This window comes from Dipodomys merriami, unplaced genomic scaffold (assembly GCF_024711535.1).
Source record: "Dipodomys merriami isolate MVZ:Mamm:240054 unplaced genomic scaffold, mDipMer1.0.p SCAF_1637, whole genome shotgun sequence".
NCBI classification, from domain to species: domain Eukaryota; kingdom Metazoa; phylum Chordata; class Mammalia; order Rodentia; family Heteromyidae; genus Dipodomys; species Dipodomys merriami.
The window spans coordinates 49,646-121,734 of record NW_027202979.1 but is presented as its reverse complement, the minus strand read 5'-3'; the positions used below and the strand labels follow the sequence as shown (position 1 = coordinate 121,734).

The 72,089-nt window shown below is 35.8% G+C and overlaps 1 pseudogene; it reads right to left on the bottom strand.

Annotated features, from left to right (window-relative positions):
- Positions 1-27,799: 27,799 nt before the first annotated feature.
- On the bottom strand, positions 27,800-27,899 carry LOC138828779 (U6 spliceosomal RNA; annotated as a pseudogene).
- Positions 27,900-72,089: the final 44,190 nt, after the last annotated feature.

Sequence of the window (72,089 nt, the reverse complement as noted above, 5' to 3'; positions counted from 1 at the left end):
ATTTCACTATGTTGCCATAAAGAGTTAAAACCTTTCAAGTGGGCATAGTTATAGAGATTAGGTCAGTGAGAACTTGTGATCAAAGAAGATTTAAGATCAAAATCCTTTCTTCTTCTTCCTTCGTTTACTTCTCTGTCTCCTTCTACTTTTCCTTCTTCCTCTCCTTCTCCCCCTCCTCCCCTTTCTCCCTATCCTACTCCTATTTTTCCTTTTCTTTACTTCCTCACTTCCATGAATACACATACTCCATCACATGTTCCTGATATGGGGTAGTGTACCACCACCAACGAAAAGCAATGAGGATAAGAAATGTAAATTGAAATGTATAAAATCAGAAACCAAGATTAATCTTTCCTCCTTTGAAGTTAATTTTATAAAGTATTTTGTCATATTAATAGGAGACTGACACAGCATGTTCTCATTTATTATAATGGATAAGATTTACTGGAAATAAATCTGGCCAACATTGTCCTAATGAAATAATTGATTAAATTAATATTATATTTGGACAAATCTACTTTAAAATATCAGATATCCTTCAATAAGAGGCAAAAAATGTGTTCAGAGTGACAGAGTAGAGGCAAAGCTAGAGGCTAAACAAGCTCTCGCATAGAAAGCAGTTTTACTGTTCCAATGAACAATCCTAGGCTACAGAATCACACCAAGTGTCCCATCACAGTACAGAGAGTTTGGCCAGAGAAGGAAAATCCAGGCAAGGAGACGGATCAGAGCACTTGCTGGTAGCCACAGTTGTGGCAGCTGTGGCAGCAGTGGCAGCTGCCATAGCCGGCATACCTATAACACAGAGTCCAGGACAAATATGCCAGACACAGCGGGACAGCAGATTCTACTCAACACCAGTAAGAACTGACAAGGAGCAGATATCTTCATACTGCAGATCGCAAACCAGAGATGGCCCAGGAACCAAGACTCTGACATGACTAGAACTCTGACATCCTCACTTCTTCTCAGGGAGCTGAGGAGGGAAAACCACCACTGGAGATCACCAACTTTGATACTGACAAAGGCCTATTTGAACAGCTATCTCCAACTCCGGACTTGGAAGAAAGCAAGACCCATTTAGGAGGTAACAGGAACCTGACTTGACAGGATCAATTCCACCCAAGAGAAGTCACCCAGCCCAGGCAAAGAAGCCCTGCCTTTGGAGGTGTGACTCTATTCACTGGGTAAACAGAGCCAGAGGCTGCCCCTCCCTATAGCAGCTGAGACAATCAATTGAAATTCAGTAAACATAAACCCTGAGAATGGCTCCAGGCTGGGCTGTGTGTGTCTCCAGAGCTAGCACCTCAGGGAAAAGCTACTGTTTGCAGAAAGGCCTCAACCCTACCCAGAACCTAACCTTCTTACAGCATCTCAAAATTAGAAGAAACAGCCATCTCCCTCTTTCATGATACTCAAAGCAGATCTCCCTCCCACTGAACTATCATGGGAGGAGGATCACAAAATTCTGGGTAATGGCGAGCAATTTTCTGCCTGCTGAAACAAACTGACTTAAGCAACTAATAAAGCCACAGGAAAAACAAACACCACAAGCAGACCAGAGACTCCACCAAGTGACTGGTTATGGACACAGGGGAAATAGAGTATCTTCACATTCTACCCCCCCAAAAAAAGAAATCAAAGAACTCTTTTTTGTACTTTTCTTTAATTTTAATTTTTTAAAAATAATATTTTTTATTAATTTTTTTCTTCTCATCATTATTATTTTAGGTGTAAATGTGTGTGTGTGTGCTTTTAAAAAAAAATCTCTTCTGACCTTTTGGTCCTTATTTTTTTATTCTTTTCATTTTTTTCCCTTTCTTTTTTTGTGAGACTTAATTGCTATTCTGATCATCCCCAGATATTTACCCATCGTCGAATATTAGACCTTATGCCCCGTTGTGTACATACTTAATCCAGAAATTTATTACTCAGTTCACAACCTCTTAGGTTAAAATTCTTTAAGAGCAGTATTATGTCTCTTTATACCTATATAATTTTCAAGTAACTACTTTTAAGAATTTTTATTTTTTAGTTTTTTATGTCTCCTTTCTATCCCTCCTTTCCTCTCATCCTATCCTTTAATTCTGTCAATATCGTCGTTAAACACATAATTTTTAAGTGTTTCAGTTTTTAAATTTAAATTTTTGTATTTCCATTTTTTCTTTTTTTTTCTTAATCACGCTTCTATCATTCTGTCTAATCCATGTCCCTCTTTAAGATTAGAACTTGGTTAAATTCACTATCCTTTTACCGCTCAAAATCCCTCTAATCCTATTTTTGCCCACATTTCTTACTAAAATAAATAATTTGTGATTTGCCAAATTCTTCTTTGCTGTTCTTAGCTCATTAAGCCATAGTTTTTTGATGTTGAATAGATTGTATCTGTTGAACTAGATTGTATCTGCTGACTTTTGTCTGTGCAACTACAGCACTTTGATGATGCTTGCCTTAAAATTTTGTTCTAGCAAAAAATTGTTGTTATTTTCATACCAAATAGGCAGAACAAGCAGGAAAAGCACAAGGAAAATGGCAAGTCCAGGTATCTGAATTCCCACTCATGAAAATCAGTTGACAGCATACTTAATGAATAAACCAGAAGAGAGTTCCCAAAAATCTCCACAAACACTACTGGTAAACATGATGAATGAAAAGATTGAAAACCTGCAAAGGATTCAATGTGAGCATGATAGGAAGAGAGAGGGAAACCAAAGATTAATACTGGAATCTCATGAGAGTGAGGAAGCTACTCATAAGAATGATACAGGAATTGCGTGAGCAGGTTGAGAACAGTCAAAAAGAAATAAAGGAATTGCGTGAGCAGACTGAGAACAGTCAAAGAGAATTACAGGAATTGCATGAACATGAGGAAGCTAATCAAAGAGTAATACAGGACTTGGGAGAGCGGGATGACAATAGAAAAAGATCAACAGAGGCATTCATGGAATCCATAAACAGAATGCTGAAAGAATTCAGGGAGACCACAAAGGGAATACTGAATGGAGCCCAACAGAAAGAATGTGTGTCCAGGAAACCATAACCAGTCAACTAAGTGATTTGAGAATAAACACTGAACCCCAAATTAAGGAGGTAAAGAAGTTCATACAAGATCTAAGACAAAGCTCCAACAAAGGATTTGAAGCCATCAAAGCTAACCAGTTAGAAGGAAAAGAAATAAAAAACAAAGTAGAAAGTCTCGACAATAGGTTAGACCATGCAGAGGAGCAAATCTGAGGGATTGAGGACAGCCAGGTTATTACAGAGAAAGAATATAAACTATCCAAGGGAAATCCAAGAAATATGATAGATCTACTCAACACTTGGAAGACACTCTCAGAAGGCCTAATCTGAGGATAATGTGTGTAGAGGAGCACCTAGAGACAGAATTTCTTTTTTGGGTCCGGTTGTGTGCCTGAACTGTGGGCCTGGGCGATGTCCCTCAGCTCTTCAGCTCAAGGCTAGTGCTCTACCACTTGAGCCACAGCACCACTTCCAGATTTTTTTTCTTTTTTCTTATATGGTGCTGAGGAATCAAACCCAGGGCCTCATGCATGCAAGGCCAGAGCTCTACCACTGAGCCACCTTCCCAGCCCGCAGAGACAGAATTTAATGGTCTAGGAAATTTGGTTAACATGACCTTAGCAAAGAACTTTCCAAACATGCAAAAAGATAGGTCTATTCAGATACAAGAAACTTTTAGAACCCCAAATAGACCCATCTAGGGCAGGATATCTCACCAGTACATTATAATCCACACAGGATCAATTCCAAGGAAAAAAAATCCTTAAAGCTGTCAAGTAGAATAGATCAACTACTTACAAAGGGAAACCAATTAGCATCACCTCAGATTTGTCATCAGAGACAATTAAAGTAAGAAGAGCCTGGAATGATGTAGGCCATGTCCTAAAGACGAACAACTATCATTCAATCATACAGTACCCAGCTAAGCTCTCCTTCATAACCGAAGGTCAAATAAAAACCTTCCATAGCAAAGAAAAACTGAAACAATATATCTCCAACAAACCAGCCCAATGAAAGATACTAAACGATGTCCTACACATAGAAAACCAACAAGACCACAATAAAGACCAAGAAACTGCACCCAAACTGAGAATCCAAGAATTATAGGAAGAATCTAGTTGCTCCAGCACCCAAGGTGGATAACATTGCAGGAACTCCCAAACACCTCTCAGTCCTAACACTCAACATTAAGGGACTTAACTCTCCAATTAAGTGATAGACTGTATAGTTGGATTAAAAAGCAAGATCCTTCTATCTGCTGCCTTCAGGAGTCAGAACCTGCTCATACAAGCAAACACATTTTGTAAGTGAAAGGCTGGAATAAATTCTACCAAGCAAATGGCCGCATAAAGAGGCTTGAGTGGCAATCCTAATATCATATAAACTAGACTTCAAATTATAATTAGTGAGAAGACATAAAGAAGGTTGCTACATACTAATTGAGGGATCTCCCCTTCAGGAGGATATTACAATTCTAAATCTCTATTTGGCAAACAATGGATCACCCAGATTCATCCAAGAAACACTACTTTCCCTCAGAGCTCACATATATCCAAAGACATAAATTGTTGAAGAATTTAAGTCACCACTAAACCCACAAGACAGATGAAGTCAGCAAAACTTAACAGAGAAACTACAGATCTAAACAACTGCATGGATCAACTAGATTAAACAGATATCTACAGAATATTTCCCCCAGCACCATCAGAATACACGTTTTTCTCAGCCTCACATGGAACAGTTTCCAAAATAGACCCCATTTTAGGTCTTGAAGCAAACTTGTCCAAATTCAGAAACATTGAAGTTTTACCATGCATTCTCTCAGACCACAAGGGAATAAACTTAGAACTCAACACCAAAGGCCACCAAAAAAAGTCCTGTAACATATAGAGGCTGAACAACATACTGTTGAATCAACAGTGTGTCATGGAAGAGATTAGAAAGTAAATTCAAATATTCATGATAATCAACAAAAATGAAAACACAAATTACCAGCACTTCTGGGAAAGAGCAAAGACAGTACTCAGAGGCAATTTTATAGCTCTGAGTTCCTACATCAGCAAATTGGAGAGATCTGAAACCAACATTTTTATAAGATATTTGAACCTCCTTGAAAAAGAGCAACAAGATGAACCCCAATCAAATAGATTGAAACAAATACTTAAAATTAAATAGGAATTAAACGAATTAGCCTTTTTAAAAAGTCCATAGAAAGAATACACAAAACAAAGAGTTGGTTCTTGGAAAAAATTAAGTAAACTGAAAGACCATTAGCAAATCTTATCAGAACAAGAAGAGAACATACCCAAATAAATAAATTCAAAGATGAGAATGGAAACATCACCACAGAAACAACAAGATTCAGAAAATTATAAGGGAATGCTTCTCAAACCGTTATATTAATAAGTTTGAGAACTTGGCATAAATGGACCTTTTTCCTAGCAAATATGGACATGCCAAAAATAAACTAAAATGAGATAAATCATCTTAACAGGCCCATATCAAGGACTGAAATAGAAACAGCATTAAGAGACCTCCTATCGAAGAAAAGCCCAGGACCAGATGGATTTACAGCGGAATTCTACAAGTCCTTCAAATCAGAGCACAAACCAATAATCCTCCAACTCTTCAATGAAATTGAAAGGGAAAATTCACTACAGAACTCATTCTATGAATCCATAATAACCCTTATTCCAAATACAGGCAGGGACTCATTAAATAAAGAGAACTATAGACCCATTTCTCTGATGAATATTGATTCAATATTTCTCCACAAAATTTTGGTCAATGAACTTCAAAAAGTCATCCAAAAAATCATACATCACATTCTAACAGCTTTCATTTCAGGGTTGCAAAGCTGGTTCAATATACACAATCAATTAATATAACTCATCACATCAACAAAGAGCAAGGATAAGAACCACATGGTTATCTCAACAGATGCAGAAAAAGCATTTGACAAGATGCATCAAACCCTTTATGATGATGGGTCTGAAAAAATTAGGAATCCAGGAAATATTACTCAATACAATAAAAGCTGTATATGACAAACCTACAGCCAGCATTATACTTAATGGTGGAAAAATAAAGCCATTTCCTCTTAACTCAGGAATGAGACAAGGATGTCCATTCTCTCCACTTCTCTTCAACTTAGTATAAGAATGCCTAGCTACCGCAATAAGAGAAGATGGAAACACAAAGGGGTTCCAAATGGGGAAAGATGAAGTAAAACTCTTTGCAGATGACATGATTTTCTATTTAAAGAATCCCATGGCCTCCACTTCCAAATTACTGAAGCTGATTCAAAACTTTGGCAAAGAAGCAGGGTATAAAATTAACCCTCAATAATCAATGGCTTATCTGTATGACAACACTGAGTAAAGCATGGGTGAAATCAGGAAGGCAACTCCATTCAAAATAGCCACACAAAATAACAAAATATAAAATACGTAGAAATTTACTTAATCAAAGAAGTGAAGAATCTTTATGACGAAAACTTTAAAAACCTGAAAAAGGAAATCAAAACACAACTTAGGAAGTGGAAAAACCTCCCATGCTCCTGGATTGGAAGGATCAACATCTTGAAAATGGCAATACCTCCCAAGGCTATATACAAATTCAATGCGATACCTATCAAAATCCCATCCTTATTTTTCCACGAAATAGAAAAAGAAATCCAAAAATTCATATGGAACAATAAAAGACCCCAAATAACTAAAACGATCCTCAACAGAAAGAACACTGCAGGAGGAATATCAGTACCAAATTTCATACACTACTACAAAGCCGTAGTTATCAAAACAGCTTGGTACTGACACAAGAACAGACCTCAGGACCAATGGAATAGATTTGAAAAATCAGAAAGGAACTCACAGACTTATAGCCACTTAATCCTCGGTAATGGAGCTAAAAAACTAGAATGGAAGAAAGACAGCCTCTTCAGTAAATGGTGCTGGCAAAATTGGTTAACTACTTGTAAAAAGCTAAAGCTAGATCCTTATATATCACCCTGCAGCAGAATCAACTACAAATACTTCAAAGACCTCGGGGTCAACGCAGAAACTCTCAAAACATTACAGGACAGAATAGGAGCTACCATAGGTCTCCTTGGCACAGGCCGAAATTTTCTTAATAGATACCCAGAAACACAACAATTTAAATAAATGTTGGACAAATGGGATTGCATGAAATTGCATAGCTTCTGCATGGAAAATAACCTACTTGGCACGATCAAGAGAAAGCCCAGATTGGGAGAAGATCTTCACTGGCCATACAACGGACAAGGATCTCATATCTAAAGTATACTTGGAACTCAAAAAATTGAATTCCCCAACAACAAATCTTCAAAGAAACAACTGCCCAATAAATAAGTGAGCTAAAGTCTTTTTTTTTCTTTTTTTATAATTGGTTTTTATTGTGAAAATACTGTAAAGAGGGTTACAGTTACATGGACAAGGTAATGAGTACATTTCTTTTTTTTTTTTTTTTTTTTGGTTATTATATTCTTTCTTACTTTTTGTTGTGAGAATACCGTACAGAGGATTTACAACTACATGGGCAAGATAACAGTACCTTTCTTATCAAGCATTGTTGTCTCCTGTTTGTTTCCCCTTCCCATTCATTCCCATAGTCCTCCTACCTCCCCCAATCCGATCTTTACCACGCCCCAACTCCCTCCCGCCAAAGTTGTAAAGTTCCTTTTCTGACATAACAACTAATGTCTCTCCCCCACAGTATAACCCTTGCTTTCACTGTATTTGATGTTGGTATAATTTGTGGAGGGGAAGGACAAAATCTATCTAGCTAAAGTCTTAAAGAGAAACTTCTCTGAAGAGGAAAGAAGGATGGCAAATAGACACATGAAGAAATACTCAACTTCCCTAGCCATAAAAGAAATGCAAACAAAAACAACATTGAGATACCACCTCACCCAGTTAAAATGGCTATATCAAGAACTCTAATAAGAACAGATGCTTCAGGGGATGTGGAAAGAAGGGAACTTTGCTGCATTCTTGGTGGGAGTGTAAACTTGTTCAACCATTTTGAAAAGTAGTATGGAGGTTCCTCAAAAGACTCCTGAGTCAAGTTTCTTTTTAATCCATATAATAGTTTGGACCAAAAGTCAGTGAAAATGGGAAAAAATAAAATAGAAAATGAAGCATTGTATATACCTGTTTCAATTTTAAGAATTTGTAATAGGAATATGATAATTAATTCCCAAAGAATAAGAGAAAGAAGAGTTAAACTCTAAAGGGAAAAGGAATGAAGAGAGAAAAGAAGCTGTACTTTATTTTCCTGTATTAGTTTACAAATTAACAAAATCAGCTAAGGACCTATTTACATAAAATTCATCATGTTTCTCTAAAATCTACTCTCTTTTTGGAAGCCTGCTTTTATTTGACCCAAAAGTAAATTAATCAGGAATTCAATTCATCACTCTGAATCTATAGTATTAGATGATTGTTTAGGTTCCTCCTAGCAATATGATTTTCTGAAATCCTGCATCAAGCAATATATTTTTTTCACTAAAAGGGAAGCCTCTGTCAAACAATTAATAATAGGTTTTTCTCCTCCTGGCATGCATCTGTAGTTACATTATTTTCATATATTTCATGATCTGTCTGTGATGCCAAAGACTGCCGTGAAAGTGAAAACACCCTTCTCAGTGCTTAGCATTTGTATACCATTCATAGATATGAAGGTTTTTAATTGTTACTGAAATTGCTTTGGAATAAATAATGTTCACCCTGACTATCTTGAGAAAGAAGAGTTAAACTCTAAAGGGAAAAGGAATGAAGAGAGAAAAGAAGCAAATAAAACCTTTATCAATATCAAACACAAGAGTTTGGAAGAGAAAAGGCAGTGGGAATATTCTAAGTAACAATAAAAATTGCTAGCGTGGATAGAATATGGATCACATTTTATCATTTATAGTTTTGAAAAAAACATACTAAGAATGAAAGTTTCAAAGTCATGATGTAAAACACTATTTGGATTATAATAAGGAAGCATAGCTCAGTGTTAAAACATTAGCCTAGCATGTGTGAAGCAATGGTGTGATCTCCCAAACATTACAAAGTACACACAAAGCACACACATACAAAAACCACATAAACACACACATATACACCACATACACACATTTGGAATATTGATATAATTATATTAAATGGAGGAAACTATCACAAATAGTAAAAGTGTGTTAATATATGAAATCATGATATTGCACGTACTATTTACAAGTTTAGTAGAAAAAAAATAATCACAATATACTTGGATTTTAATAGATTAAGTAAACTGAAAATTAATAGATGACATGAGAACATATGCAAATAAGTTGAAATAATAAACATTTTGAAACATGTATCCTTTTATTTTGACAAAAAATTGATGTTACTGGTATTTTAACTCAATTTAGAATATGATAGCTAGGTGCTCTATATAACACTAACGATAGCTATATCTCTAATCATTTCACTCTAAATAGTTTTATAATAAGGTCACAGCATTTCTAAGTATCTCCCGAGTTACAAATCCCATTTACACTTCCCACCATAGCTAGAAAATGGATGCCACAAATCACCATGCCGAGCTCAAACTTTTTTTTAATTCAAGTAAAAATATTTCCAAAAAGTGACCAAGTAATGAAGCCTTTCTTAATAAGGTATGTGCTTCTTGAAAATACAGTAAGTATTTGTTACTTGGACAAATATATTTGTAAGTGTAAGAAAATAAATTTATTTAAAATCTTTAATCATATAAAAATTAAGAAAATTTTTAATAGTCACATATTAAACATTATAAAAGCAAAATATGTGTCTGAATATTTACATGTGTAAATATCATGCAAAAATAAATTAACTAATCCTCTGAAAAAAGAATTATCCTAAAGAAACAAAAGAAAATATTTAATCCCAAAATTTGAAATTTAGAAAATAAAATGAAATGTACACTTAATTAAGTGTAAACCCTCTGTATATGTTTTAAAATAAAAATGCATTAACAAAGAAAGCAAAAGTACCCAGGGATCAATAGCAACAGCAAAAACATCAGTAGTTCTTGTTCTGAGTGTACAAAAAAAATCAATGGAAGAGATAACAATGTTCCTTCCCTAAGAAATGTACTCATTACCTTACCTTATTTATGTAACTGTAACCCCTGGGTACATTACCATTAAATTGAAATTAAAAATAAACCAAATAATATACCAATTAAGAATTCTTAGAAGCCATTGGTTAAAAACTTTGTAAAAAACTGCCCTAAGTACCCATGGAATATATTTTGATGATACTATTACATACTTCAACCTGAGCAGAGAAGCAAAAAGTTTAAAAACTGTTACAAAGTAAAGTAATAAATCAGAATATATTACTATTAATAATAATCATAAGATTTATTTATAGTGGTAGTCAAATATGTAAGAAATGAGGCAATATGCCATACATTTGAACTTAATAAGTGAGAAAGAATTTTCTAGGTCTTTTAAAATTATCATAAGTTTAATTGAAACACTATTCTGTCACATCATATGATAATCAGATGAAGCTGATATTAGAGCAAAGAACAGATTGTACTAATTTCTTGAATGTTCATGTATACTTATTTTGGTTGTGGGAAATTGTGGGTATTTCAACTTGGGGTATATTTTTCTTGCTAGGCTGGTGTCATATCAGTGGTTAATTTTAGGATAGGTTTTCCTTTCCACAAGAACATGCACCTGATCTGTCCTTTTAGCCTTCCCATCATCAATGGCATCAGAGATGAACACCAGCTTGTCTAGCCTGCTACCTTGACTGGCCTGGGTCCTCAGTCCTTCCAATCTTAGTAACTAGATAGTGAAGGATGGTGGAAATGATCCAATGCACCCAGCTATAGAGTAAGAAGGAATTCCACTAACCTTTTGGCCTGGGTTCTGTTCTCAAGCCTCCTAAGTAGTTAAGAGTATCAATGGGAGCCCCTGGTGCCAAGCAGTAACTATTTTTAAAGCAATTAGACATATATATGGCTTAGGCTTGTGATTACCTCAGGAAATGAATAAAAGAGCAGTGAAGCATAGAGGACATTCAGAATTTTAACTAGGTACTGAGGCTGAATAAGCTTAGCTAGCTACTCGGGAGTATGAGATCTGATTATCACTGTTCAAAGCCAGTCCAATCATGAAAATACAAGCAATAATCTTAAAATAAACAGAAGTGGCTGAAGTGGAAGACCACTATCCTTGGGTACAGAAGCTTAGTAATGGTTCGTAGCCACTATCAAGCTTCAAGAATGATGAATGCATGCATGAGCACATGCACATATGCGTTTGCATACTCGCATGGACATGAACACACACACACACACACACACATGTGTATTTCAATGTGAAGTTATTCATTCTTTTACTTTGCTGTACTTTATTTTCCTGTATTAGTTTACAAATTAACAAAATCAGCTAAGGACCTATTTACATAAAATTCATCATGTTTCTCTAAAATCTACTCTCTTTTTGGAAGCCTGCTTTTATTTGACCCAAAAGTAAATTAATCAGGAATTCAATTCATCACTCTGAATCTATAGTATTAGATGATTGTTTAGGTTCTTCCTAGCAATATGATTTTCTAAAATCCTGCATCAAGCAATATATTTTTTTCACTAAAAGGGAAGCCTCTGTCAAACAATTAATAATAGGTTTTTCTCCTCCTGGCATGCATCTGTAGTTATATTATCTTCATATATTTCATGATCTGTCTGTGATGCCAAAGACTGCCATGAAAGTAAAATCACCCTTTTCAGTGCTTAGCATTTGTACACCATTCATAGATATGAAGGTGTTTATAAATGTTACTGAAATTGCTTTGGAATAAATAATGTTCACCCTGACTATCTTGAGAAAGAAGAATCGGTTTCTCAGCACTTTAGGTAATTACTTGAAGGAAAGAAACAAAAGGAAAAGTGAAGAACAACTCAACACATACATTCAAATGAAACAAAACAACCCAAGAAAACACAAATTAATTCAGTACTCAAGAACCTGCAGGAAATGAAAGATTTAAAAAAAAATCAGCTATGACAAGCTTATGAAAATCCTGACTACATGGGAGTGCACTGTTGTGAGAACAGTGGCTAAAGCCCATACTAGACAGAAAGATCTGTACATAATACCATGCACTTGTTATTCTTAATTCCAGGAAGAATAACATAAAGTGGAATGAGGCCAAGATAATACACAAGTAGGAAACCAGTTTCTATCTGAAAAAATAATCGGGATAATTTAGGGCTGGGCACAGGATAAAGTGGTAAGAACACCCAGTTATTGGGCACAAGACACTGAATTCAAACTGTAATATTAGGTGTATTGAAGATAAAAGTTATGATTATAAATAATTTGAATAATTGTAAGACTTGAGTATTTGAGTGGGGAAAAATCCATGAGAGAGAATTAACCCACGTTCCAATGCTTTCTACTTTAGTGATAATGTTTATTGGTACTTCAGACAACAGTTACCTTGCAAATGAGCATGGATGTGCATTTGGGTGATGGAAATACTCTCCTTTCACAGGTGTAAATTAAATAGATTGTTTTGGGTAGATTGTAGTTCTTGAACTAAGAGCGTGGCTGATGTCCGTGAGCTTTTTTCTCAAGGCTACCACTCTATTACTTTGAGCTACAGTTCCAATTCTGATTTTCTGTTGGTTGTATGGAGAGAAGAAGCTCATGGACATTCCTGCTCAGGATGGCTTTAAACCATGTTCATCAGATCTGAGCCTGCTGAGTAACCAGGATTCCGGGCATGAGCTGTCGATGTTTTTAACAATTTAGTAAATTGTATAGTTACAGAAGTTATAAATTATCATTGTACCCTTCGGTATATATGTGTGTGTATATATCAATATATACGGATAGAAATATTTTAACATATTATTGTGTCTACAGTAGATATATGGAATCATCCTTCATTATAAAATAAAATGGCAACAAAAGTTAATAGGAGCAAACAAAGGAAATTGTTACACGTTTCTTTTTATTGAATGAAATTTGAATCAGTTTGGGCAAACCATCTCTACTTTAACAAACTGGATAATTGCTATTAATTCCAATCCATCTATTTGCCCATATTGTGCATCCTCACACATGATTGTCAAAATCAAACCACACTTTTTGCCTTTGTATTTAACTCACCTGTTATAATTTAAGCGATAGATGAAGTAATTAAATAAAGATTAAAATAAAAATAAGCGAGGTTGTGAGTTAGATTTGAAAAAGATTTTAAATATGATTATAGCTAATTAAAATGCAGATTTCTTATTTTACTCTGTTGTTATTTCTCTCATTCCCACATTAGGAAATTACATAAAAGGTTCTCACTAAATTATATGTACAATTATTTAAAATGTATTGACAGAATATGGGCACAGTGTGGTTTTAGCTTATTGAGGCCTGTATGAGGTAGTGTGTTTTTGAGGACTTGCAATACGTTGTAATGAAGATGAAGGGAGGGATGTGCTTATTCTTTAAAACTGGCTAGACGATTGCTTCTAAAATGTTACAGCAAAATCACTTTCACAACCATGTTCATTACTGCACTATTCACCATAACCAAGTTATGAAAACAGCCAAGATGCCCTTTGGCAGAGTGATGGTTGGAAAATGTGTGTGATATATACAGAATTGGATTGCCCCTATCCATTATGAGGACTGTTACATTATTTGTAAAGAAATGGATAGATCTAAAAATATGTTAAGTAAACGAAGTCAGAGCCAGACACACAAAGGACCCATGTTCTATCTCATATTTGGAAGCTAGAACTTTATACAAGTTTACACAACAATAGTAACCAAATCATGCTTTTTGCTCAGGAGCACTTAAATGGTGTATTTTCTTATAAAGTTGAACTTTTAATCCAACAAAATGAATACTGGGCAACTATCACTTGGAAGATGTGAGGGGAAGTCAAAGGGAAGGAATAAAGACAGTTATGGAGTAAGAGTGAAGACATTATATTTAATGCAAATAATATGAAACTAGAAAAAATTAAAGTGTGGTGAGGTTTGGAAGGGCAGGGAAAAGTTATATAAAGATCCATTATACTTAAAAAAGTCATTTATTGAATGGAAATTCCCATGTACAACTAGTTAAGATAAGAAAAATATGATTAATAACAATGGAGACATTTGATCTGAAACCATGAGTCAATATAATAGTTTCCTCCTCAGAAATTTTCTTTGCACTTATGTTCATCATAGTGACAGAAAAGTGATCAATGCAATGAATATTAATACATCACATTGCACATATAGAATCAACGTAAAAATGTTAGAATTCATCACATCGTAAAATAACAGGTAGAATGTACCAAATGCTAATTGTTTTTCCAAGTACTTTACCAATTGTATCTAATTTAATCCTCACAATAATTGCATAAAGTGGAACTACTTACATTTTTAATTATCAGATGATGACATTGAAGTCTTCAGAGTTCTAATTACTACTACAACATTGCACACATTGTAAGTGTTACCCTGAGGTTCATCTCCTACTGTATCAAATAAGCCACATTCTATTTTATGACTAAAATACCAGCACTTAGTCTACAAATAATAGGAAAATTTTCCAGAATTATTGTGTACACTCATAATATTTCTCTTTAACATTGTTAGAAAATAGGGAACTGTAATATGAAAACTCAAAGTTCATAATCAATGCATACCTCCCTGGTGAAAGGAACTGCTAAAGTATAAGATTCTTGATTTCTAGCTCAAAGTAATAGAAATCATATTTTACCCCTTCACTCAACACTGCACTGCCTGGATCCTATTTCTCTTTAACACAGTCTTACTGAAAGAATGACCTCCCCAATTCCTGATGGAAACAGACTGCATGTCTTATGGACCAATCATTTCCACATTGTAGCTAAACTAATTTTAATTGCTTTTTATACCCAATATTTTAAGAGAAAGTTACTACTTTAAAATGCCATTAAAGCAAGACTGATATAAAAATCACCTTTGACCCTAGATATATATTTTACCTTTCCTATACCCAACAATGCACTCTGAATTATCATTAATGTTAGGAACGAGAGGATAAAAAATCATAGACACCAAGACCTAAGAATGAATTAAAGACTTTCCAACTTCTGAATACAATTGGTTTAAAAAGACGTGAAGGGCTGGGAAGGTGGCTTAGTGGTAGAGCGCTTGCTTTGCATGCATGAGGCCCTTGGTTCGATTCCTCAGCACCACACAAGCAAAAAGAAACAAGCCGAAAGTGACGCTGTGGCTTAATTGGTCGAGCGATAGCCTTGAGCTGAAGAGTTGAGGGAAAAGTTCAAACCCCACTACCAGACCCCCTCTCCCCAAACAAAAGATATCAATACTACCACATTTTTTCAAAATTTCTTATGATACTCAAGATTCAATTATAAACTATTAACACTTGAAAATAACTCATTTTCTTGGGAGTAGAACACAAAACACAAGATTAATCCTGATCATTTTAAAAGACCTTTATTTATAATAAAAATTCACTCTCATAACTTCAAAGAGTCAAAAAATAACAAGCACAGTGACACAAAAATTAATTTAACTGCATCATATACCTTCAAAGGACTGTGCTAATAAAAAACAAAATTATACTAATAAGTATGTTACCCAATTCACTTACATTTTTTATTCTATTTCTTTTAGTTTCGAAAAAAACTGACTTTTCATAAAATGATGCAAAAAAAGCCTATATGCCCACTTACATTTTCAAATCTTAACAATATTTGTTTCAGAAATGTCTTTAGCTGTATAGTCAATGAACTAAAATACTAGTATTTAATAATAATAATAATAAATACTAGTAATAATACTAGTATTTAAAGGGTTTTCAGAAATTGCAAGACTCGCTCTGGGATGTTAAATTGGAAAAGATATTCAAAAAGCTTTATTTGTTAAAGTTGTCATAGTTACTCCCACAAAAAAACTATTAATGAAGAAACCTTTGTATGTACAAAACAACTACAAATTAATCCACAATCTGGAGGTGACTCATGCTTTTTGTTTGTTTGTTTGTTTTGAAATATATATCTAACAAGCATAGCCACAATACTGATTTAAAGTCAATCTGATGGGATATCTTAGTGTGAATAGATACGATCTTACAAAGAAAGTTATTTTCAACAGAAATCCGGAAAGAGTATATCCACCTTGAGTTTCACAGGAATTACCAGAGAGTAATAACTGTTTGGTCAAGTCGGTCAAAATCACTCCATGAGTATATCTTAAAAGTATAACCATATACATACAGTACAAAATACATATTTTGTACTGACACTCATGTTATGGCAATAACTTACTACCTAATTATATGTGTATCTTTTTACCTAACAAATACTAAGAGCTGAAAATGATCTCTTATATCTAACTTAATTTTGTAAATGTTTTAATAATGATGATGTTATTTAACAAATAAATGTACAGAAGGGTGGTTCCACTGAAATGACAGGACAGAACACTGATAAATAAAAAAAAATTGCAACACAGCTCTTTTCGGCCTCTCCCTGTTCATATTGGCAACCAACATTGCAACAACACACACACACACACATATAAACACACATGTGTGCACATGTACACACACATATTCACACATGCGAAATTCAGGGTTTATTGTACAAAAAAGTTCAATTAAAATATTAGTGATTACGACAAATGATAATTTACCTTATTACAAAATAATACATAATCCAGTCACCATGGTTGTCACATTTTACCTGCCACTCCACATGTGATCACTTAATTTATTTTAGGTAATTAATTAACTAATTCATTCTTTCATTAGATTAGTACAAATACTAGAGCTTGAATTCAGGGCCTGACTCTGTACCAGAATTATTTTTTTTGTTTTAGTTATCTCAAGGCTAGCATCTTACTCCTTGTACCACAGCTCCATTTCTAGCTTTTGCTGGTTACTTTCAAACCAGAATCTTATGGACTTTTTTTTCATGGTCTGCTTTCAAACCATAGTCATCAGATTTCATCTTTCTGATTAGCTAGGTTTAAAGACCTGAGCCACCGTTGTGGCTCCTACTTTTTCCTATTCTTATCTAATGCACATACTTAGATAGTAATTTAAAACTGAGAGTATAGAAGCAAGATGTACAGTGATTATATTGTCCTGCCAGAAATTCGTTAGTAATGTAAATTTCTTCTTAAGACCATACACAAAAAATACTTAAGAAGAAATCTGATGAACTGTGTGTGTATGTATGTGTGTGTGTGTGTGTGTGTGTGTGTGTGTGTGTGTGCTGTTGCAATATGTTCCACATATAAGCACTGTGCTGGGGTGTCCAGCCATTCACAATAATTGCGTGCATATCTTCCTTGAGCTACCAACTCATGGACAATGTCTAAGTGTCCACTATAGGCTTCCCGATGAAGAGGGGTATACTCATCCTCATCCCTAGTATTCATATGAGTGGCCTTTTCAGAAAGTGGTCTCTGCACTGTAGTAAGCTGCAAGAAAAGCTCTCTACCCCTGAGCCACCTTCCCAGGCCAAGGATTAAGATTCTTGTAGGCTACTAAAAATATATTTACCAATTTCAAGTAAATACATAAACTCTATTCCCATCTCTTTTATCAAATAAAAAAATAAAATTGTTTTGTTTGTAAATTGATCAGAAACATGGATTTTGTGGCTAGCTAAGTCATTGCACATCTGTATCTCTTGTCCTCTCTCTCTTTCATGATTCTCATAGACAATATGTTTGCTCCATAATTATCCTAATCTATTTCGCTTTCATTTGTTTGGTTGCATCATTTCACTTTCTTCTCTGCCATTTCCCAAACCAGAACCACATAAACAGAACCATCCAGAAGTGCTGCTGTGCCTCAAGTGGTAGAGCACTTGCCTTGATTTGAAGAGCTCACGGACGGTGCCCGAGCCCAGAGTTCAGGCCCCACAACTAATTTTAAAAATAGAATCTAAATCCTTGATAAATCTAGGAACAGATCTGACTGAAATCAGTTGAATCACAACTTTCCTGCACAATGAAGGAATAAATAGGTCCAGGCTAGGAAAGCAGCTAGAGAAGGCAGGCTGATTGTATCTGTGACAAAAATTTGTGGAAAATGGTATCGAGGATTAATTACTGGTGATCCACTAGCACTGGAAGCATGATGCTGAACTGTTGATTGGTGATTCTGAACTATTGCTGTGATCATTATATTCTCCAAGAGGAAAAAATGAAACAATTAATATCAAAGGACTACTAACACATTTTGACTTGTCATTAAGCATCTTCAATCATCAAAATCAACAGAAGACAATAGACAGGCTTACTTTTTTAGATGAAAACAAGTATCTTTAAAAAAACAAGGAATTGGAAGATGGCGGAGAAGAAGATAGACATTAAACAACTTTTCGAATAGAAAGCAGTTTTATAGTTCCAGTGAACAGTCCTAAGCCAGAGAATTCACCAAGAATGCCTTCACAGGACAGAGAGTTAGGCCAGAGAGGGAAAATGTAGGCAAGGAGAAAGCTCTGACCACTTGCCAGCAGCCACTTCCGTGGAAGCAGCAGTGGCGGCGGCGGCCTCAGTTGCCATACCTGAATCACAGAGAGTCTGGGATGAAGGAGCCAGACGCAGCGGGCGAGCGGATTCTACTCAACACCAGCAAGAATCGACAAGGAGCAAACATCTTCATCCTGCAATTTGCAGACCAGAGATGACCCAGGAACCAAGACTCAGCGTGAGTAGAAGCCTAACATCCTCACTCTCCAACTCAGGCCTTGGAAGAAATCTAGAGTCATTTAGCAGGTCACAAGAAACTAACTGACCTGTCAGACAGCTCCACCCAGGGAAAAGCACCCAGCTCGGCACCAGCCCCAGGAGTGGCTTTCTTCACTGGATAATCAGAGCCACAGGTTGCCCCTCCTTTTAGCAGCATTGATAATCAATTGAAATTCAGTAACCAGAAACTCTAAGAATGGCTCCAGGCTGAGCACTGTGAGTTTCTCACAAACCAGCCCCGGGAAAAGCTACGGTTTGCTGAAAGGCCTCAACTCTACCCAGAACCTAGCCTCATCACAGCATCTCCAAACTTGAGGAAAAAGCCATATCCCTCTTTTGTGATACTCAAAGCAGATCTGCCTCTCATTGAACTATCCTGGAAAAGGATCGCAAAACCCTGGGTAAAGCAGAGCATTTTTCTGCCTGTTCAAACAAACTGACTTAAGAAACCAACCAAGCCACAGGAACACAAGCAGACCAGAGACTCCAACAAGAGGCTGGTTAAGGTCACAAGGGAGATACAGGATTTTTCCCACCCATCCCCAAAAAATCAAAGAACTTTTTTTTGTACCTTTTATAAACAAAATTTTTTTCTAAAATTTTTTTTAATCTTTAATTTTTACCTTTTTTGAAAAAACAATTGTTTTCTAGTACCTTTTTTTTCCTCTGAGAATTTTATTTTAGGAGTAAATATGTGTGTGCATTTTTCTTGATTTTTTTTCTGTTTTTTGTTTACCTCTACTGAACTTCTGATTTTTTTCTTTCTTTCTTATCCTTTTCAACATTTCTTCTCTTTCATTCTTTATGTGACTTAATTGTTGTTCTGTTCATCTTCAGATAAACCCGTAGTCGATTATTAGACCTTATCCCCCATTGTGTACACACTTAATCCACAAATTTATTACTCAATTCCAAACCTCTTAGACTTACATTCCTTAATAGCATTACTACCACTTTATACCTATATAATATTTTAAGTATTATTATTTTTAAGTTTTTCACATCTCCTTTATATCCCTCCCCTTCTGTCACTATATTCACATTCTTCCCTGAATAGTTTGTCTTCGAACTGCATAATATTTTTAATTCTTACTTTTCTATTTTTTCTGGTCTCTTTTTGTTCCCTTTCTCTGTCTTCTTTTTTTCTCTCTCTCTGCTTTCATCCTATCCAAACTATTTCCTGCTTTGAGATTAGGACTTAATTAACTCTCCCTGTGCTTTCCAACATCACTCTATTCCTATTTTTTTATGCACATCTCTTCCTAAACCTAATAATTTCTGCTTTACCAAATTCTTTGCGGTTCTTAGTGTATTAATATATAGTAGTTTGATGTTGAATAGATGTATTTGTTGAACTAGATTGTATCTGCAGACTATTGACTGTGCAAATACAGACGTTGATTGATGCTTGCCTTAAGATAGTGTTCTAGCAGGAAACTGGTGTTATTTTCATCCCAAATAGGCAGAGTAAGCCGGAAAAACACAAGAAAAATGGCAAGTTCGGTATCTCAACTCCCACTCATGATAATCAGGGACAGAAGAGGTAATGAATAATCCAGAAGAGAGTTCCCAAATAGCTCTACAAACACTGCTGGCAAACATGATAAATGAAAAGATTGAAAACATACAATGGACTCTGTATGAGTTTGATAGGGAGGGACAGGAGGAAAACAAATGTCAATGGAAGCAAACAAAAGGTCAATGCAAGAAAAGATTGACAACCCACAAAGGACTCTGTTTGAGCGTGATAGGGAGAGGGAAGAGGCAATCCAAAGGTTTATACAGGAAAATCATGAGGGTGAGGAAGTTACTCAAAAACTGATACAGGATTTGCATGAGCAGCTTGAGAATACTCAAAGAGAAAGGCAGGAATGGCCTTATCAGGCTGAGAACACTCACAGAAAACTACGGGAATGGCATGAATGGGAGGAAGCTAAGCAAACAGTAATACAGGAATTGAGAGAGCAGGATGAGTATACACAAAGATCACTAAAGGCATTCATGGGATCCATTAACAAAGAACTGAAGGAAGTCAGGGAGACCACAAAGGGAATGCTGAACCGAACCCAACTGAGGAATGGAAGTCCACGGAAACGATAATGAACCAACTAAGGGATTTGAGTATAAACACTGAACACCAAATTAAGGAAGTAAAGAAGTTCATACAAGATCTAAAACAAAGTTTCAAAAAAGATTTGAAGCCAAAAAGCTGACCAATTAGAAGGAAAAGAAATAAAAAAAAACAAAGAAGGAAGTCTTGATAGCAGGTTAAACCATGCAGAAGGTTGAATCTCGGGGAGTGAAGACAGCCTAGATATTATAGAGAAAGAAAATACAACCATCCAAGACAAGTCCAAGAAATATGATAGATCTATCCAACACATGGAAGACACCATCAGAAGGCCTAATGTAAGGATAATGGGTGTAGAGGAGCACCTAGAAACGGAAGTTAATGGTTGGGAAATTTGTGTAACAGGATCCTAGCAGAAAACTTCCCAAACATGCAAAAAGATAGGGTTATTCAGATACAAGAAGCTTTTAGAACTCTAAATAGACCAGATCAGAATAGGACATCCCACCGTCTCATTATAATCCACACAGGATCAATTCAAACAAAGGAAATGGTCCTTAACGATGTCAAGGAGAAAAGATTAATCACCTATAAAGGGAAACCAAGTAGAATCGACTCAGATTTCTCAGCAGAGACAATCAAAGCAAGAAGAGCCTGGAATGATGTATACCATGCCCTAAAAACAAACAACTATCAACCAAGAATACTGTACCCAGCTAAGGCCAAATAAAAATCTCCCATAGCAAAGAATAATTGAAACAATACATCTCCACCAAGCCAGTCCTACAAAAGATTCTTAAAGATGTCCTACACATAGAAAACCAAAAAGACCACAATAAAGGCCAATAAACAGCACCCAAACTGAGAATCCAAGAACCATAGGAAGAACCCACTTTTCGCATCCTGCAAGAAGGTGGAAAACATGGCAGGAACTCCCAAATACCTTTCAGTCCTATCTCTCAACATTAACGGACTTAACTCTCCAATTAAGGGACATAGACTGTCTTGTTGGATTAAAAAACAAGATCCTTCTATGTCCTGCCTTCAGGAGTCACGTCTTGCCCTTAAAAACAAACACATTTTCAATATTAAATGCAGGAACAAAATCTACCAAGCAAACGGCCCTCTGAAATAGGCAGGAGTTGCAATCCTAATATCAGATAAAATAGACTTCAAATTAAAATTTGTGAGAAGAGATAAAGAATATCTACATACTAATTAAGGGATTTTTTTTTCCTTCAGGAGGATACTACAATTCTAAATATCTATTCGCCAAACAACGGAGCACCCAAATTTATCCAAGATATACTACTTTCCCTCAAATCACACAAAGATCCAAAGACATTAATTGTTGGGTATTTTAAAACACCACTCTCCCCAATAGATAGATCAACTCGGAAAAAAACTCAAGAAAGAAACCACAGATCTAAATAACTGCATAGATCAACTAGATTTAACAGACATCTGCTGAATATTTCACCAGCATCATAAGAATACACGTTTTTCTCAGCAGAACATGGAACAATTTCTAAAATAGACCACATTTTAGGCCACAAAGCAAACTTGTCCAAATTCAGAAACATTGTACTTATACCTTGTATTCTCTCTGACCACAAGGGAATAAAATTAGAACTCAACACTAAAATCCAACAAAGAAAGTATGGTCACACATGGAGGCTGAACAACACACTGCTTCATCAAGAGTGTGTCAGGGAAGATACTAGAAAAGAAATTCAAATGTTCATGCTATTCAACAAAAATGAGCACACATATTACCAGGTCCACTGGGACACAGATAAGGCAGTACTCAGAGGAAAGTTTATAGCCTCAACAAATTGGAGAGTTCTGAAACCAACAATTTAATGAGACATCAGAACCCCCCTGAAAAAGAGCAGCAAGATAAACCCCAATCCAGTAAACAGAAAGAAATAATTAAAATTAAATCAGAATTAAATGAATTAGAATCCAAAAAAAACTATAGAAAGAATCAACAAAACTAAGAGTTGGTTGTTCGAAAAGCTTAACAAAATTGACAGACTTTTATCAAATCTTATCAGTAAAAGAAGACAAGAAACCCAAATAAATAAACTCAGAGATTTGAATGGAAACATCACCACAAAAACAACCAAGATTCAGAAAATTTTGAGGGAATACTTCTCAAATCTTTATGATAATAAGTTTGGGAACTTGGCATTAATGGACCTTTTCCTAGCAAATATTGACATGCCAAAACTAAACCAAGATTAGTTAAACCATCTTAACAGGCTCCTCTCAAGCATTGAAATAGAAACAGCAATGAGAGACCTCCCAGGTAATAAAAGTCCAGGACCAGATGGGTTTACAGTGGAATTCTACAAGGCCTTCAAAACAGAGCTCACAAAAATACTCCTCCAACTCTTCAATAAAATTGAAAGATAAAGTTCACTACCAAACACATTCTATGAAGCCATCATAACCCTCAACCCCAAACCAGGCAAGGACTCATCAAAGAAAGAGTACTATAGACCCATATCTTTGATGAACATTGATGAAAAACTTCTCAACAAAATTTTGGCCAATCGACTTCAACAATTCATGCAAAAAACCATACACCATGTTCAGACAGGATTCATTTCAGGAATGCAAAGCTGGTTCAAAATATGCCAATCAATTAATATTATTCATCACATCAACAGCAGCAAAGATAAGAACCACATGGTTATCTCAATAGATGCAGAAAAAGCATTCTACAAGATGAAACATCCCTTTAAGATGAAGGTTCTGGAAAAATTGGGAATCCATGGAACATTCCTTAATACAATAAAGGCTGTATATGACAAACCTACAGTCAGCATTTTACTTAATATTTAAAAACTAAAGCCATTTCCTCTTAACTCAGGAACAAGACAAGGATACAAGGATGTCCACTCTCTCTACTTCTTTTCAACATATTATTAGAATGCCTAGCTACAGCAATAAGGAAAGATACAGACATAAAGGTGATCCAAATAGGGAAAGAAGAAATAAACCTCTCCCACTTTGCAGATGATATGATCTTGTATTTAAAGAATCCCACAGACTCCATTCTCAATTTACTCAAACTGATTCAAAACTTTGGCAAAGTAGCAGGAAATAAAATTCAACCCCCAAAATCAATGGCTTTTCTGTATGCCAACAATGAGAAAAGTGTGGCTGAAATTAGGAAAGTAACTCCATTTGTAATAGCCCCAGAAAAAATAAAACACCTAGCAATTAACTTAACCAAAGAAGTGAAGGATCTCTATGATGAAAACTTTAAAAGCTTGAAAAAGGAAATCAAACCAGAACTTTGAAAATGGTCAAACCTTCCATGCTCCTGGATTGGAAAGATTAACATCGTGAAAATGGCAATAATTCCCAAGGCTATCTACAAATTCAATGTGATACCTATCAAAATTCCAACCTCATTCTTCAAGGAAATAGAAGAGGCAATCCAAAAATCCATATGGAACAACAAAAGACCCCGAATAGCAAAAACCCTCCTCAACAGAAAGAACAGTACTGGAGAAATATCAATACCAAATTTCAAACTCTACTATAAAGCTATAGTAATCAAAACAGCTTGGTTCTGGCACAAGAACAGACCTCAGGACCAATGGAATAGAATTGAAATCCCAGAAAAGAACCTACCCACCTATAGCCATCTAATCTTTCAAAAGGGAGCTAAAAAATTAGAATAGAGGAAAGACAGCCTCTTCACTAAATGGAGCTTGCAAAATTGGTTAACTACTTGTAGAAAACTAATGCTAGATCCTTATCTATCACCCTGCACCAGAATCAACTCCAAATGGATCAAAGACCTCGGATTCAAAGCAGACACTCTGAAAACATTACAGGATGGAATATGAGAAACCCTAGGTCTCTTTGGTGCAGGCCAACATTTTCTTAATAGAGACCCAGAAACACAAGAAATCAAAGAAAGATTGAAGAAATGGGATTACATGAAGTTGCAGAGCTTCTGCATGTCAAAGGACATAGCTAGCAAGATCAATAGAAAGCCTAGGGATTGGGAGAAGATCTTTACTATCTATACAACGGACAAGGGTCTCCTATCTAAAATATACTTGGAACTCAAAATATTAAATCCCCCAACAGCAAATCCTCAAAGAAACAACTGCCCAATATATAAGTGGGATAAAGACTTAAAGAGAAACTTCTCTGAAGAAGAAAGATGGATAGCCAATAGACACATGAAGAAATGCTCAACCTCCCTAGCAATAAAAGAAATGCAAATCAAAACGACATTGTGATACCACCTCACCCCAGTTAGAATGGCAAAAATCAAGAACTCTAATAACAACAGATGCTGTAGGGGGTGTGGACAGAAGGGAACCATACTTAATTGTTTGTGGGAGTGTAAACTTGTTCAACTACTTTCGAAAGTAGTATGGAGGTTCCTGAAAAGACTCCACATAGAGCTCCCTTATGACCCAGCAATCCCACTTTTGGGCATTTACCCAAATGTTTACAAACAAGGCCAAACTAAAGCTACCAGCACAACTATGTTTATTGCAGCATTATTTACCATAGCTAAGATATGGAACCAACCCAGATGCCCCTCAGTAGATGAATGGATCAAGAAAATGTGATATATATACACAATGGAATTCTATGCCTCCGTCAGAAAGAATGACATTGCCCCATTTGTTAGGAAATGGAAAGGCTTGGAAAAGATTATATTAAGTGAAGTAATCCAAGCCCAAGGAAACATAGTTTCCCATAGGTTCCATGGTTTCTCTTATTTGCAATATCTAGTATATGTATGAGTCAACAGAAAAGGTCAGATCAGTTGAAGTTAGGTAAATGAACCCTAAGATACGTATTTAATTTTTTTTTCTTTCATGCATTTGTTTCCTACGTATTTATAAGATTATAACTTTGTTGCTTTGTATGTCCCTCCCCCATAGGATAACCCCTGCTTTCACTGTTTTTGATGTTGGTATAATTTGTGGAGGGGGAGGGGAAAAACAAGTCATTTTAATAAGGATACAAGTGGACCCGTTGCCAAAATGATAAGTACATGTTGTCACGTCGAAAATGAACTTTACAACTTTGGTGCGGAGGGGGGAGGATTCGGTGGGGGTCTAGGTGAGGCTGGGAAGGGATGGGAAAGGTAAACAAAGGAGGAGGCTAAAATGCTTGATAAGAAATGTACTCACTATCTTGCCCATGTAATTTTAATCCCTCTGTACAGTATTTTCACAATAAAAAAACAAAAAACAAAAAAAAAAAACAAAAAAACAAGGTATTTAAGTAGTCAAGCAAAGGACTTCTATTTTACTACTGCATTATACATTTTTTTCTAATGTTGAGTGCCAATAAATAATGGATGTATTAGAAATCTCTTAAAGCTCATATATTGAATAGTGACTTCTCTTACACTATATCATTGTATTTCTCAAATCATATTACGTAGTTTCCTATTTTCTCATTCCTAGAATAATCTGCACATGAAGACATCACTGGTCCTAATTTTCAGTCTGTGCATTTGAATACAAAGGAAAGTCTTTCCTCTGCTCTCTATCAATTACCTACTCTCCAATTAGAATAATTTAAAATAGTAAAAATCAAAAAAGAGAAAATAAATCATGGTGAAAAAACATGTAGGAAATTCACCAGATTTTTCTGACCAGTTCAACCAATGTGAACTATTGGGGAAATACATGGACACCTCATTCCCACTGGTACTCGAAGTCTCTGGTTAGGCAATTCTGATGAAGACAATCAACTAGATGAAAACGTGAGGAATGGTATCAATTGCAAGAAAATAATGGAGAAGAATGCAAGCAAATTTCTTCTTTGGGCTTACTGCAGTGCGGAGATTCCTTTTCAAAAAGGCCTCTCATATGAATACCAGGGATGAGGATAAGTATACTCCTCTTCATCGGGAAGCCTAGAGTGGACATGTAGACATTGTCCATGAGTTGGCAGCTCAAGGCAGATATTCATGCAATAACTGTGAATGGCTTGGCACCCCTGCATAGTACTTTTATGTGGATTAATACCAGAATGGATTTTTTCTTACTTCATCATGATGCAGATACCAATCCCCAAACTAAAGGCCTCTTGATCCCCTTGCATCTTGCTGCTGGGAACAGAAATAGCAAAGATATGCTGTATCTTCTTCTGTTGAACCATTTTTTCAAACCGGGTCTGAAGAATAACTTGGAAGAAACTGCATTTGATATTGGCAAAAGGATAAGTATGTATCACTACCTCTTTGAAGTTGTGGAAGGCTGTACAAATTATTCTCCTACGTAGTAATGGTTTGGTTAAGTTTCTTAAATTTCAAAAGTGCCATTCCATCCTTTGTGTCCCTACAAATATTTTCATAATAAAAAGCAACAGCAATATCTTAATTTAAAAATTCATGGATTCCATGGTATTCTTCCATGTGAATTGCCTCACTTTGATGTCAAAATGTATTCAAGAGTTGTTTGTATGCATCTATAATGATTTCTGAAGAGTTTGTGGTTTTTTTTTTTTTAATTTTAACTTATCTGTTGAAATGAATAGTATAGAAACTAAAGTTATTCCTGGTGCTTGTCTGAAAAAAAGTATATCTAGGTTTGTATAAAGTCCATAATCTATTTCATTATTTTCTAGATATAATACTTTGAAGTCTACATTTTTTATAATATATAGGTTCATTAATAAATGTGTCCTTTCAGATTACATTCCATATAGAAAAAGTTAAGATTCCTTTTTTCCTAGGTCCTTACAGGATTTTATTTCTTTGGAATAAGATGACAATGTTATCTAATTTCAAGTTTTGTAAAGGTTATGCTATGTAAGGGCCTTTCTAAAGTGAAGATTTAATACACTGATGTCAAACTAACCTTTAATTCTATGAATTACATATATTGTTACACTTGTATTTTTGTAATAAACTTTTTCATAACTTTTTCATTTCTTGCATTTGAAGAATGAAAAATATGGAATATTTCACGAATTTTTGTATCATCCTACTGCAAGTGCCATGTTAATCTCTGTATTTTTTTCACTTGGGTAGACCTGCTGCTGAAGCATGTAGTATCCTTTAAATTTAAGTAGTTAATGATGCAACCTTTATACAGGCATATATCCTTGGTTGCCTATTTGTAAAAAGGAATCCTTATTGTTCCTAAAATGTTATTGATCTTATTTCTCTAAATTTCTGTGTATAGTGGCAAAAACTTATATTGTTTGGTTGATTGCTCACATTTGCAATTTTTGTCAATGACTATTTTGTCGTTTTCATTTTTAATTTGATCATATTTTGAAGCCTTTATAGCTAAGTCCAAAGGTCATGGAATTTCAAGTACTTATTTATCAACTGAGTTACCTTTGTGGAGCTAATGGATTCAAAGTAAGCCTTGCTTAAGAGCTACTTCTAAACTTCTGCAGCTTAAAATTTCGCAAAGAAGTCTCACTGATACAAATGTCTTCCTGACCCTTTACCTTCTTCCATGTAGGAACAGACCAACGAGAATATCTTACCCTGACAGCATAGATTGTCTGACTGGACAAAACTAATCTTAGTTACAAGGTTTCATAGAGAGATTAACAGTTCAGACTGAAATGTTCAGAATAGAAGGTATTTTTATCAAAATATAATTGTTTATTATACCTATCATTTCAAAGTAGCTAAAGTCAGGAAGATGAAAAAATTATTCATATGCATGATTACCTAATATTCTGGTCTGTCTACCATCCAAACAGGCAGGAACTTACAGTACTGACTTTCTATCACCAAATATTTCCATAGCTCCTGGAGAAGTCCATAGGTTTCTCCTCGATATTAGTCCTTAAATTAATAATGTTTTAATCACAGTGTTTCCTCTTGCCTCCAGGTTTACAAATGGTAAAGTTTTAGGTCTAACTCTACCAAAAACTGAGGTAGAGAAAATGTAATATTACTTTAAAACAGAGTTGCATTTGATACCCTAACCACAACAGAACAATGCATAACAATTTCCTATATTATAAATACTTATATATTTTATATTTCTACCTGCTGATCTTAAATTTCTAGAATTACGAGAATTAATTGATAATTTGACAAATAAATTGAAATTTATTCCCATAAATAAATTGGAATAGAAATAATTAGGTTTAGAATATATATTAGAATATAAAAAGTATCAAAGCAATGTCTTAGTTATAAACTTGTGATACCTTTACGTGTTCTAGGTCTTCTGAATTCACATAGTAAAAAAAAACAGTATTGTTTTCTCTAATCTATAAGATATTTTACACTGCTGCTGTGTTTATTGTGTTAACTCGCTGGACCCAAAGTGTTTTTCTCCATATTTCTGAAGCATTCTTACTGATTATACCCAAATTTTACTGATATAATGTGTAAAAGCTATTATTCTTCTGTAGTACCCACGGGTCTGAGGATACCAGGTCCCAGTTATCTGCATCATCAGATAACAAGGGCAAGACTTCTGACCTTGGCCCATGCAACATGCTAACGGAAAGTAATTGAAAAGACCCATCTCAATTTCTAATTTCCTACAATATTTCAGGGCCCTAATTCCTTGTAGGAATTAGTAGTAAGCAATTGTGAAATGTAAGGCAACTTAAAATGAAAGATGAGATCACAAAATATGAGAGAAAGTACTATAGTTCAAACTTTCAATTTACAGATGACCAGATGACCAAGCTTTATGAGTAAACAAAATCACAAATGTCACAAATTATTTTTATACCCCTCTCCTAATGATAAATGAAAGATTTCAGTCCAGCATAAGTAGGCCAAAAATAATTCTTGGAATGATAGATCCATAATTGTTCTACCAAGGCTAGGAAAACTTGACTTAGAAGTCAAAAATAATTTAGAAAACCATTAATTGAGAAGATCCTTAGTGCTTCAAAACACTGGTACTTCAGTAAAACTTAGTTCTGTAGTATAAAAATGTTGTCATTCTCAAACCAATGATAACCTACATTTAATCTTCTGAAAGTATATTCCTTTTCAAACAAACTTTTAAAAATCTTATTCACCAAAATAACACTTGACAAGTAGATAATAGTGACTTTAAACTTTTTCAAGTGTAGGAATCAAGTTACAATAGAGATGATTTATTTACCCAGCATAAATGCCAAGGAAGTTCAACCATTGATTAAAATGTAGAAATAGTATCTCCCACCATTTGCGTTGTTCAGTAGGTGCCTTCCAGAAATGTGTTAAATAGACCAGCCTTCCATGATTCAAATCCAAATATTAGCTAATAAATTAAATTTCATCACATAGGAAGGTACATTTTAAAGTCACTAATAGTTGCCTTATCATGTGTTGCCTTATCATAAGTTTTCCCTATCTGTCTAACATAGTAAGGAATATGACTTTAAGTCTTGCATATGGGTACTCATTAGAGATGTGACAAACATAAAATCTGTCTTCTATTTCTATCATATTCCTCTACAGTAGTAAATATTAGTTTTCTTCTTTTTCCAAAACTTATAGGTAGTAGAAAATATCATCCCATGTAAAATAAAATAATCACACACCATTGTACAAAGCCATTTATAAAAACTGGTAGTTAGGTATAAATTCTAAGCGATTTTTAAACTTTCTTGTTGAAGATTAATCTTCTAAAAAGATGAGAATAAAACCATGTCTAGGTGCTACACGTCTCCAGTCTTGCAAATTGTTATTGCATTTCAAGTATATGCAGGATTGAAACTCCATGGAATCTATATAAACCTTTCAAATTATTAACAGACAGTTTAACAGAATGACTATCAGGAAGTCGAAAGCAGAAAAGAATAATAATAAAGACATAAAATGAACGAAAAATGGAAAAGGGGCAAGTACAGCTAGAATACTCAATGTACACATGTAATAAAGGAAGTGGTAAATCTGAAATAAATTTTGGAGAAAGGGTTGGTTCAGATTGATAGAAGGAGAGACTCTGATCCAGGAGCATTTGACAATTAGATGGACATATTTAATTGTTACACACTTGCACAACCTTTTGAAATTCAGTTAAAAACACAACTAAAAAACAAAAACACACAAAAATCACAACCAAACAGCAATATCTATAGTGTATATGTATGACCTCACAAAATTTTAAGCAGTTAATGAAGGGCAGTCTTTGGAAAAGCAAACAAAGCTGTTCAAAGAATGCAGTTTGGGGTAGGGGAGAATTTTGAACAGATATAAATAGACTGTCAAAGGTTATAAATCATCTACATGTACTGCAAATATTTTCTTCTGTGAGTATTCTTTGTCTGAACTGGTTACTCCACTCCTCAGCCACACTTGAAAGCTTGTGAAGATAGAATGGAAGAAACAAGATCAAGAACCCATTACACCACTGGAGAGAAAACAGTCCTCTATGGTTTCTCTCATCTCTCTTAACTACTCTTTTCTCATACTTTTAATAAAGTCAAGTGATTTTGAATTATATCTTTCCTTCTTTTTCAGAGAATTATTGTTTGGTAATTAAATGTCAATTCACAAATTTTGATGTCTTTTTTTTAAAGAACTTTGAATTTAAATTCCACTGCAACCTTGTTTCACACAGTGAGAGTACATTTCCTGGGTAAGGACAATTCTCAAGGGAACGTAAATGATTTACTTCAAGGTTTGTGATGTTTGTTTGTTTAGTGTGAAAATGAGCCATATTCACCCACATTGCTCCCTCTCAGCTAGGTCTCCATGGATTTCTTTGCATGAAAGCCCATTTTCTCAGGCAATTTTAAATTATCTTGATAGGCTAAGTTGTTAAAAAGTTTGAACAATTAAAATTTACCTGTCATAAAATTTAAAACTCTTTTGAAATTCTTTTATCAGTATCGTGAATTCACTAATCCTAATTCCACCTTTACCATCAAAAACAGTTAACATGTGTTTTCATCATATAGTGTCCATGAAACTATTATTTTCCAGTGGATTTGTTATGCGTATATATGACCATATAAGCTGATGCTGAGCAAAATGAACTCCAAGATATGGAGAGATATTTATTTGTGGTTGTTTTTGATGTCCTATGTGATTTCTATTTTCTTTGAGATTTCCCCCTATGGTTTATCCCCTGCTGTGTTTGATTTTGGTACCCTGTGTATTGTGTATACATTTACATTAATTAGGGAAAGGAACAGGAGCAACAAAATGGCGAGACAAATGACAAAGGGCAAACCAATGCAATAGCAATACTCACAAGACAATAAGTTGGAAATGTACATTACAACTTGTGAGAGATATTGGGGTGAAGGAAAAATTGTGAGAAAAATTAGAGAGGGGAAAACAAGTTTGAAAAGTTATGTATTCACTACCTTACAATAGCTGTAACCCCACTTCACATCATTTTCACATTAAAATTAAATATTAAAAATAAGCTGATGAAATAAAATTGTACTGTTTTGGTATTGTAAATATTATTCTTTATGTAGTAACTTTTTTAAAAATCAGTATTATTTGGCATCTAATTTGAATTATTTACCTCTTCTTTATCAGAGGGTAATCAACTTGAATGATATCCAACTAGACAATTTTTTCACAATATACTTGCCAATATTTTGAAAATAGAATAAATTTAGTACTTTCTTATACTAAAACAGAAAACAGTTTAATTCTATGGAAACCCATAACTTTTAAAAGTAAATAAGTTGTTAAGAGGATAGGATGTATGTGTTCTTCAAAATTCCTATGATTAATAACTACTCATTTTCAAATTCTGAACATTCCATACCTGAGAGATTCAAAATATACCTGTTTGCATGTTATGTAATTCTGCAATAGATGCATTTTCCAATGGGGTGTTACAGACTGAGAAGTGAACAAAAAAAGAGCCACATTCTAGTATAGGATAAAACTATGAAGTATGTTATAATTAATTCTTCAAGAGTAGCAGTTGTTTCTCAGATTAAGCTATTATTTCTATGACCATCAATCACAAGATTTATGCCATAAAGTCATCCTACACCAACAGTTTCCAACTTATAGGGTGCACCTCAAAATTCCCTTAATTCACATTAACAATAGCTAATCTCCATTGTGAACATACACTGCAACTCTGCTAATGTGATGCCCTCCGTGTTGTGGAAAGAACACCACAATAAACTGGGTTGCATCATTTTTCCTCCACTGGTATTCTTGCAAATATTATTTATATTTATACTTTTTAACAATTATACTTAATCAGGATACTAAGGTTGGAAGATTACATTTCAAAGCCCACTGAACTAGGCCCTGAGAGGAGACTCCAGCTGGGACAGCTTCTTTATAGGTTTTGTTTTTGTTTTAGGGATTATAGAAAAAAAACAAAATCCTTGGCTCCAACCAGCCCAGTTCTTGGAATGAAAAGAATGCCTCTAGGTCCCCCTCCCCTTAACAACTTCACCCACCTTTTTTCGGTTAAGGACTGACTGATTAAACAGATAGCCAGTAATCCAGCTCATGCTAGCATGGTGGCAACATCCCAAGTTTACTATAAACTCTGCCTTTTTTCACATGCTTACGTTAAACTCCACTAAACTCTTTTGTGTATGTTTACCTTAAGCTCCACTTTACCATTGAATTTGTGAGTCACTAAAACCAAAAGTGATAGGCTGGTTTAAGCAGCCATTATATGACAAAGTGTAATCTCATTGGCGACCTACGTGTGGTCTGGTATGACTGCAATCTTTTGGGTGCGTGAAAATCTCATTGGAAGCCTACGTGACCAGGCTTCACCTTGTGATTTTTACCTTTAAAATCCAAAGCACGTAGGCCACTGGGGGTCGCAGTATCAGCTCCCCATCCTGTGGTGTGGCCCTTGCTGGTCAGTGTAGGAACCTTCTCAATAAAGTTGCTTCTTTAATAACAACTTTGTTGTGGTGGGCTCTGTCACTCCGGATGACTAGGTGGGCTTGTCTGCCTGAGTAGGGGTCTTCCTACTACACCACCCAGGCAGGAAGGTTCCCTAGATTCTTTTCTCCAATAAATTTCTCAGCAAAAGCCAGACAAAAGTGAGCTGTGGTTGAAGTGGTAGGGCAGGAGCCTTGAGAATAAACAGGCTCAGAGACAGTGTCCAGTCCCAGGGTTCAAGCCCTAGGACAAACCAATAAAACAAAAACAAAAATAAAACAATTCCCAAATCTAGCATTTTTCTCATTGTATACAGAGGCACGTAATTAAGGAAATTGCTTCCTGTGTTACATACAGGTGGAAGAAAGAAGATGTCACACAATTATTCTCTTCATACCATGTTATACCAAAGCCACAAAATATTTCCCTTTTTCTAAATTTATAAATTAATTTCATCCATTTGTTGGCAACTCTGTCTACATTATTAACATTATCATTTTATACATGAACTGTTGGATTATCTATTAACTGAGTTCTAATTATAACTCTCATGAAAGAATATTCTAGGCAAATAGAATGCAAGAAACATTTGTAAATTTGTCCATTAAACTCTCTACTTAAAAATAATTTTGTAGTATCCTTTAGAATACGAAATTACAAACAAAACCAAAATATTTATTTTAAATCTAAACTCTAATTTAGCAAGATCTACAAAGTCCTACGTTAGAATAACTTTGCTTTTTCTCCAGGCTTAAGCTTTTGTAATCCTTCATCCTTTCCTTGGAATCTACAACAATGATGATTACTTACTTTTTCAAATTTTGGATGGGAATCATGAGCCATTTTGCATCTAAGAATGTTCTGTAATGAGAGCATTTAAAATACAACTGAAGATTATACATGAGTTGCATTTCAATAGCAAACTTAACTTCTCAAAACATAATGACAAAATTAGCCCAAATTTCCAACTTTGTATTCCTTTCTTGTTTGGTTTGTTTTCTTAATACAAAATTATACTATCTGGTCCAGGGAAGGTATAACTGTGTAATTAAACTATCTAATCTCCTGTCTTAGTCTGAGTGTTAGAATTCTAGCCTTGTATCACATTGCTCCTCCATAATTTCTTGTTTTATTTAATCTAGATACAGAATAGCAATTCTGAACATCTCCAGTAATATTAACCACTAGACAGCTCAGAGTGTTCATGTACTCTTTTGAAAGATGGTCAAACATTTGACACAGGATATGAACATTTTCAGATGCACCTGCAGTGTTCTCTGATTCATTCCTCCATGGATCCGATCCCTGTAATAATGATTACTTGACTCCCTTACTATCTCTGGTCCCTATCTATGTAATATTCTTAAACTTTTTTGAAGAAATTCACTTGAGGACTTTCTAACATTAAAAATGATCACTTGATTGTAGTCTTACTCAGGACATATTTTCTATTGTTTTCTAACTTTTCTACATATTCTGAGATCTGCTTCATTTGTGTATTTGTGTGTGCAAATATAAGTGCTTCTATGTATGTGTATGTCTGAATGTATGTATGCAAAGGCCTCAAGCTCTTATTCAGTAATCTTGCTCATGACTGGTATTCCAATACTGGAGCTATTCTTCCAATCCAGCTTTTGGGTGGTTAATTATAGATAGTTTTTCAAAGACTGTTCTGCCCAGGCTGGATGAAAACTGTACTTCCCAGACTCCTTTACATTCTTAAGTTTTATTTCTCCAGTAGTGTCAACTTACAAAACATTTTGTGAGTGTAAAGGCTAAGCTGTAGCATAAATTTTTAACTCAAGAATTCATATAAAGATAGATGAACATGCACATTACATATGCTGAGTGTACATTGTTAGAAATGTGATCTTAAGCTGGGTGGTGGTGAGATCTTCGGATAGGGTTCAAACCAGTTTGGCAGGAAAGTCCCAGAGACTCTTTTTCCAATTAACTACAAGAAAACTGAAAGTGGCACTGTGGCTCAAGTGATAGAGCATTAGCCTTGAGCTGAATAGCAGAGGGACAGCTCCCAGGTCCAGAGTTCAAGTGCCAAGACCACCACCAAAAAATATATATATATATATATATATATATATATATATATATATATATATATATGTAAAGGAAAGAAAAAAATGTGATCTTATCTAACAGTTCATGATTAGTATAATCCCTGCTCTCTCAGGATGGATTTTTTCTAATTAATTTCATGCTCTTATATCTGATTTGCATTGGAAACTTAATTATGCTTCCATTCTACTCTCTACAAAGTTGCGTGATTAGCAAGCGTGATTTAGAAGGGGAGTGGCCTCATACTTCGTGTTCCATGTAGGAGTAATGCTTTCTCTATAAAACTCTCATAAATCTACATACTGGACTTGGCTTTATTGTTTCAATGTTGTCTTATTTGTAGAATCTTCTATAGTGTATTGAACCCTTACACTTAAACACAAAACTTCTCTTTCTCCTATTATTGCTATTGTTTCCTTACTGTTAACTCATGTACACTTGGAAAATAATATGCAGCACAGACACTCACAAAAAAATGATCTGAGAAACTTCTTCGTATTTAAAATTCGCCTTAATTTATAGAGAACTTCCAAAGTTTGAACTCAATATACTCATGGATAATGTATTTATAAGCAATATAATTTCATATTTTCTCTTTACTAAGTTGTCTCTGAAACACCTGTTACCTCAGGTGATGGTGTCCTTGTGTTATTTCGGTGAAGCAAGAAACATTCATTAGACCTCAGGCAGCACCATAGATTGTTTTTGTAAGTAATTGTTACTGGATGTGGAAACTGATCCCAGGAGAGGAATGGAACATAGAGGATTGACAAAGTTTAAGTTAACTTGTGCTTTCCTTTTTACTGTACAAAAAGAATCCCAAGGCTTGAAGGGAACTCTGTCCCTGACTTTTTCGTGTGTGTTTTTACTCATGTATAACTTTTCTGTAAACGTCTAGTTGAGAGTATTACAAAGAGAAATAAACTGCCATTTGAAGGCTAGCATAGAACAAAAGGAAATAACGTTGATTTAAACATGTTCTGCTGCAGGGACTGGGAAGGTGGCTTAGTGGTAGAGCACTTGCCTTGCATGCATGAGGCCCAGGTTCGACTCCTCAGCACCACATAAGCAAAAAGTAAGCCAGAAATGGTGCTGTGGCTCAAGTTGTAGAGTTGAAGAGCTGAGGGACAGCGCCCAGGCCTAGAGTTCAGGACCACGACTGCCCCCCCACCCCGCATAAAAAAACATTCTACTGCAAATAAACAAAGACATGGAGGTTTTAAAGTGTCTTATGATGGATATTTCACCCCTGAGATGATTCTCTTGTTGCAGGAGTCAATTATCAATTCCTATAGTTTAGTCCTAAATTCTCCAGAGCAATAAGGATTCCAAAAAAGCATCCAGTGAGTATGATCAGCAAAAGGAGCCTCTTCTCAGACCAGTACTCCTTTAAAGAGGGTCACAATGAAATATCTGGGGTTTTTTTGCTTGTTTTTTTTTTTTTTTTTTTTTTTTTTTTAGTTTGTGTTGGTTATGGGGCTTGAACTCATAGGCTGGATCCTGTCCCTGAACATTTTTCTTTCCTGCTCACCTGCCCCCAAAGCTAGTACTCTACTGCTTGAACCAAAACTCCATTTGTGGCTTTTTTGCTGTGTAATTACAGATAAGAGTTTGAAAGACTCTCCTGACAGGGTTGGCTTTTAACTAAGATAGTAAGAAAGCCAAGTGACATCAATTGTATAGACGTCTCTTTTCAAACAAGAAATATTAGATGAAGTTTATTGTAAAGCTAAAAAGCTAATATTTGACTTTTTTTCTTTTTATTTTATTGTGAGAATACCGTACGGGAGGAGATACAATTACTCCGGCAAGATAACGAGTACATTTCTTATTAAGCATCGTTGCCTCTTCTTTGTTTCCCTTTCCCATCTCTCCCCATACTCCCCTTTTCCCCCACCCCATTGTCCTCCCACACCAAAGTTGTAAAGTTCGTTTTTCGACATAACGATTTGCACATCTCATTGTTGCAATAGGTCCACCTTTAACCCTAGTTAAACGATTTGTTTTTAGAGAATATGTCCAGCAAAGAATCCATAACATAACTCTGCAAAAGTAGGTGCATTGAATCATTTTGGAATTAATTTTGTCTTCTTGGGAAGATTATTCATCTTGTAGTTCCTTTTGAGGAAACTTAAAGTCATATTTCACGTTTTTGCTGGTTGTGGGGCTTGAACTCTGAACCTGGGCACTGTCCCTCAGGTCTTCACATAAAGTTGAGCACACTACCACTTTAGCTACAGCACTACTTACGATTTTCTGGTGGTTAATTTAAGATTAGGGTCTCATGGATTTTCCTGACAAGGCTGGGTTTGAACCACAATCCTCTGGTCTCAACCTCCTGAGTAACTATGATTACAGGTGTAAACCACCAGGACCCATTTCATATTTGCATTTATGTGCATTGAGTGACACTGTGTAGACAAAGAATGAAAATATTAACCAAATGATGACATTGCAGCTTTTCAGAAAAATTGAGGTAGCAGTAAACATGTCCTCCTTTTCCATTTTGTTACATTAATGAGTCATGAGCTCTGGGATACTTACATTAGCACCCTGTGACATCTGTATAGGTTTATATATTATCAGGAAATGTTCATAGAGAAATATAGAAAGACTGAGATTTTTAGAAAACAAAGGAGATAAGGTGTGTAAGAACAGCATAGATGGAGATACATTTATCACGCAGAGATTAAGAACTAGCCTAAGAGATTTAGAATGCTAAAGGCAATGAGGAAAAGCCTAGTTGACAACTAGTTCTTCAATAACCAAAAATGGTTCTCTAGACCAGTTTCTGGTATGCATTAGTTACTATCGTTTATTCCTTCCATCTGGAGTTATTCCTTATTTTCTTTCACAACTATTAATTAGCCTCTGCCTTTTTTTTTGCGAAAACTGAACAAAAAGATTTCAAAATCACACTTAGACTACTTTTCACTTTGTGATTAGCAGTGATGACACAAAATCCTGGAATCCTTGAATTTGCAGAATTAATCTTCAGTTGACATCTAAGCACATTCCTGCCATTAATTGCTATGACTTAATGAACAAAGCTTTTTTCAACACAGTATCATAAAATAAGTATAGTACATGAATTAGGGACTATTTTCAGGTGTCAGTATGGAAGGAGCAATTATAAATTTCAAGTATGCATTCTTTATTTTCCATTTAATAATTTTTTTGCCAGTCCAGGGGCTTGAACTCAAGGGTAAGTAATTATTCCTGAGCTACTTTTTTTTTCTCAAGGCTAGCACTCTACCACTTGAGGCACAGCATTCCTTCCAGTGTTTTTCTTTTAATGAGCTACTGAGAAATTGAACCCAGGGTTTCATGCATGCTAGGCAATCACTGTACCATGAAGCCACATTCCCAGAGCCCTAAATGACTTTCTTAAGAAGGCATTACATTTTCATTCCATAACTATGTATCATAAGGTTAGCCAGGTGCTGGAAAATGATGTAGAAAGCAATACAATACAATAAGCCCAGTAGGCTGGATGGACAATGAATTTCATGGTTTAGCCAGGGCACAGTGGGGCTTACCTCAGGGAGCTGTTTCAAAAGTTTTAGCAAAATAGCTCCTGACCCACAGCCCACCTCCAGAATGAGAGGGTCACCTTGGATTCCAGCCACATGGTGATGCTAGGCCCCCTTCTCCAGCACCCATTCAACTAGTTCTTGTGAAAGAGAGAGAGAAAAGTCAGAATTACAATTAAGTCGGGTGCCGGTGGCTCAAAACTCTAATCGTAACTACACAGAGGCTGAGATATGAGGATCATGGTTCATAGCCAGCCCCGGCAGGAACGTGTATGAGACTCTTATTTCCAAAGAACCATCAGAAAACCAGAAGTGGTGCTGTGGGCTCAAGTGGTAGAGCACTAGCCTTTGCCTGAGGAGCTCAGGAACAGCGCCCATGCCTAGGCTTCAAGCCACACAACTGACAAGAAGTGGACTACCTACCACAAGAAGTGGACTGAATAGTACCCATTATCCTAGGGAGCATGGTAGTGAAGTTGAAGTCATAAGTAGTTCCCCTGGCTTCTCTGTGCCTCGGCTTCCCCAGCTGCAAACTCAACACAGTGAAGCATCCCCTTCCTCATGGGGATAGGGTAATGATGAAAGAGAGAAATGTTTTGTTTCATAATCCCCACCTGTTGCACAATTAATAACTGGCCCCACCTGAACCCTTTCCGGGTATCTTCCTATCATTTGCTCACAGAATTGCTGAGAACCTTCTCTGAAGGCCACTCCCTCTGTGCCAAACCATGCTCCAGGGATCCCTCTGTATAAATCCCTTGTTTCCTCAAAACTATCCTATGAGGAGAATGAGGTCTGATGGTTTCGGCCCTACGCAGAGCTTCACCTCTGGTCAAGAATCGGCTGCTGTGGACTAAAAGTTTGGGATAATCCATCTAAATCGATAACTGAGCGTGGCACTACATGTCTACCATCGCATCTACAGAGGACCAGGCCTGGTGGAGCATACCTGTCCCAGATAGGAGGACCTCGATCCAGTCCAGCCAGAGCATATATTGAGTCTCTGTTTCAGAAATGCCCAAGACAGATAGGTGGCTCCTCAGAGCCAGGGAGAGGAAACAAGCAGGTGGGCATGGTGCCCCCAGAGGGGTGTCTGACCCCGGGTAGTGGTGATTTGGGGGCAGCCACTCACCTTTGCTGCTGGGAGAAGCTGCTGAAGGCTGCTCCAGTTGGGGCAAGCAGCAATGGCATCGGCATTGCAAACACATGGGCCAAGAGTAGAGAACCAGGGCCAGGGACCAGGTCAGGGCTTTAGGTGGGCTGGCAGTGCACCATTGGCTGAGGTTTGAAATCCCACACCTTCAGAAGGGGGGAGGAAGCCGGGGTGTAGGCAGGCATCTCAATTTCCTACTATACTCCAAAGTCGCTTGAGTCTCTTCCTCACCACTCAGCCACCTCTCCCTTCCTCAACTGCTGGTAGTGTTGTAAACTAATAGAGGGAATCCGGGTGCTACTGGGCAGCATGAAATGTGGGCGTGGCCACAATTCTTGTATCCCATTGGTCAGAAAGAACCATGAAAGAATGGGGGTGTGGCCAGAATCCTGTGATGAAAGCAGCATGGGCGGAGTCACAAAGACAGCAGCTCCCCCAGCCCTTTTCCTAGGGACCAATGTCCAATTCAGTTTGAGACAAGAGGGTGATCTCATTTAGCTGGATGGCTGCACAGATTGTTGTGTCTGTCTGTTTGTTGTCAGACCTGGACCTTGAACTCAGGATCTGGGCACAGTCTGTGAGCTGCTTTTGCTCAAGGCTCGCCCTCCACACTGGAACCCAGGGCTTCTGGCTTTGTTGACACTGAAGTTGGACAGGCGACTCAAGGACATTCCTGCCTAGGATGAGTTTGACCATGATCCTCCCATCACAGCCTTGTAAGTATCAAGGAGGACTGCTGAGACCCACTGCTGCCTGCCTAATCATTTGTCTTGTTGATATTCTTGGACAGACTGGTAAGTACCCTATCCCAAGGTTGAAGTGGCAGGAGCTGGAGCCCACAGTTGGAATCCTGGTCCTGCCACCTCCAAATGGCAGGAGATCCTAAGGAACTCATTCCTATCCATATGAATACCAATGGAATGTCATGTATGTTTTGATTGAATGGGCAGTTCTTGAATGATTCTAGGATAAAATTATACACAATTATATTATAGGACACTGATTGATTTTAGTTAATTCTTTATTAAGCATTTAAAAGTCACATTCATAAAATGGAGGCATAATGAAATATCTAAGAATTGGGCCTCACATACTGCAAAGGTGCCATTTTTCTGCCAGGACTGGGATTGGAACTCATGTCTTGGTAACTCTGTTGCACTGTGTGGGAATGGGAAGTTGGCCTCCTTGAAGTCAAGAAATTCAGGTCTGCTCCTTGGGCCTGAATTAGATCCCCACCATTAGAAAACATCCTATTCATGTACAATTTACATATATGATTTATATATATATATATATATATACATATATATATATGTTGACTCCATATTGCATTCAGTGTAGTTATTTTATTTTTTTTGTTTTATTCATGTATTAACCTGTTATTTTATTGACTATTATGGAACATAAAACATTGATTACATTGATTACACAGGATGTATGTCTGCATATGTATTCCACTTCATACCTGACACCCAGGACTTTCACAGAAAAGGAACACATGTGTCACCATCATCTTCTTACTCCACGATTCATTTTTGGGAGTGCTGGCGTCTGAACTCAAGGCATACAAGCCTACAAGGCCCAATTCATGAATGGGTGAGTGTTAGCATGCCATCCTGGGCAAATTGAGCTGACAGGCTGTTCCCAGACCTCAGATCAATCACCAAGGGTTACCAAAATAAGAAAAGATTGACATGCAGATGGAAGTACTCTAATAAATATATCTTTATAGAGTGTCAGAGATGCCTATACATTATTCAGTTATATAGACTACATTCTTACCAATTCCTGGGTATTAATACTCCGTCCATGTAATTAATGTAATGTAATTAATTAATTGTATTCATCCTTAAATTATTAATGAAATCAGTGCTCTGATATTATTGTGTCCCTTTAAGTAATAATATTCTTTCAATGCTTAATAAATATTAAATAAAATCAATCAGCCTCCTGAAATGAAGCTGTCTAATTTTATAGGAGCATCATTTATCATCAATTCATTCAACCATGAAATTGACAACATTTCATTGTTAATGCTATGGATGGGAACCATTTTCTTAGTATCTCCTGCCATGGGTTGGTGTCAGGACGGGGATTCGAAATCAGGGCCTATGTTGCCACGTAGCAATGAAAGGTGAATTACCCTTTGCAACAGTGTCATTCAGACCCATGAGGGTCACCATGCAAAGGTAGAAAACAGAAAAAGGCCATATTTTTTCTGTGCATTGCTTTCCCTGCAAGGCCTGGGGGTCTAGGGACCCAGGAGGAGCTGTAGGTCTAGTGGCTGCACCCCAGGGAAGGGTGATCAAAGCTGAGGCCGAGTTGCCACGAACAGACGTCAAGCACCATATTGAGAAAAAGAAAATCTAAACATTTAGCTCCCTGGCTTGCAATTCACGCTGTTTATTCTTCGAGGCTTTGGATTTGAACTCAGGATCTGGGTAAATCTGGAGCAATGTGGATGAAGGGGAAGATCACCGTACTTGAAGATAAGAAACTCATGCCTGTTCACTAGTCCTGAATTCAAGCTCCATCCCTGGAAACATACTATTTAGATACATTGTAAAGATAGGATTTATACTTAGCTATAGATGTTCAGTCCATACATGTTTTGTGTGGTTGTTCTTGTATTTTTTGTTTTATTCATTTATTTATCATTGATTGTACTGTGTACATTGATGACATCTTATCACAGAGCATCTAGATTTATAGAAATGTTCTCCATCATACCAGGATTCTAAGGGTCCGCGAGGATATTCAGAAAAACGGAAAACAAGTTTGTTGGTAGTGCTGGGATCTTAACTCAGGGATTAGTAGGACCAATTGGCCAATAAGTCAAGGTGATCACATTATCCTGTGAGCAACTAATGAGCTAGGCCATTCCCAGGATCTGACATTCATCGCTAGGGTGGTCCACTATCATCATAAGTTCATAATTTAACCATACGATCTATATTGACATATATGTGTGTATAGCATCTTGTGTTCGGTGAACTTCTTCTCCTTATTTTGGATGTACTTCATGGTATTGTGTATTTTACTAAGTATGTTGACAGGATGACATTGATGACAACCTGTTCCCATGGTTATAGGGTTGCCTATGAATTCCCCTTCCTAGTTGATACTCAGGACTTTCACAGGAGAGGAAACTGTGTGCAACAACTGTCTTCTGACATCAGGATGAATCTTTTGTTAGTGCTAGGATTTGAACTCAGGTTTAGATAGCTCTTTGCACTGAGGGAGAAGGGGAAGCTCACCATCGTTGAAAACTAGAATATCAGGCCTGGTCCAGGGCCTGATTTGAAACCCCAGCACTCGACAAAATAGCAAGCCCACCTTTTTTAAACATAGGACCTCTCTTTACCTACAGGTGTGGTATGCATCTTGCATTCAGTGTAGTTATTCTTTTTATTATTTGTCTTATTCATGGATGTATTGTGTATTTTATTGTGTATGGTGACAGATATAACTGTGCTGATATGGATGACAACCTATTCCCATGGCTATAGAATTGCTTATATAGCATTTTCCATCCTCAATGAGACCCAGGACATTCACGGAACAGGAAAACATGTCCAACCCTAGGCTTTTCACATAAGAATGAATCTTTTGGCAGTGCTGGAATTTGAACTCAAGACCTAGCAGGCCCAATTGGTGAATGGGTCATGGTGAGCACACCAGCCTGTGAACCACTAAGGAGGTAGGCCGTTCCTGGGACCTGAGATGGAGTCCTGGTGGGAGCCAATATTGTCATAAATTCATAATTATACAAAGGATCTATATTTCCAAACAGGGGTGGGCAACATCTTGCGTTTGGTGTAGTCATACCCTCTTTATTTTGTGTCTTATTTATTGATGTATTGTGTATTTTCTGGAGTATAGGTTGACAGATATAACTGTAGTGAACTGGATGACAACCTATTCCGATAAGTATAGAGTTGCCTACAGCTTCTCTATCCTAGCTGAGACCCAGAATTTGCACAGCACATGAAAACAGGTGCAATGACTGGCTTTTCACATCAGGGTGAATTTTTGGCAGTGTTGGGATTCGAACTCAAGGCCTAGGAGGCCCAACTGCCCAATGGGTCCATGTGATCACACCAGACAGTGAGCCAGGAAGCAGCTGGGCTGTTCCCGGGAACTGAGATCGAGCCCCAGGGAGGCCAAAATAGTCCTCAACGCATCATTGAAACATGGGATGTAAATTCGCATCAGTGTGTGTACTGCATCGTACATTAAGTGAAGTTATTGTCTTTAGTTTGTATGCTATTCATGGATATTTTGTGTATTTTCTTGAGTATATGATGACAGGTATAACTCGGCTGACATGTATAACAACTTATTCCCATGACCACAGGGTGGCCCATGCATTCTCCATCCTAGCTGAGACCCAAGATTTGCACAGGAAAGCAAAACAGGGCAATGATTTGCTTCTGACATCAAGATGAATCATTTGGCGGGTCTGGGATCTGAACTCAGGGCCTAGCAGGCCAAATAGGTGAATGAGTCCACATGAGCACACCAGCCTGTGAGCCATGGAGAAGCTAGGTGTTCCCAGTAAAAAGAAATAATCTTATAAATATGTTGGAAACAATTGCAAGACAGAAAAGAAGCATTTAAATACTTATCTTGGGGTTCATTTCACCTATTATATTGATCTGGTTTAATCAATTCTCTGCCTTCTCTACCAGATTATTTGAAGAAAACAAAAGATAATTGCACTGCGAAGTAATTTAGAGAATTAATTCATATGGTTTACTTTTAATTTCTGAGGTAAGTACTTGGATTCAAATTCAGAGCCTTGCATTTGCCAGGCAGGCATCTGACCACTTGAACCATGCCACATCCAGCAATTTTTGCTTTGATTGTTTTTGAGAAAGAATCTTGTATTTGTTTATTCCTAGGATACATGGATAGTTAACTTCCTAGTTTTTTGTTCAAAATAGGTAGGATGACAGCCACACATTGGCATACCCAGCTTTTATTGATTGAGATGGAGGTCTCTTGTATGTTTTCCAGCTTGACCTTGAACGGAACTGCAACTATCGACATTTCCATTTTCAGAGTAGCTAGGATTATAGGTATAAACCACCTCATTTGACTTATTATATATGTTTATGAAAATTCAGAAAGTATGAGAAAATCCTCTAGAGTTATTAACCATATCCAGATTCTAGGTAATACACTAATGATTATTCTGTCAAAAACTTTTTGACATTATTCTGACAAACATTTAAAAAAATTTTTTTTTGCAAAATACCATACAGAGTGATTACAATTACATGGGCAATGTAATGAGTACATTTCTTATCAAGCATTGTTGCCTCCTCCTGTTTCCCCTTCTCATCCCTTCCCATCTCCCCTCTCCATCCCTGCAACACCCTGCCCCTGGCAAAAGTTAAGTTTCTTATTGGACAAAATGATTTATATAGGTCATTGTTGCAATGGGTCCAATGTATCCCTATTTAAAGGTTTGTTTTTGCCCATACCCTCCACAAATTATACCAACATCAAATAAAATGGAATCAGGGGTTATACCATGGGGGAGGGACATATAAAGCAACAAAGAAATAATCTTATAAATATGTTAGAAACAATTGGAAGAAAGAAACAAAAACATTTCAATACTTATCTTGGGGTTCATTTCACCTAACATGAGCTTAAGTTACCTTTTCTGTTTGTCTCAAAATTATACTAGTTATTGCAAATAAAGGAAACCATGGGACCTATATTTTTGGACCTGGCTTAATTCACTTAATTTTTTCCAAGTCTTTCTACTTCCTAACAAATGGGGTAATATCATTCTTTCTGATAGAGGCATAGAATTCCATTGTGTGTATCTACCACATTTTTTATATCCATTCATCTAATGAGGGGCATCTGAGTTGGTTCCATATCGTACCTATGATAAATAATGTTGCAATAAACATAGTTGTGCTGGTAACTTTAGTATGGTCTTGTTTGTGATCATTTGGGAAAATGCCCAAAAGTTGGATTGCTGGGAAATAGGGGAGCTCTATGTGGAGTCTTTTGAGGAAACTCCATAATACTTTCCAAAGTGGTTGAACAAGTTTACACGCCCACCATCAATGCAGTAAGATTCCCTTCTCTCCCCATGTCTTCCAGTATCTGTTGTTATTAGAGTTCTTGATTATAGACATTCTAACTGGGCTGAGGTTGTACCTCAATGTTGGGTTGAATTGAATTTCTTTTATAGCTAGAGAGGTTGAGCATTTCTTCATATGTCTATTGGCCATCCTTCTTTCCTCTTCAGAGAAGTTTCCCTTTAAGTTTTAGTCCACTTATTTATTGGTCAGTTGTTTCTCTGAGGATTTGTTGTTGGGACATCTAATTTTTTGAGTTCCAGGTATATTTTAGATATGAGACCCATGTCCGTTGTAAGGCTAGTTAAGATCTTCTCCCAATCCATGGGCTTTCTATCAATCTTGCTAGCTATGTTCTTTGCCTTGCAGAAGCTCTGCAATTTCATGCAATCCCATTTGTCCAACCTTTCTTTGATATGTTGTGTTTCTGGGTCTCTATTAAAAAAATTTTGGCCTGTGCCAAGGAGTTCTAGTTTTTCTCCTATTCCATCCTGTAATGTTTTCACTGTGTCTGCTTTGACTTGATCAATTTGGATTGGTTTCTGGTGCAGTGTCATATATAAGGATCTAGCTTTAGTTTTCTACAATTGATTAACCAATTTTGCCAGCACCATTTACTGAAGAGACTGTCTTTCTTCCATTCTAATTATTTAGGTTCCTCATAGAAGATTAGATGGCTATATATCTGTAGGTTCAATTCTCTTCCATTGGTCCTGAGGTCTGTTCTTGTGCCATTACTAAGTTGTTTTGATTACTAGCAGAGTTTGAAGTTTTGTATTGATATACCTCCACTTTTCTTTCTCTTAATGATCTTTTATGCTATTCAGTGTCTTTTGTTGTTCCCTATGAAATTTTGGATTGTCTCTTCTATTCCTTGAAGAATGAATTTGGGATATTGTTAGGTATTGCATTGAATTTGTAGATAGCCTTGGGAAGTATTGCCATTTTCATGTTGTTGATCCTTCCAATCCAGGAGCATGGGAGTTTTTGCCATTTTCGAAGTTCTGTTTTGATTTCCTTTTTCAGATTTGTAAAGTGTTCATCATAGAGGTCCTCCTCTTCTTTGGTTAAGTTAATTCCTATATATTTTATTTTTTGTGTGTGTGGAGCTATTATGAATGGAGTTGCTTTCCTGATTTCAGTCACACTTTTCTTATTGTTGGCATACAGAAAAGCCATTGATTTTCAGGGCTAAATTTATGCCCTGCTACTTTGCCCAAGTTTCGAATAAGCTTGAATAATTTGGGAGTGTAGTCAGTGGGATTCTTTAAATACAATATCATGCCATATGCAAAGAGGGAGAGTTTTTCATCATCTTGCCCTATTTGGATCCATTTTATGTTTGCATCTTGTCTTATTACTGTATCTAGGCATTCTAATACTAGATTGAAGAGAAGTGGCGAGAATGGACGTCCTTGTCTCATTCCTGATTTAAGAGGAAATGGCTTCAGTTTTTCACCATTAAGTACAGTGCTGGCTGTAGGGTTGTCATATACAGCCTTTATTCTATTGAGGAAATGTTCCCTGGATTCCTAATTTTTCCAGAGTTTTTATTATCAATGGGTGTTGAATGTTGTCAAATGCTTTTTCTGCATCTCTTGAGACAACCATGTGTGTTGTTATCCTTGCTCTTGTTGATGTGATGAATTATATTAATTGATTTGCATATATTGACCCAGCATTGCATCCCTGAAATGAATCCTGTTCGATCGTGGTGTATGATTTTTTGGATGAATTGTTGAAGTCGATTGGCCAAAATTTTGTTAAGAATTTTGAATCAATGTTCATCAAAAAAATGGGTCTATAGCTCTCTTTCTTTGATGAGTCCCTGCCTGGTTTTGGGATAAGGGTTAGGATGTCTTCCTAGAATGAGTTCGGTAGTACACTTTCTCTTTCAATTTCATTGAAGGGCTATTGGTGAGAGTTCTGCTTGGAAGGCCTTGTAGAATTCTGCTGTAAACCTTTCTGGTACTGGGCTTTTCTTAGTTGGGACTTCTCTTATTGCTGTTTCTATCTCAATTTTTGATATGGTCCTGTTAAAATGTTTTAACTCATCTTGTTTTAGTTTCGGCATGTCGATATTTTCTATGAAAAGGTCCATTTCTGGCAAGTACTCAAACATATTAGCATAGTTTTGTTAAGTATTCCCTTTTACTTTTCTTAATCTTGGTTATTGCTCTGGTGATGTTTCCATTCTCATCTCTGAGTTTATTTATTTGGGTGAGTTTTCTTCTTTTTCTGATAAGATTTGCTAAGAGTCTGTCAATTTTGTTAATTTTTTTTCTAAGAACTAACTCTTTGTTTTGTTGATGCTCTCTATGTTTCTCTTAGATCCTAATTCACTTAATTCTGATTTAATTTTAATTATTTCTTTCCATCTCCTGGATTAGGGTTTATCTTGCTGCTCTTTTTCAAGGAGGTTCAGATGTCTCATTAAATTGTTGGTTTTAGATCTCTCCAATTAGTTGATTTAGGTACTCAAAGCTATAAACTCGCCTCTGCCTACTGCCTTTGCTCTGTTCCAGAAGAACTGGTAATTTGTGTGCTCATTTTTGTTGAATATCGTGAACATTTTAGTTTCCTTTCTAATCTCTTCCCTGACTCACTGGTGATTCAACAGTGTGTTGTTCAGCCTCCATATGTTACAGGACTTTCTTTGGTTGTTTTTGGTGTTGAGGTATAATTTTATTCCCTTGTGATGTGAGCCAATGTAAGGTATAATTTCAATGTTTCTGAATTTGGACAAGATTGCTTTGTGACCTAAAATGTGGTCTATTTTGGAAAATGTTCTATGTTTTGCAGAGAAAAACGTGTATTCTGATGCTGCTGGGTGAAATATTCAATAGGTGTCTATTAAATCTAGTTGATATATGCTGTTGTTGAGATCAGCGGGTTTAGACTTGAGCTGAAGAGCTGAGGAACAGTGGCCAGGCCCAGAGTTCATGCCCCACAACAGACCAAAAAAAGCCCTCTGCCACATCTGCCTTGCTTGCTTTGACTTCCCTCATGTTGGCATACTAGGAGGCCAGCATAAGATGAAGCTCCAGAAACCTTTTGGATTGAAAAAGAAACCACTGCATGGGAAGTGAGGGGTTTTAAAACAGATTGGGAGCTGAACACAGGCAGGAGTGCTCATGACTTCAGCCTCAGTTGTCTTTTGAATCATTGCCCAGTTACCAGCTATAAGTTTTTGCTCCAAAATCAATGTGGCAAAGTCTGCAATTCTTATTGACTCATCCACATACACACACCTAGTTAGGCATCCAGAATGACTTAAAATGTAGATTTCCTAAATCAGAGAAATCTGTACCAGAGTAAATGGGCAGAAAGAACTTCACTTAATCAAGTTCAATTCATTTTTACTTGCTTATAATTTAACTGAGAGTACAATATCAAACTAACAAGCTTTCATAAAATCAAAATATCCAAGCAACTACATTTTACAGGAAGTAAATATTCACAGTACAAATCAGAATTTCTGAAGAGGTTGTGCTCTCAGAAAATAAGGAATTAGGGTTTAGGACACATGTCAGACACATTTCACACACAACAGCGTCAAAATTAAATTCATTACCACAGGTGGCAAAAGGTGCTTACTCTCAGCATGTAAGCACATTATCATTGTTTTCTGGTCCTTAGTAAAAAAGATGGAGGAGTTTGATATCCCTTCTCAATTTCAATCTTCAAATTCACATTTTCTTCGTCATTTATCTCACACACCTGACAATACAGACTGTGTATTTAAACCAGTGTCTTCTGGGCATCTGGCAGCAAAATAGGAAGAATGAAACAGGCTAAAGGAAGCTTGATTGTTCAGGAACAAATCATGTTTGTACTTCTGCTTTTTCTTTTTAATTGTGAAAATACCGTACAGAGAGGTTACAATTACCTTAGCAAGGTAATTAGTACATTTCTTATCAAGCATTGTTGCCATGGAAAGACTTGATGGCACAGCTAAGCTAATTTGGGAGTGCTTGTCCTTTCCAGCACCCAGGTGGGAAGATAGTTAGTTGGGAGGGGAGAAATGTCTTAGAGTTTCAGAAAAGCCAAAAGAATTGTGCATGGTTTTTCTTCTCAGAATAAAACCTTTAAATAAGATACATTTTTCTCTTCACAAAAGAACTATACAGTAGTCCCTTTCACTGTAATTTCCCCTTCTGTAGTTAGTTACATGTGCTGAACTGTGCTCTGAAAAGATTACATTGAAAAACATCTCATATTTTGAAAGAAACCACTTTCACATAATACCTTTTTTTTTGTTTTTTGGGGGGTTCTTTTGGAGGTAAAATTTCACTGTATATCTCTTTGATTGCTTTCCTGCCTAGGCTTCTGTTTCCTGGAATTACAGGTATGCACTTCCACATCCATTTCACATTACTAGATTTTTTTTACAGTATATTGTTACAATTTTTCTACTTTTATTATTTATTGTTATTATTGTCTTACTGTACCCAATTTATAAGTGAAGCTTTATTGTAGCTATATTTGTCTGGGTAAAAGCATAAAATGGTCATCTTGGTATTTACAGTGTTGCTCCCAGAACTGATTGAGTATACTAAAATCAGCATAGGCTCTAGTCCCATATAGAAAATAGCATAGTATATCATACAAAGTAAGTTACACTTTAAATCACATCAAGGTTATATATATTACCAACATACATGTAACAGTATGTAAATAGTTGCTCTACTGAATGTTTGGGGAACACATTTTTTCCAGAATATTTTAAATTTCTGGTTGATTGAACACCTAGATGTGGAAATTCTAGATACTGAGGGTTAACTCTACAAAGTACTTCATTGATTTTAGGTATGAACATGAAATGTATATAAAGAGGCTAAACAGGAACTACTGTAAAGATCAAAATTAAACTTGAAACTCTTATTTTGCCATAATTATTCATTAAATAAAATGTGCATAAATATAATTCTGTACCTTTTCCTCCTCCTCCTCCTCCTCCTCCTCCTCCTCCTCCTCCTCCTCCTCCTCCTCCTCCTCCTCCTCCTCCTCCTCCTCCTCCTCCTCCTCCTCCTCCTCCTCCTCTTCTTCTTCTTCTTCTTCTTCTTCTTCTTCTTCTTCTTCTTCTTCTTCTTCTTCTTCTTCTTCTTCTTCTTCTTCTTCTTCTTCTTCTTCTTCTTCTTCTTCTTCTTCTTCTTCTTCTTCTTCTTCTTCTTCTTCTTCTTCTTCCTTCTTTTTCTTCGTGCTGAAGTTCCAGCGCAGAGCCTTGCATATGCTAGGCTTGATCACTAACACAGTTGTACATCCCAACACTCTAGAGATTCTAAAAAGCTAGTTTGAGAATTTCACAATGTTTAAGAATGAACATAAATTTTCCTTTTCCTTTCTAGGCTCCCTAACAGGGAAAAGTGGGGTGGGTGAATAAATGGGACAGTTACCTAGGGAAAATTTTGCTGATTATCATATTTTTTTTCATATGGCATTTAAAAATATATCACCATATAATTTAAATCCTAGTTTTAAAATTTCTTTATAGGAACAAAGACCAACTAAATTTTTTTTCGTTTTTATGTATAAAGTTCACAATGCTGTCTCTATAAGAATCTTTTAAAACATTCTTTTGACATGACTTCTACAATCTACAACGAAGTAAAATTGAAGTCTACATATTAAATATTCTAATCATCATATGAAATAATTAAGAAGGGCAAATCAATAGCAACAATGAAAACTATGTCAAACACAATAACAGGACAATTACCCATCAAACAGTTGCTTATCATCTTTGAGAACAACAGTCTGAGAATGTGCAGAATTACTGACAGGACAATGTTTGAATTCAAAGGAAAGAGGAAAACCCTTAAAATATTGAAAGAAAAACATGTACCAATATGTCATGCTTGTAATCCTAGATGTTCAGGACGCTCATTAATGGCTAAAGAAAAGCGAGAATAAACTAGATAACATCAGATGATAATCTTTCATAATTCAAAGGATACTATAACAGAAGTGAAAATATATCCAACAGATACAGGGCACATATTTGTTAATGCTACAATGATCCTCAGTCTTAAGTATTTTTATATCTTATACTTCTCTCTCCATATATATTTTTTGGGGTCCGATCATGGGGCTTGAACTCTGGGCCTGGGCGCTCTCCATCAGCTCTTCAGCTCAAGGCTAGTGCTCTACCACTTGAGCCACAGCGCCACTTGTGGATTTTTTTTTCTTTTCGCTTATGTGGTGCTGAAGAATTCAACTCAGGGCCTCAAGCATGCAAGGCAAGCACTCTACCACTGAGCCACCTTCCCAGCTCCTAATTCTATATATTTCTGAATAGTTTATTTCTTTTTGTTTAATTGTGAAAATACTGTACAGAGGGCTTACAATTACATGAGCAAAGTAATGGGTACATTTTTTATCAAGCATTGTTGCCTCCTCCTCTCTCTCCCTTTCACAACCATTCTCATCCCCCCACCACGTGTCCCCCTATGTTCCCCTCAGGCCAAAGTTGTAAAGTTCACTTTTCAACATAACGACTTGTATAGCTCATTGTTGCGATGGGTCCATCTGTATCCCTATTTAAACTATTAGTTTTTTCCCTTCCCCTCCACAAATTATACCAACATCAAATAGAGTAAAAACAGGGGTTATATTCTGGGGGAGGGACATACAAACCAACAAAGAAATCATCTTATGAATGTTAGAAACAATCACAAGAAAGAAAGAAAAAACATTTGAATACTTATATTGGGGTTCATTTCACCTAACATCAACTTATCTGACCGTTTCTGCTTGTCTCCCAAATATACATTATTGCAAATAAGGGAAACCATGGGACCTATGTTTCATTGGGCCTGACTTACTTCACTTAAATAAATTTTTTCCAAATATTTCCATTTCCTAATAAATGGGGCAATGTCATTCTTTCTGATAGAGACATAGAATTCCATTGTGTATATATACCACAGTTTCTTCATCCATTCATATACTGAGGGGCATCTGGGTTGCTTCCATATCTTACCTATGTTAAATAATACTGCAATAAACATAGTCGTGCTGGTAGCTTTAAAATAATCATGTTTGTATCATTAGGGTAAATGCTCAAAAGTGGGATTGCTGGGAAATAAGGGAGCTCTATGTGGAGTCTTTTGAGGAATCTCCATACTAATTTCCAAAGTGGTTTTACACTCCCACAAACAATAAACTAGGGTTCCCTTCTGTCCACATACCATACAGAATCTGGTGTTAGAGTTCTTGATTATAGCCCTACTAACTGGGGTGAGGTGGAATCTGAATGTTGTTTTGATTTGCATTTCTTTTATAGCTAGGGATGTTGAGCATTACTTTATGTATCTATTGGCCATCCTTCTTTCCTCGTCACAGAAGTTTTTCCTTAAGTCTTTAGCCCACTTACTTATTGAGCAGTTGTTTCTGTGAAGATTTGTTGTTAGGGGATTTAATTTTTTGAGTTCCAGGTATATTTTAGATATGAGACCCTTGTCCGTTGTATGGCTAGTGAAGATCTTCTCCTAATCCTTGGGCTTTCTATTCATCTTGCTAGCTTCATCCTTTGCCATGCAGAAACTCTGCAATTTCATGCAATCCCATTTGTCCAACCTTTCTTTGATTTGTTTTGTTTCTGGGTCTCTTTTAAAAAATTTTTGACCTGTGCCAAGGAGACATAGAGTTTCTCCAATTCTATCCTGTAATGTTTTCAGAATGTCTGCTTGGACTCCAGGTCTTTGATCCATTTGGAGGTGATTCTGGTGCAGGGTGATATATAAGGATCTAGCTTTAGTTTTCTACAAGTAGTTAACCAATTTTGCCAGCACCATTTACTGAAGAGGCTGTCTTTCTTCCATTTAAATTTTTTAGCTCCCTTATGACAGATCAGATCGCTATAGGTGTTTAGGTTCATTTATGGATTTTCAATTATATTCCATTGTTCTTGAAGTCTGTTGTTGTGTCAGTATCAAGCTGTTTGAAATTTGGTAATGATTTTCATCCAGCACTTTTCTTTCTGCTTTTGATGATTTTTGCTATTTGGTGCATTTTATTGTTACATATGAATTTTTGGATTGCCTCTTCCACTTCCTTCAAGAATGAGGTTGGAATATTGATAGGTGTCGCATTGAATTTGTAGATAGCCTTTGCAAGTATTTTCACGATGTGGATCCTTCCAATCCAGGAGCATGGGAGGTTTTTCCACTTTCTAATTTCTGTTTTGATTTCCTTTCTCATGTTTTTAAAGTTTTCATCAGCCAGGCACTGATGGTTCGTGCCTGTAATCCTAGCTACTCAAGAGGCTGTGATTGGAGGATCATGGTTCAAAGCTCGCCAGGGCAGGAAAGTTCATGAGACCCTTATCTCCAATAAACCACTAGAAAACCTGAAGTGGTGCTGTGCCTCAAGTGATAGAGTGCTCGCTTTGAGCTGAAGAGCTGTCGGACAGCACCCAGGCCCACAGTTCAAGACCCATAACTGACAAAAAAGAAAAAAGTTTCATCATAAAGATCCTTCACTTTTTGGTTAATTCCTAGGCGTTTTATTGGGGGGAGGTTATGACAGATAGAGTTGTTTTCCTTGTTTCAGCCATACTTTTCTTATTGTTGGATTACAGAAAAGCCATTGTCTTTGAGGGTTAATTTTATACCTGGCTACTTTGCCAAAGTTTTGAATCATTATGAGTAATTTGGGAGTGGAGTCCATGGGATTCTTTAAATACAAGATCATGTCATTTGCAAAGAGGGAGAGTTTTACTTCATCTTTCCCTATTTGGATCCATTTTATGTTTGCATCTTGTCTTATTGTTGTAGCTTGGCATTCTAATACTAAATTGAAAAAAAAAGTGGAGAGAGTGGACATCCTTGTCCTCTTCTTTTTTTATTGTGAAAATACCCTACAGAGGGGTTACAATTACATGCGCAAAATAATGAATACAATCTTATCAAGCATTGTAGCATCCTCCTTTGTTTCCCCTTCCCATCTCTTCCCATCCTCCCCCCGTGTCCACCCAATCCTCCCCCCCCTCGCACCAAAGTTTTAAAGTTCGATTTTGACATAACGACTTGTACATCTCATTGTCGCAATGCAATGGGTCCACCTGTATCCTTATTTAAATTATTTGTTTTTTCCCTTCCTCTCCACTAATTATAACAACATCAAATACAGTGAAATCAGTGGTTATACTGTGGGGGAGGGACACACAAAGCAACCAAGAAATAATCTTACAAATGTGTTAGAAACAATCACATGAAAGAAAAAAAAAAACACTTGAATACATATCTTAGGGTTTATTTCCCTAACATCAACTTATCTGACCTTTTCTGCTTGACTCAGACATACACTAGATATTGCTAATAAGGGAAACCATAGGACCTATGTTTCTTTGGGCCTGGCTTACTCACTTAATGTAATTTTTTTCCCAAGGCTTTCCATTTCCTAACAAATGGGGCAATGTCATTCTTTTTGATGGAGGCATAGAATTCCATTGTGTGTATATACCACATTTTCTTGATCCATTCATCTACTGAAAGGCATCTGGCTTGGTTCCTTATCTTACCTGTAGTAAATAATGCTGCAATAAACATAGTCGTGATGGTAGCTTTAGTGTGGACTTGTTTGTGAACATTTGGTTAAATGACGCACAGGCCGTAATTTTCTTAATAGAGACCCAGAAAGACAACAGATAAAAGAAAGGTTGGATAAATGGGATTGCATGAAATTGCAGAGCTTCTGCATGGCAAAGATCATAGCTAGCAAGATCAATAGAAAGCCCACGGATTTGGAGATGATCTTCACTATCCATACAATGGACAAGGGTCTCATATCTAAAATATACCTGGAACTCCAAAAAATTAAATCTCCCAACAACAAATCCTCGAAGAAACAACTGCCCAATAAATAAGTGGGCTAAAGACTTAAAGAGAGACTTCTCTGAAGAGGAAAGAAGGATGGCCAATAGACACATGAAGAAACGCTCAGCCTCCCTAACCATAAAAAATGCAAATCAAAACAACATTGAGATACCACCTCACTCGAGTTAGAATGCCTAAAATCAAGAACTCTAATAACAACAAATGCTGGAGGGGATGTGGACAGAAGGGAGCCTTACTGCATTGTTGGTGGGAGTATAAACTTTTTCAACCACTTTGGAAAGTAGTATGGAATTTCCTCAAAAGACTCCACATAGAGCTCCCCTATGACCCAGCAATCCGTTGTCCCCTTCTTGATTTAAGAGGAAATGGCTTTAGATTTTCACCATTAAGTATAATGCTGGCTGTAGGCTTGTCATATACAGCCTTTATTTTATTGAGAAATGTTCCCTGGATTCCTAATTTTTCCAGAACCATCATCATAAAGGGTTTGTTGGATGTTGTCAAATGCTTTTTCTCAAACAATTCATATAACAGTGTGGTTCTCATCCTTGTTCTTGTTGTTGCGATGTAATATATTAATTGATTTGCGTATATTGACCCAACTTTGCATCCTTGAAATGAATCCTGTTTGACTGTGGTGTATTATTTTTTGGATGAATTCTTGAAGTCGATTGACCAAAATTTGGTTGAGAAGTTTTGCATCAATGTTTATCAAAGAAATATGTTTAAAGTTCTCTTTTTTGATGAGTACCTGCCTGGTTTGGGGATGAGTGTTTTGATGGCCTCATTGAATAAGTTCTGTAATGAACTTTCTCTTTCAATTTCATTGAAGAGTTGGAATAGTATTGGTGTGAGCTCTGTTTTCAAGGCCTTGTAGAATTCTGATGTAAATCTGTCTGGTCTTGGGCTTTTTTTAGATGGACTTCTCTTATTGCTGTTTCTATCTCAATGTTTGATATGGCCTGTTAAAATGGTTTCAATCGTCTTGCCTTAGTTTCAGTATGTCAATATTTGCTATGAAAAGGTCCATTTCTGCCACGTTCTCAAACTTACTAGCATAGTTTTGAGAAGTATTCCCTTTTAATGTTCTGAATCTTGGTTGTTTCTCTGGTGATGTTTCCATTCTCATCTCTGAGTTTATTTATTTGGGTGAGTTTTCTTCTTTTTCTGATAAGATTTGTTAAGGATCTGTAATTTTGTTAATTTTTTCAAAGAACCAACTCTTTGTTTTGTTGATTCTATTTTTTGGTTCTAATTAATTTAATTATGACTTAATTTTAATTATTTCTTTCCATCTACTGGGTTGGTGTTTATCTTGCTGCTCTTTTTCAGGGAGGTTCAGATGTGTCCTTAAATTGTTGGCTTCATATCTCTCCAACTTGCCTGTGAGTACTGCCTTTTCGGTGTCCCAGAGGAGCTGGTAATTTGTGTTCGTTTTGTTGAATATCATGAACACTTGAATTTCCTTTGTAATCTCTTATGCGACTTACTCGTGAATCAACAGTATGTTGCTCAGCATTCATGTGTTACAGGACTTTTTTTGTAGTTTTGGCATTGAATTTTAATTTTATTTCTTGTGGTCTGAGAGAATGCAAGGTATAGTTTCAATGTTTCTGAATTTGGACTTTTGTTTTGTGACCTCAAATGTGGTCAGTTTTTGAAAATATTCTATGTGCTGCTGAGACAAAGGAGTATTCTGATACTGCTGGGTGAAATATTCGTTAGATGTCTGTTAAATCTAGTTGATCCTTGCAGTTATTTAGATCTGCAGTTTATTGAGTTTTGGCCAAGTTGATCTATGTACTGGGGATAGTGGTGTGTTAAAGTCCCCAACAATTAATGTCTTTGGATCTATGTGAGCTTTAAGGGAAGTATTGTTTCTTGGATAAATTTGTGTGCTCCATTGTTTGGGGAATAGATATTTAGAATTGTAATATCCTCCTGAAGGAGCATTCCCTTAATTAATATGTAGCGACCTTCTTTTTCTCTTCTCACTAATTTTAATTTGAAGCCTATTTTATCTGATATTAGGATTGCAACTCCCACCTGTTTATGGGGGACATTTGTTTGGTAGATTTTGTTCCAGTCTTTCTCTTTCAAAATGTGTTTGTTTTTATGGGCAAGGTGTGACTCCTGAAGGCAGAAGATAGAAGGATTTTGCTTTTTAATCCAACTAGACAGTCTATGTCGCTTAATTGGAGAGTTAAATCCTGTAATGTTGAGAGATAGGACTGAGAAGTAATTTTTAATTTTGAAAATGCCGTACAGATGGTTTAAAATTAAATGGACAAGATAATGAGTACATTACTTATCAAGCATTGTTGCCTCTTCCTTTGTTTCCCCTTCCCATCCCTTCCCATACCCCCCTTACCCAATCCCCTCCCCCCCCACCAAAGTTGTAAAGTTCATTTTTCAGCATAACGACTTGTACATTTCATTGTTGCAATGGTTCCACCTGTATTCTTATTTAAACGATTAGTTTTTTTCCCTTCCCCTGTACAAATTATACCAACATCAAATACAGTGAAATCTGGAGTTATTTTTTGCTATGTCGAAAAACGAACTTTATAACTTTGGCCTGGGAATAGGGGAGGGAGGGAATGGGGATCAGTGTAGGGGGAGATGAAAGGGATTTGAAGGGGAAACAAAGGAGGAGGCAACAATACTTCAAAAAATTTACTCAATGCCTTGCCCATGTAATTGTAAACCCTTGGAACGTTATTTTCACAATAAAAAAACTTCAAAAAATGTTTATCCCTTAATTTAATTCAAATACCAATAAAGAGTAATTTTATATAATCATTACAAGTATAATTTTATCACTATCATAAAACAGAATAAAATACCAGTCCCAGTTATTACATACCTATCATTACTATTAATTCCTATACATTACCTAAATATCTTAAAAAATCTAAATAGTCATGTCTTTATCGTAGACATAAATATTCTACCCTTTTTACTTATCATTTTCTAGGGGTATATATTCATGTTTCTTTTTATTTTATTTTATTTTTTTATTTTTATTTTTTGCGAGCATACTGTACAAAGGGGTTACCATTACATTGGCAAAATAATGAGTACATTTCTTACCAAGCATTGCAGCCTCCTCCTTTGTTTACCCTTCACATCCTTTCCAGCCTCCCCCAGTGCCCCCACCCAATTCTCCCTTCACCCCCACCAAACTTGTAAAGTTCGTTTTCGACATGACAACTTGTACTTCTCATTGTTGCAACGGGCCCACCTGTAGTCTTAAACGACTTGTTTTTCCCCATCTCCTCCACAAATTATACCGACATCAAATATAGTGAAAGCAGGGGTTATACTGTGGGGGAGGGACATATAAAGCAACAAAGAAATAATCTTATAAATGCGTTAGAAACAAATGCATGAAAGAAAAAAAAATTAAATACATATATAAGGGTTCATTTTCTTTGCATCACACCAAAGCTACCAGCACAACTATGTTTATTGCAGCATTATTTACCATAGCTAAGATATGGAACCAACCCAGATGCCCCTCAGTAGATGAATGGATCAAGAAAATGTGGTATATATACACCATGGAATTCTATGCCTCCATTAGAAAGAATGATATTCCCCCATTTGTAAGGAAATGGAAAGGCTTCGAAAAAATTATAATAAGTGAAGTAAGCCAAGCCCAAAGAAACATAGGTCCCATGGTTTCCCTTATATGCAATATCTAGTATATGTATAAGTCAAGTAGAAAAGGTCAGATAATATATTCATGTTTCTAAGAAATGTTCACAGCAGTTAAAAAATGCTTTTGTGAAATTAATGTGATGCATGCTGTTGTTGTTGTTTGCAAGGCCTGGACATTGTCCCTAAGCCTTTTTGTGCTCAAGGCCAGCACTGCACTACTTGAAGCAAAGGACTAATTGCTGTTTTTGAGTGGTTAATTAGAGATATGAATCTGACATGAACTTCTCTGTCGGGGCTAGATGTGAAAACAACTGTTAGATCTCACCAGCCAGAGGAGCTAGAATTATAGGTGTGAGTTACTGGCACTTGGTTTGATGATTTTTTAAAATTTTAATTATGTTTTAAGATGTTTGTTTCACTGTAATGCACACAATTCTATACATATATAAATATACATATAAATATATATATGATGACATATTCCCTCTAAAAATGTTTGAATTTCTACACATAATATTTATACACACACACACACACACACACACACACACACACACATATTTCTGAATATATACACTCCCTCAAAAACTTTTACGCTACTATTTTTATTCCCTTTCCATTTCAAAGATATATAGTATATTTTTCCAAAATTTTCCTAGAGGAAAATGACTAATATTTCAATAGAAAGTAGAATATATTATTTCAAGGTAATTTTAGATATACACATGAACTTGTAGTAATATTTATAGTATATTACTTGAAAAAATTCTGTTCAAACCCTTACATATTTATGTGTAATGACAGGGAGAGAGTAAATTAATTCGTACTGGTTAGGAATGTGCAATGCTTCAAAAATCTGTTCAATAATTTCTTATAATCACATAGTCAAGCTACCTCTTATGGTTTAGAGTTTTTGTTTCTTTATTTATTCAAAAATTTAACGTGGATGCATGCACAGTCGTAATATTAAAATTATTAATCAAAATACAAATAATACAAAATCATAGACACATTCCAGGCTTTCAATGATTAGCACTTATTATGCTAATAATAATTTTGTTGAAGATGATGGTGTCCAGAGTGACCCTGATAATGACAATGTTATGATTGAAAAGGAAAAAATTTTAGATATCTTTGAAGCTAGATTTCCCACATTGAATACATAATAATAAACAGTGTTGGATTATATACATTAAGAATAACAAGAGGAGAGTTTCAATATCAAGAAATACAATCATATAATCAGGTGAGACAGTAAATCCCTAATGTTGTTCTTGCAGTCTCTCTAATATATACTCACTTTTCTTGGTGGTATTGTTTGCTTATAAATAAAATAGTTTATTTCCACATGTTTATTATCCCACATAGATAAAATATAATAAGCTGAGTGCTTTGTTATCAAATGATCTTGTTTTTTCTAGCCTTGGGAACTTACGAGAAAGCTTTTCACCACCCAAATAGCCAGTGGCTTAATTATATATCCTTAGAAGGTAACAACACATACCTCAAGCATGCTTTACTCATTAGGCAGAAATCCTTGTTCAGTTTTAGTTTCTATCCACCTCACTGAAGAAAATCTATGTATAAATTTATGAGGAACACTTGGCAACACATAAAGCAATAAGAAAATTTTGATGGACTTAGATTAGTTTTCAACCTAGTGTGATTAGTTCAAGTAAATTTCTCATATAGATACTATTCAATAACGAATGTTTTCCACTGATATGTTGAGTATGTTCTTCAATGCAACTGTAGACACATGAGCCAATTTACATACTACCATTTACATATCTGTAGTTGCCTTAAAAGGACACAGCCCTTAGAGCCAGGAGGTAAAATTTATTTTTATTTCTGCATGAAACAATTTGTGATTTATACCAACAAAGTGAATTTGACTCTTTCCTTATTTGTAAGCTAAGGTGGAAAATGTAAGGACTCTTCACTTTTCTTTTTTCTTGCTCTAGGAGTAAGCAAATGTAAGGCCAACAGTCAATGTACTGAGTAAATAATGATACTAGAATTTGTGTCTTATCTCTTCCCTCTGCATACTTACAAGGAGCACTAATTTGTTGATGAGCAGACCAATATCAAAAGACTATGGGGAAAAACATACTTTGTAAAAGTTGTTTAAGACTAGGTGACCAGTGATGAGTACATGAAACAGACTTGTGTCAGGGGCATAAAAACGGATACATAGAAATCATATTAGTACTGTGCGCCAGTGGCTCATGCTTGTAACCCTATCTACTCAGGAGGCTGAGATATGAGGATCATGGTTCAAAGCCAGCCTGGGCAGAAAAGTCCATGAGACTCTGATCTCCAATGAAAACCACTAGAAAACCCAAAATTGGTGCTGTAGGTCAAGAGGTAGAGTGCTCACCATGAGCTGAAAAGCACAGGGACAGTACACAGGCCCAGAGTTTCAGCCCCACGACCAACAAAAACAAACAAACAAAAAAAAAAAGAAATCAAATTAGTAACAGAAACTGAGAAAATCTTGATCGTTCATCTTATATAATGGGTGAGAGTAGAAGGGTAAGAAGAAATCTAAAGGGTTCTACATCTATGGCCAGGCAAATGTGTTAGTGATATTCTTGGTGATAAGGATTACAGGTGAAAATGATGGATTTAGGGGAAAAAAACCCTCTGAGAGTTTTAAAGTTTATATTAAACAGATGCAAAAATAGATCTGTTTAGACATCATCAAAATATCCATGACCATGAATATGAAAAAGAATGATAAAATTGGGGGCATTATTAAAGGGAAGAGGAAAAGTGAAGTTATGATATAAGTGTAGCAATGTGAGCATCAGTGTGGACAAGATAGGAAGAAAGATAAGGAAACAAGAAAATAATAAAAACAAATTTACAGAAGTGAAGAAAGGAAAAAAATTGCAGGTTGAAAAGGTCAAAACTGTTACAGAGACATTGAAGGACATATGCTATTTGGATTTGAAAACTAAAAGGACATAGACAAGTTTTTTTTGTTTTGTTTTTTGTTTTTTAGGGGGAGGGGGTCCGGTCATGGGACCTGAACTCTGGGCCTGGGCACTGTTCCTCAGCTCTTCAGTTCAAGGCTAGCGTTCTACCACTTCAGTCACAGCACCACTTCTGGGTTTTTTTCTTTTTTGCTTCTGTGGTACTGAGGAATCGAACCCAGGGCCTCAAGCATGCAAGACAAGCACTCTACCACTGAGCCAACTTCCTAGCATGATAGACAATTTCAATAAGAACAGTGTTTTGGTGAACTGGTAGAGATGTAAGTCATATTGATGAAATTTTAAGATATGAATATGAAGCCATAAAATTCTAGATCTATGAATTCAACAGATCCTGTGGATTTTAAATGTTGGGAACAAATGCTTTTATCCCGATCTTAGAAGTATTATACAGATGTAACTGTCATGACCTTTACTTAGATATATTTTGTAAATATTTTTGAAGACTGTTTAATCAGGAGATTATGGATTGAACTATAGCACAGACAAGCCTAATTTGCCCTACAGTTCCAATGAGTGATCCATGTATCTACATCAGTTTGGAATTTTATTGAAATATCGTTAGATATGTTTGGTTTTATCTTCTCAGGCTATTCATGATAAACCTAGGACAAGTAACACCAAGAGTAAAGGTTGAACATACAGTTTTACTGATGTTACTGAAGACTCCACAAATTGATTCTTCTTTAGAATAGAAAATGCCTCAATAGCCATTGATATATCATAACGGTCATATACTCTATTTAAATATAATTCTTGTTAGGGATATCTCCATGCTGAAATAACCCTCTCAATGAACCTGCCACAAGTTCTTATATGTAGGAAATGCTCTTATAAACTCCAAGTTTTTATTGAATGGAAGAGTTCAGTCATTACCCTCACCACAAGGAGTAAATGCCTGAAAAGATAAGACATTTTGTTTTAACGCCTTTCTTTCATTTTCTGATACACATATGCATTTAGGGAAGGATTCTGATGTAACAATAATACAATGGTGACTTGTAATAACACAACATCTAGGATCTAGTATTAATTCAGTTACTTACTAATTAGCTCAAAAGTGTGTGGATATTTATATTTCTCCTGGGTAAACTAATGAACTCCAAAAAAAGTATCCCTAAGGAGCCTTTCAATTCAGATATCACTGTTTGTCTCAAAATGCCTTAAATTCTACACCCTCTAACATGAGCATAGATTTATACTGTGGAACTTTTCTCCTCAGAGAGTGAGAACTACCCTATTGTTAACATGGACAAAGTACCTTCATACATAGACTGGGTGTTTGCAAACAAAAAGTGGTAGTTGAACAATGTTCTTAGCAGTTTGTACAGAAGAAATGGAAATAGAGAAACTGTGAAATCAAAAGGAACAGGCAAAAAGACAAAGATACAAAGTAGAATGTGCCAAGGAAATGCTGATGTACAATTTCAAATAATGTGCTCAGATGTGAGGGTGTGTTCAAAATACAGCATCAGACAATATACTTGGATACCTTGAGAAAAAAACTGCATTAAACTATTCTGGGATTATCATACAAGTAGAAACCTGTTACGCTGACTCTCTAATCAGTCACAACATCATTAATTTAGGGAGTATTTTCCAAGAGCATACTGAGAAAAAGATGACTCATCACAATTAGTGCTCAGGTTGAAGTAACAACAATCACATAAAGTTTCTTATAAGTCTTCATTTATTTTGGAGCATTAAAGTGGGAAAAAGCCAAGTAAATATTTTGCATGTATCTAAATTAAGTGGGACATATTATATTGGTCTCCTTTAACTTGGAAGTTATATTGTACTCTAAGTTGGGACAATGATTTGCTTTCTTCTCTTCCCCTTCTTTTGCCCTTCCACTTAAAGAGACATACTTGAGCTTGCATTTCTAAATCCTTCAAAATTATCTGATTTCTCCATACTTCTGGCAGCCTCCTATATCTTTCTCAAGGGAATATCTTCTCACTAGCATTTTTATTCCATATGATTTTGGATATCTTCCTGCCTAATTAAGTGCAAGATACACATTAGACTCATCCAGATATTTCAACACTTGTACCACCATAAAATCCTATCTTACTTAGAAATCATGATTTTAGTATGTCTGGGGAGGTGACATATGTCATTTTTGAATGACCATAATTGATACTTACATGCAAGCATGTTTTAAACCATGCCTCTCAGAAGATGAATGAATCGGCATGTCCATTGCGGCGCTGTGGGCTGTGGCAGGGACGAGGAAGAAAAATGGTTGGCTGCCCTGGGTTATTAATCCTGGGACCCGGGGCTGGCCAGACGGAGAGTTTCCCTGCATAAGGTAAGCATTTTTATAGTAATTCCTTTATTGTCTATTTTTGAACTACACACTCTTGCCCAGTGCTTTCCATTTTACATTTAGGGCAAATTCCTGTTCCTCTCTTGTTAATATCAGTAGCCTTTTTACAATTCCTCTTTATATGTCCCATTTGACCACATCCAAAACATTTTAGATTAGAGGGTTTGGTTTGTAAAGCATGCCAAGTAGTGGGCCTAGTTTCAGCAAACAACTGAATAAGCAGGGATTCAGATGTAATGTCTTTACACGCCCTTAAATATGTATTTACATCCCCAGATTCTTTAATAGGCAATAGGGTCCGTCTACAGTCCTCATTAAGATTCTCATAAGCCAACATGCCCAGCAGTTGTTGCTGTGCAGCCTCTCCCACAACAGTACTTTCCAAGGTCAGTTTCAGTCATGATAAAAATTCAACATAGGGTTTATTAGGTTTTTTAATTACTTTAGTCCAGGAGCCATAATGCTCTCCTACCAGCCGAATCCTCTCCCATGCCTCAATACGTATGTCTCGTAACTACTCATGGATCTCTTCAGGAGAGTGCACTTGCATATGAGCAACTGCATATTGTTCTGTTCAACTCAACATGGGAAAGGTTATGACCAACAGGCATGGAATATTGCTCTGTGCACTTTGTCTAGTCCTTTCTGGACATAACTCAGTAAACCACATTTGCCATTGCAGGTATTCAGGATCCTTAATTAGGCTCTACAAAGCATCTTCCAATCCTCGAGAGCAAAATTATTGTGATGTCGGGCAAGCCCATTAAGCAATTCCTTAACATAATGAGACTGAGGACCATACAACATCACTGCCTTCTTAAGTTTACCAATATCATTGACAGCAACATCCTCATATCTGGCTGGTTGAGCTAAACCATTCATAGGGGGTGGTGAAATTACAGGATAAGAAAAAATATGAATTTCATCATCAAACTCACTTTCTGAGCCTTCTGTTTTGTGAGGGAGTGACACGGTAAAAATTGTTTGGGCAAGCCGAGGAGCAGAAGGCTGTTTTACTTTCACTTTCTCAGATTCTCTTTCACTCTCCTAATTTCTAACTCCATACGTTGTAATCTTGATAAAATCAATTCCATTTGCTCAGACATTCTATTTACGCTTTCAGGTTGTTCCTTTTCAGGCTTCTTTACTTCTTGTTTTTTCTCCGTTAACTGTGATGCATCCTTATCTATTGGGTCCTTAACCTCAGAGTCCAATTGTAAATCTACAATAGAAGGGGTGGCCTCTTTTCTCATTTAAAGCTTTAAAAAGGGTATGTAAAATAGCCCAAATGGACCAAAATCTAACAGGAATCCTTTCCCCTTCTCTAACAGCTCGTTCTACATTATATTTACTCATTTCCAATTATCAACATCTAACGTCCCTTCAACGGGGAACCAAGGATTCCATTCCCTAACTACATTAATACACATTTCTATGTCAACAGAAGAAATAGTTACACCATAAGCAGCAAGTAAATGTTTTAGCACATGTAAGTACGGAGTAGACTTAACTTGTTCCATCACCCTGTAATTAAAAGTACTTACCTGAATATTCCTTCCTGAATTCAACACTGCCATGTCCCTGTTTGGGTGCCAGTTGTCAATGTCTAAGGCATTGGGGTCCCTGGGAAAGGGTCAAAAATCGCCAGGACACAGGGGATGCAGAGTGCAAACAGCAATTGTTAGTGGGTATTTAAAACAAGCAAGTATTATCTTTGCCAAGATTTAGTCAGGAGATATTCACACAAAGAATTTCAACAGATACAATTTTGCTTAAACTATGAGACAATGTCTTTGTATATTTTTATCTGAACTATTTTGAGCAAAGTCAAACCACTTCCCCGTACTCAGGAAAATGCTTGACTAGCTGTTCGTCTATGCTTAAGTAAGCAGAAGAGCTACTTCCTCAGCTCCCAGGAGTCTGACATGAGCTTTGAGATAGGGACAGAGAACATGTTCCCTCTCTAGCCTGGCATGCCAAGAGCTTTCCACATACACAAACACAGTCCTCAGATAATCCTGAGGCCGGAGCCTGCATCATTCTGCCCCTCCAACACAGACCCTGAGGCTTCACATAGATTTTCTTACCAACTCTTCTATTACTTTAAGCAAAACAAAGCAAAGCAAAGCAAACAAAATGGACTTTATGGTTAATTAAGCTGCTATTAAAGATTCTAGGCAGAACTATACTGTTAAATGATGAGTTAGTAAATATGTTTTATAGATACTGATCTCACATGTGTCACAAAAATACCCATGGATTCATAACTAGAAACTCTTAAGTGTAAAGTATATTAATTAGGTGAGTTTCATTAGGTAGCCAATGAAGAGAACACCACATGGTATTCAGTCAGGTAAAGTAGTTTATTTACTGAACTGCTGCCCATGCCATACATGGTGGAAAGCTATGTAAAAAAATATACTATTTAACCACACACAATTATGAAATCACATCATCTTCAAGAAAATAGAATTGAAACCTTCATATTTAAGCAATTAGTGATACTGTGAAAAACAATTATTAGATTTCTCATATGCAAACGCTAGACCCAGAAAATAAAATGAATGACCCAGGTGTAAAAGCTGGAACTGATTAAGTTTGGAAAAATGTAAGAGAGGAGATGAAGAGAAATATTGTGGAGTAAATATGTTCAAATATTTCATAAATTTGTATGATGACATAATAAAATATAAGTATAAAAATAGGATAATGAAATTAATAAAAGGAATAAAATTTAACAAACTACATTATGTGGATGTATGTGTATAACACAATAAAATAAAATACTTTTGTGAAATTGATATTTGCTAAAAAAAAGTAAAATTCATTCCAGTTGTTATAGATTCATAGGTTAATTTCCATTTTTAGCTGAGATATTTCCCTGATAAAGTAAAAGGAGGAATTGGTTTTGCTCATTTAGAAGGACAATCTTGTCCAATTAGCATTAAAGTATTCTAGATAGTTAATGTCAATGTGAAATTGTTCAAGTTATAATATTAGAATATTTCCAATTGACTCTTCAAAATATTACCCTATAGGTATATACGTTTTGCTACTAATTGAATATCTTTCTACTCAATTACTATATACCATTTTCTGAATGAAGTTTGGTAAATGTAACTAGGATATATTATACCTGACCAGGAAATCAATTATTCAAACAGTTTTTATCAAAAATGCCTATAACGAAATAAAGATATAAATCCAAATTATGTATATTTGAAGACAATACTTGCTTAGTCCTCGTCTCATATTCTTCATTCCCTTCTTGAGAATAATACACATTGTAAGGGAATGCTTAATATGTTTCAGAGAAATAGATTGACTTTAGTCAAATGAGTTACTCTATGCTGCATTTTGGTTTAAATTATATTCAGAAGAGCTAAATTCTTAACTTATGATTTTCCTTAGATTTTATACTCAGGTTTAACCTCTGATGGGTGACAGATAAAGGTATAAACATTTTTAACAGTGGCTAAATTTAGGCTGAGGAATCTAGGTACAACTTTACTCATGCAGATAGGCCTGATCAGTCATGAGACCACGTTATCAAAATGTTAACCTGTGCTTCCTGAAATCATGCTTATGAGATTTTGTGTATTATAAACAGAGGTTATTAGAATTTGTTTTGTAAACAACATCATTTCATGGGATAGGAACTGAAGTGAGATATTATACCCAGAACAAAATTTAAGGAGGCATCCAAAATTAGTTACCAAGATATAAATCATTTAACACAACGTTTTAAAAATGCAAGACAAAGGAAATAATTTATGAAAAAAGCCAACGTTTAAAATAAATACAGAATCAGTATGACTGATTTTTATTTTATCCCAGTTGCAATACGAATTGCATGATGACTTTTCTAGTTATATGTTTAGTTAGGACTTGATATTTAGTTGGAGAAGTTATGTTCTTTCATATATTCATTTGTCAGATCAAAGAGGAAATGAATTCCATGCCAGAGTCAATATCAATAATAATGTTACTGATGTATTCTACTACTTTGCCAGTTTCAAATCAGCTCGAGTAACTTCGGTCTTCTTTGGATCTAACTATTTAGGTATACAATTTAGTCAGTACTGGATTTTGACCACCATTTATTAAAATATTATTTTCCAGAAACTACTACTATTCTCTCTTTTCATGAGATTTTTAATTTCATTTATATAACGTGCTGATGTTTTCCTTTAGATAATCCACATTCAGTCTTCTAAAAACTGTATAATTTGGAGTATTTATAAATTATGTACACTCATGTACACTGCTCAGATTCTATTATTTGCACATTTTGTTCTTGTTAAGCCAGTAGTATTTAGTTCTCATTATGGATATTTTGGAATTACTAATTGCATTTCAGAAATTTTAAGAATGTTATGATTTTTGTGATTTCATACTGTAGCATTTTTTTCTTTTAAGTATGTGCAGATCTTTCTTTACATACAGTTACATTTGTTTTAAACAATTTGATCCATTCAAGGGATTTTCTATATTAGGTTGATCCAGATGAATTTAATTACAAATTAACACAACCTTATTTCTGAGAGACAGTTATACTTATAGCTCTACTTAAATTAACATGTGTTTGAAAGTTTTGTAGTTTAAAAAATAAACTGGGCACAACATGTTTTTGTTCCTGGGGAAGTTCCAATTTGTTGGTTGTGTTTCCAGCTGTGATGACTTCAAAATATGTGTGCATTTTATTTCAATTGTTTTGTGCGTATATTTTGTTTCATATAACAGAAAATACAAAAAGAATCAGTGATTTAGAACGTTTCCAAATAGAATTCAAAGAGAGACACTTGAAGTTTTGTGACAACTGGGAAAAGGGGGTCTTCTTAGTGGAGGGGTTAGCAGAATAACAGAGACATTGTTCGATGAGATTTGAATTCTGCCACTTCCTGCCTCACTATTTCCAATGGTATTTCTTCAACGTATTTAGTGGAAAGAAAATAATTTTGTCTGTATGAATTCACAATTTTTGGTTTAATTGGGCCACACTACACATTCATATTTGATTTTACCTCTAAAATCTTTTCTCCTTAGTTTAAAACCACAGATGTGAATTTATAATGTAAAATAGCACCGAGAATTTATATGAAATGGTCCAGACTATTTGGAATGTAATGAATATAGTGTGTGAGATAGTATGTAATAATTGATTTTGGAGAAAGTCAATTACAGTGGATTTTTGTGAAATACTGAGTAATAGAATTATATTTGTTTCTATAAAAAATTCACAGTTACATCTAAAAATAACTATGTTATAAGATAATTCTGAAAAAATACGATTGTTTACTGGAAAAAGCTAGACGTTTCAATAAGCTTGCTTTTTAAAAATTGACTTGGATCTGGACTTTGATGGCTCATGCCTGTAATCCTCGCTACTCAGGAGTCTGAGATTTGAGGATAGTGGTTGAAAGCCAGCCTGGGCAGAAAAGTCTGTGAGACTCTTATCTCCAATAAACCACCTTAAAACCAGAAATGGCACTGTGGCTGAAATGGTACAGTGGTAGCCTTGAGATGTAGAGCTGAGGGACAGTGCCCAGGCCCAGCGTTCAAGGCACACAACCAACAAATAAATTGACATGGAGTTTTACTATATTATTTCATGATTTTTTATGAGTGGTTGTTCAGTGAAAATGTCATTGGTTTTTATATTTTGTGTTGGCATAAAATGAGCCTAGTGTTGTCTTAAATTAATAAAAAAATTCTTATTCTATGACTGCATACATTTTGTGGGTAATGGTTAAAACCAAGTTGCCTTATTAAAGTAAAATATTTATATCATCCCCCCCAAAAGAGGAACAAAATAAAATATATGCCAGAAACTTACTCTGTAAATCTTCATGGACTAATAACCTGTCAATTTGTTTTAACTTTTAATAAAAAATTAAAGTAATACTGGATAATATGAACCCATTTAAATTTCTTCATCCTTGTCATTTAAGATTCACTTTAAAAAGTTCAACAGGTGAGTGTTTTTTCCTTACTTTTCCAAAGAAATGATCATTTCCTCATTATAGTGTATAGTACAATATACCCAGAAAGCATTTCTTAAAGAAAAAGTTTTTTTTTTCCCATTCTTTGGTTTGCTTCAGTCTGTATTTAAACTGCATACCACAACTTACCCACCCTATTGTCTGTCTTTTCATTTGAAACATTTCAAAAGTTTTCCTTCCCTGGTGTGTCAGCCAGCAAAGTTTTACAAAACAGCACACTTTCATTCATTGTGCTTTCCAAAATATATCTCACAAATGCAAACAATGAAACACAATCTGAAACATCTGTGAACTTTTCTACTTGTAGTGGAAAAAATCACTTTCCATACTCCTTAGAACCAGTTGTTTACAGGCATTAATTGCTGCCAGTTCCATGCTTTAGAACAGCTGCATTTGACAATGGCATACACGGTAATTTGTTTACCACATCTGGTTTGTTTTCAGGAAGGACTGTGTTCATAGAAGATGGTAATAGATGAGTTTTGAAATTATGTAGTTTAATAGGGCTCTGAGTTGTGGATATAGAACATCCATTTCAGTGACTAAATTTTAAATTAAATCCTATAAAGTATATTCCTTCAATTTTCTGGGTAAAGTGTTCTACAGTCTAGGTATTTTTAAAGAAATATTATATGTTGTTTCCTTGGTGACAACGTAATTGGAGGACTTAAATTTTTATATACCATGGCCATCTTAAATGCAGTAGATGTACTTGGGTTGGCATGCAAAACTTTTGGTAAGTA